General features: G+C 42.6%; 2 protein-coding genes across 5 annotated transcripts in view; both read left to right on the top strand.

The window, feature by feature from the left end:
* The window catches only part of LOC115204096 (adenylate kinase isoenzyme 1), a 15676-nt gene extending 13757 nt beyond the window's left edge, over nucleotides 1-1919 (top strand). For all 3 annotated transcript variants that reach the window (XM_029769406.1, XM_029769407.1, XM_029769409.1), the window contains exons 5-7: nucleotides 779-895; nucleotides 1188-1379; nucleotides 1827-1919. In XM_029769406.1, coding sequence (XP_029625266.1) covers nucleotides 779-895; nucleotides 1188-1379; nucleotides 1827-1895 — 378 coding nt within the window. In that variant the 3' untranslated portion in view covers nucleotides 1896-1919. The remainder of the gene's footprint in view (nucleotides 1-778; nucleotides 896-1187; nucleotides 1380-1826) is intronic.
* Nucleotides 1920-12935: 11016 nt separating this feature from the next.
* On the top strand, nucleotides 12936-58373 carry LOC115204094 (endoglin). Of its 2 annotated transcripts, none has more exons than XM_029769403.1 (14): nucleotides 12936-13146; nucleotides 14430-14656; nucleotides 29976-30124; nucleotides 44443-44562; nucleotides 49427-49598; nucleotides 49740-49926; nucleotides 50056-50161; nucleotides 50390-50591; nucleotides 51005-51153; nucleotides 51590-51820; nucleotides 53861-53927; nucleotides 56937-57044; nucleotides 57191-57238; nucleotides 57537-58373. In XM_029769403.1, exons 2-14 carry the CDS (start codon nucleotides 14593-14595, stop codon nucleotides 57659-57661), a joined length of 1728 nt encoding a protein of 575 aa, XP_029625263.1. In that variant the 5' UTR covers nucleotides 12936-13146; nucleotides 14430-14592; the 3' UTR covers nucleotides 57662-58373. The 2 variants fall into 2 exon arrangements, with proteins under 2 accessions (XP_029625263.1, XP_029625262.1); XM_029769402.1 differs by having other exon boundaries at nucleotides 29952-30124.
* The last annotated feature ends 13716 nt before the right edge of the window (nucleotides 58374-72089 follow it).

Below are 72089 nucleotides of genomic sequence, written 5' to 3'. Positions count from 1 at the left end.
ATTGACTTTTCAATGCTAGTTAAGAATACTATAGTTTTCACCTTTCACATTGGATTTATTAACCACAAAAAGGTAAGACGTGTTTTAAATTCTTGTGTAAGATTGTTAGCTAGCTAAAGTTTGCTCTGGTCCAACGTTATACCAACTGGGAAGTGAAAGACATTCAAAGTTCTTCCATAGAAGCCGTTCCTCCCTAGGTATAATTCTGTGAGCCTAATTCAATATAATGCATGTCATAACAAGATGCCCAGCACTTCAATGCAAGCTTCCTCCATCCTCTCTCCTCACCCTCAACATTTCAGTTCCATCTCGTGCTCTACACTGTGACAGCAGCATAGTGTGTGTGTTTATCTTTCATTATGATATTATGAAACCATGATGTCACGGAAAAATACAATTTGCTCTTAACAACTTTCCTATATAGATTAAATCGCTTACCCGCTCCACAGCAAGCTGCTCCATCCGCACTGATTGGTGAAGTATTTTAATGTCGAGCTAAATGTAAAAACAATATATATTTCAGAGGTTAAAAAGGAACAGAAATGAACGATGTAAACTGCTACTTTTTTTGGGGTCAGAACCGGTTCATAACTTTATTTTGTTGGTCTGAACAGTGGAACGGAACCAAAAAAAAGAATGGTTCTGTTTGGAAAATAATTTTGGTTCCAACCCCTGGTTACTTTGTCACTTTTCAACACAGAAGTGAAATTGTTACAACATCTTTCTATGAAGGTGCGTGTGTTTCATGTCAATAAATAGTACATGTGCCCCCCATCAGGACACAGTCTTGGACATGATCAAGGACGCCATGATTGCTAAGGCCGACGTGTCCAAGGGCTTCCTCATCGACGGCTATCCCCGTGAGGTCAAGCAGGGCGAGGAGTTCGAGAAGAAAGTAAGACGAGAAAGGAACATGGATTCACATTCAGAACATCCATACTTTAACATTGCTGGGCAATTAGGTTGCAGCAGTGCAAAAAAACACAGAACGCAAGTAGGGAAACCTATGCATTTTTAAGGCGTCCCGTCCTTTCAAAATTCACCAAAAGCTCAACATCTCTCAATTTCCCACAGTTCTTCTCTCAAAATATATTTTTCTTTAGCACATCACCTCCCAGTTAAAAGGACTATATCATTTCAACGACCTTTTTAAAGTTGTCCTGACCATTATGTTTGTCTTCCCACAGATCGGAGCCCCCTGCCTGCTGCTGTACATTGACGCCAAGGGTGAGACCATGGTCAAGAGGCTGATGAAGCGCGGTGAGACCAGCGGTCGTGCTGACGACAACGAGGAGACCATCAAAAAGCGCTTAGACCTGTACTACAAAGCCACTGAGCCAGTCATCACCTTCTACACCAGCCGCGGCATTGTCAGGAAGGTAAGACTGGTGCCACTAGTTATAGGCTACTGTCAATGCTTGAATCCACAGGAGGTTGGTGGCACCTTAATTGGGGAGAGCGGGCTTGTGGTAATGGCTGGAGCGGAATGAGTGTTTAATGCCATTCGTTCCATTCCAGCCATTATTATGAGACGTCCTCCCCTCAGCAGCCTCCACTGGTTGAATCCCAACATCAGATGAGAGAGAGACAGAGAGCGAGAGAGTGTCATAGAACAGTGTAAGATAAACAGTTCTGCTCTTTTAAAAATAAATAAGTGCATTGTGACAAAATATGCATTGTGACAATACACCCAGGTGTCTCACCTCGCAGCTCTTGTAAACTCTGAAAATTCGACTCTCTCTCTCTCAAAATTCTTATCATTTTACAATGATAATGCCACCGACATTACAATCTCATTTCATGCCTTTCTCTCTCATTCTCCTCAGATTGACTCTGAGCTGCCCGTGGATGAAGTCTTTGGACACGTTGCCAAAGCTATCGATGACCTGAAGTAAAACGCAAACATGACTGGATATGAATTTGTTTCGGTCATTTTTTTCTAATTGTCAATTTTATGCCGAAAGAAGCTCAAATCTGCTGAGTCACCTCCCACGGCACACACTGGTTGAATCAACGTTGTTTCCACATCATTTCAATTAAATTAAGTTGAACCAGCGTGGAATAGACATTGATTTGATGTCTGTGCCTAGTTAGCTTGATTATAATGAAAGGCCATTAAGGAACAGCTCTGCCTTAATTCAACACTGTAGTCTCCTGTTTCAGTCCACAAACCACAACAGACACCCATATACGGCAATATTCTCTCTCTCTCTCACACACACACACACACACACACACACACACACACACACACACACACACACACACACACACATTCTCTCTCTCTCTGTTATGGTTAGTGCTGATTTCAGCTCTATGTAATTACAGGAGGGATCTCTCAACACTTTACCAGACCATACATGTACAATGCCTGCCTGGGGTGGCTCTGGGCTGCACTCTCTGATCCTGTGCCGCCATGTAGACACCGGAGTATATGGGAAAGCAAGGAGACTTGACTCCTTTATGGCTGGTGCTAAACGCCATGCAGTGACAGACATGGCAGCAGGCCATTACATCATGCAGGCATTCAGGATATAGTATAGTTCTCCCACGGCAGGAATAGAGTACAATAGTAACCAACCATTGTAAAAGAAAATACAGTATGCCTATGTTCCTATTCATTTCACTGTCTAACACTTCATGATATGTTCCGTTACATCACATAACAGATAAACTGTGTTATATGTGAACAACTACAGAATAGTATGCATAACATAAAAGCTATCCTTAAGATTTAAAGAAATAAGCACTACGATTGTAATTTGTACATGGTATTATTTGTCGGTGCCTATTTGAAAATGTCACAATGTCTATCATCACGTGATGTTACTGTAGTAGGATAGTGCACACCTGAAGCGCACTGCCCTTTGATCTGCTGCTGGCATTCATGTGTTTTTAACCCAACAAGCCGCCAGATGGTGCTATTATTCCTTATGTCGTTTGTCATCCGACGGCCTGTTGGGCTAATGTGTTTTGTACAGGAGATTTGTTTTCCTTCCTGAAGGAAGTAAATATCATTTAGCAGTTGTAATCCATAGAATATGGATGAACTAATCCAATCTCCTCGAGAGGTAAATTCTTACTTTTGTAGTGGCTAACCTAACCCAATAATGTACTCCTTATAGTCCAAGGACCTTACATGTTCTGTTTAGAGGCGAATTGGCTCTGGCAGCCAAAACAGCCAAACACTCCATGTGAATCGATTCTCTTACATATTATAAAATTATTTCACAAATGCAAAATATACACTTACTGTACACTGTTTTAACACAGTTGCAGGCGACAGTATTTTTCAGTGACAACACATTTGTGGCTTCCGTTTTCCGTTTACATACAGGTGTTTGGAGACGCAAATAGCTAATTAGCACAGGTACGCCTCTGTCTTCCGTAAACAAGTGCTGTAACATGGAAATATGGCGATGTGGGAACCCTAACTCTATAAAGGTGTGTAGTAGTTGAACCTTTGTTTTTTTTAAATAATGTATCACTGATATGAAAGAAACATTCCTTATGTTTCCAAAACTACCACAAGCGATGCATTTTAACGATCAGAACGAGCGTCGTGGTCTTAACAAAAATTCCCAAGCCAGAAGATACTATCGTCAATAGGCACTAAAGGTAAGTTAGTTATCGTCTAGGAATGGGTTATGGATTACCTAGTTAAACATTCCTGCTAGACACTCTAGCTCAGATGAGATTGCAATTGTTCATATATGTGTGCAAAACAACCTGCATTCCAAACGTGGATATTTGGTCGTGTCTTTTGACCATTTATTAGCAGCATAGATAAAAACGTAACAAGATTCCATACTGGCAGATGTAATTACCGATAAGTCCATATCATAGATCCCAGTGACCCAGCATATAGTACTTTAGTGTAAAAATGTGTGGAATTTAGTCAGACAAACTATAGACAACACAATACACATAAGTAGGCCAATTGCTTATACAGTCTGTCTGATTTGCAAACGATTTGAAGACAATACTGCACTCTAATGGGCAAGAACTTGATGATCAAAGCTATTGTCGCATATCCCAGGGGTAGACAATCCTGGTCCTGGAGTGCAGTGTAGCTTAGTTGGTAGATCATGGCGCTTGCAACGGCAGTTTTGTGGGTTTTATCACAACCGGTTTTATCACAACTGGTCGTGATCGGGAGTCCCATAGGGCAGCGCACAATTGTCCCAATGTCGTCCAGGTTAGGGGAAGGTTTTACTTGGCTCATCGCGCTCTAGCGACTCCTTGTGGCGGGTGGGGGCATGCAGGCTGACGGTGGTCGTCAGTTGAACAGCGTTTCCTCCAACACATTGGTGCGGCTGGCTTCCGGGTTAATCGGGTGGGTGTTTGGAGGGTCATGTTTCGGAGGATGCATGACTCGACCTTTGACCCCGTTGGGGAGTTTCAGCGATGAGACAAGATCGAAAAAGGGGGTAAAAAATTATTATTATTTAGGCAATCACTGAACTGATAAATTAGCTCAGTTGGTCAGGTGTGGTGCCTAGTTGTAACAAAATCCTGCAGTACCTGCAGCTCTCCAGGAACAGGGTTGTCTATCCCTGGCATATAGCATAAAAAAACATGCTATCATAAAATAAAGCAGCTCTTTCAGAAACCATGAAGCATATTTTCAAGATAGTCATACATGAAAACTATCCCTGAAACATCCCAACTTTACCCGGTCAATAACAACCTTTTCAAAATCCATCATGGCCCCACTTTATTAAAAGTGCGGAAGGTGGTTCTTTTACAACAAAACCAGGGTCAAGGTGAGTGAGCATGTAGACACAACAGGATGTAGAGACACTGCTACACCAGTACATCCAGTGTGTTATTGGAACTCCCCACCTCGTGTACCTCACATCTCACACACAGCCCTCAGTAGGCTCACAAACACTTTCTAGCAGGTATCCGGGCTATCCTCCAAGGAGCGCTCTGCTCACGACTCCACGGCTACACTGGAAGGGGGATGAGAAAGAGGAAAGGAGCTTCTTAGGGACAGGATGTGTCCATTGGAAAGCCAATTAGAAAAGGCGTCAGTAAGCACTTTTATGTAGTCAACAGGAATGCTAAGAATGTCACGACTGTACCTAGTTTGTAGGTAGGGGTAACAATAAGGGAGAACGAGGGAGGGGGTGATGGCATGTGTGTGTGTGCCATCACGTTAGGATACCAAAATGGGCCAGTTCAATCAGCCTTTCACATAGTAGCCTATATTACATAAAACATATACGACAGAAAAAATGTCAGATTGATGTGAGCCGTAATTAACACTTGATTCCTTTCACCAGTCATCATACAAATCAGTGGAGGCTGGTGGAGTGAGAAATGGGGAGGATAGACAAATGCTTGATAGGCCTACATCACAGGAGGTTGGTGGCACCTTAATTGGGGAGGACGGGCTTATGGTAATGACTGGAGCGGAATAGGTGGAATGGTATCAAATACATCGAACACATGGTATGGTGCCATTCCATTCGCCCCGTTCAAGCCATTATTATCCTCCCCTCAGCAACCTCCACTAGCCTACACATACACTTGCAGCCTTAGGCCAATACTATGAATAAAAAAAAAAACAACGAGGGCCTCCATGTTTTAACAAATGCACCGTATGACCTCCACCTCGTCTTGCCAATCTCCCACGTCATGTTTCAAAGCCCTTTGCTAACACACTGCCTTGACCCAGAACCCACGAGAGCCATAAGGAAACCTGTGAGCTGGCGCATGGACACTTTCACAAACGCCCCCCTCAGACTGACGTGCTGCTGGCCGGCGACATGGAAACTCGTGGCACCGCGCTGAAACCCGTGTCGACCTGCTGGACCAGCGATGACAGACGATGACCACAGAGCGGTGGATTGTTTCCTGTTATTGAAGGACTACAGAGAAGTAACCCTCCCCCCTCAGTGGCCCACTGCGGAAAGAAGGGAAGTGTCGCTCACAGCTTATAGAGGAGACGCACCCTAAATGCTGAGGTGTACGTGCAGTCTGGTGCGCCTGGGATGTTGCTATGCTAGGCTTGTGGGTGCTTATCTATCTAGCTGTCTGTGATGAATGGTCAATGTACTGTAGTCCTCCTGTGTCTACTTACATGTAGAGGGGTGTCTACAACAAGCTGAGCGTGTGTGCATGTTTTATTTAACAGGATTTGAGTTATGTGATACATTCATGTTTTTGGTTCTTCCCTGGAGTCATGTAGTCAAGAATGTTATCTTAGGAATCTCCCCTTTAAGTCTGGTGTCAACAATCTGAAATGTATACATTTTCCATAGTATAAACGAATCATGATCTAGAATCATGAGGCAAGGGTTTTTGTAGGCTACATAGCATACACAAAATCCTATAGTCAATTTTTTTCACAGGACTGGTAATATAGCAAACACGTATAGGCTACAAAACACATTGAGGAATAATCATATTCCGAATTTACACATACACTACATGACCAAAAGTATGTGGACACCTGCTCGTCGAACATCTCATTCCAAAATCATGGACATTAATAGGGAGTCGATCTCCCTTTTGCTGCTATAACAGCCCCCACTCTTCTGGGAAGGCTTTTCACGAGATGTTGGAACATTGCTGCGCAGACTTGCTTCCATTCAGCCATAAGAGCATTAGTGAGGTCGGGCACTGATATTGGGTGATTAGGCCTGACTCGCAGTTGGCGTTCCAATTCATCCCAAAGGTGTTAGATGGGGTTGAGGTCAGGGCTCTGTGCAGGCCAGTCAAGTTCTTCCACACCGATCTCGACAAACAATTTCTGTATGGACCTCGCTTTGTGCACGGGGGCATTGTAATGCTGAATCAGGAAAGGTCCTTCCCCAAAATGTTGGAACTAAAAGGCCTAGCCCGAACCATTAAAAATAGCCCCAGACCATTATGCCTCCTCCACCAAAGTTTAGAGTTGTCAGTATGCATTGGGGCAGGTAGCATTCTCCTGGCATCCGCCAAACACAGATTCGTCCGTTGGACTGCCAGATGGTTAAGCGTGATTCATCACTCCAGAGAATGCGTTTCCACTGCTACAGAGTCCAATGGCGGCGAGCTTTACACCACTCCAGCCGATGTTTGGCATTGCGCATGGTGATCTTAGGCATGTGTGCGGCTACTCGGCCATGGAAACCCATTTCATGAAGCTCCCGATGAACAGTTATTGTGCTGACTTTGCTTCCAGAGGCAGTTTGGAACTCATTAGTGAGTGTTGCAACAAAGATGATTTTTGCCCGCTACGCGCTGACCAATGATTTTTGCCCGCTACGCGCTTCAGCATTCGGCGGCCCCATTCTGTGAACTTGTGTGGCCTACTACTTCGCGGCTGAGCCATTGTTGCTCCTAGACATTTCCACTTAACAATAACAGCACTTACAGTTGACCGGGGCAGCTCAAGCAGGGCAGAAATTTGACAAACTGACTTGTTGGAAAGGTGGCATCCTATGATGGTGCCATGTTGAAAGTCATTGAGCTATTCAGTAACGCCATGCTACTGCCAATGTTTGTCTATGGAGATTGCATGACTGTGTGCTCGATTTTATACACCTGTCAGCAACGGGTGTGGCTGAAATAGCCGAATCCAGTAATTTGAAGGGGTGTCCACATACTTTAGTGAGTACTGTATAGTGTACCATTTATTTATTTCATGTATTTTTTATTTAACCTTTACTTACCTAGGCAAGTCAGTTAAGAACAAATTCTTATTTACAATGACGGCCTACCAAAAGGCCAAAGGCCTCCTGCGGGGACGGGGGATTAAAAATATAGGACAAAACACACATCACGACAAGGGAGACACCACAACACTACATAAAGAGAGACCTAATAGAATAACATAGCATGGCAGCAACACCACATGACAGCAACATGGTAGCAACACAACATGGTAGCAGCACAAAACATGGTACACACATTATTGGCACAAAAGCAAGAAGGTAGAGACGACGATACATCACTCGAAGCAGCCACAACTGTCAGCAAATGTCCATGATTGAGTCTTGAATGAAGAGATGGTGTCACGCCTTGGCCTTAGAGAGCCTTTTTATTTCTCTATTTGATTAGGTCAGGGTGTGATTTGGGTGGGTATTCTACACTGCTCAAAAAAATAAAGGGAACACTTAAACAACACAATGTAACTCCAAGTCAATCACACTTCTGTGAAATCAAACTGTCCACTTAGGAAGCAACACTGATTGACAATAAATTTCACATACTGTTGTGCAAATGGAATAGACAACAGGTGGAAATTATAGGCAATTAGCAAGACACCCCCAATAAAGGAGTGGTTCAGCAGGTGGTGACCACAGACCACTTCTCAGCTCCTATGCTTCCTGGCTGATGTTTGTCACTTTTGAATGCTGGCAGTGCTTTCACTCTAGTGGTAGCATGAGACTGAGTCTACAACCCACACAAGTGGCTCAGGTAGTGCAGCTCATCCAGCATGGCACATCAATGCGAGCTGTGGCAAGAAGGTTTGCTGTGTCTGTCAGCGTAGTGTCCAGAGCATGGAGGCGCTACCAGGAGACAGGCCAGTACATCAGGAGACGTGGAGGAGGCCGTAGGAGGGCAACAACCCAGCAGCAGGACCGCTACCTCCGCCTTTGTGCAAGGAGGAGCAGGAGAAGCACTGCCAGAGCCCTGCAAAATGACCTCCAGCAGGCCACAAATGTGCATGTGTCTGCTCAAACGGTCAGAAACAGACTCCATGAGGGTGGTATGAGGGCCCGACGTCCACAGGTGGGGGTTGTGCTTACAGCCCAACACCGTGCAGGACGTTTGGCATTTGCCAGAGAACACCAAGATTGGCAAATTCGCCACTGGCGCCCTGTGCTCTTCACAGATGAAAGCAGGTTCACACTGAGCACATGTGACAGACGTGACAGAGTCTGGAGACGCCGTGGAGAACGTTCTGCTGCCTCCAACATCCTCCAGCATGACCGGTTTGGTGGTGGGTCAGTCATGGTGTGGGGTGGCATTTCTTTGGGGGGCCACACAGCCCTCCATGTGCTCGCCAGAGGTAGCCTGACTGCCATTAGGTACCGAGATGAGATCCTCAGACCCCTTGTGAGACCATATGCTGGTGCGGTTGGCCCTGGTTTCCTCCTAATGCAAGACAATGCTAGACCTCATGTGGCTGGAGTGTGTCAGCAGTTCCTGCAAGAGGAAGGCATTGATGCTATGGACTGGCCCGCCCGTTCCCCAGACCTGAATCCAATTGAGCACATCTGGGACATCATGTCTCGCTCCATCCACCAACGCCACGTTGCACCACAGACTGTCCAGGAGTTGGCGGATGCTTTAGTCCAGGTCTGGGAGGAGATCCCTCAGGAGACTATCCACCACCTCATCAGGAGCATGCCCAGACGTTGTAGGGAGGTCATACAGGCACGTGGAGGCCACACACACTACTGAGCCTCATTTTGACTTGTTTTAAGGACGTTACATCAAAGTTGGATCAGCCTGTAGTGTGGTTTTCCACTTTAATTTTGAGTGTGACTCCAAATCCAGACCTCCATAGGTTGATAAATTGGATTTCCATTGATTCTTTTTGTGTGATTTTGTTGTCAGCACATTCAACTATGTAAAGAAAAAAGTATTTAATAAGATTATTTCATTCATTCAGATCTAGGATGTGTTATTTTAGTGTTCCCTTTATTTTTTTGAGCAGTATAGTTTTCTATTTATTTGTTTGCCGGGTATGGTTCCCAATCAGAGGCAGCTGTCTATCGTTGTCTCTGATTGGGAATCATACTTAGGCAGCCTTTTTCCCACCTTAGTTTGTGGGATCTTGTTTTTGGTACTGTGCTGTGTAGCCCTACTGAACGTTACGTTACGTTTTGTTTGTATTTGTTTTGTTTCGGTGTTCATTTTAATAAAGAAAGATGTACGCCTACCACACTGCACCTTGGTCCAATCCTTCCATCGACGAACATAACAGATGGAGATAAAACTGTCTAGTTTGAGTGGTTTTTGCAGCTCGTTCCAGTACTTGTACTGCAGTGGAGACTTCGAGTGGAGGACGGCTCATAATAATGGCTGGAACAGAGTGAATGGAATCGAATCAAACACATGAAAAACACCTATTCCAGCCATTACCACAAGCCCATCCTCCCCAGTTAAAGTGCCACCAACCTCCTGTGCTGTACTGTCCAATTCTTATGTTTTCATTTAAAATATCCTAAATTAATTTAAAGGTTGCATGCATCACTTTTACATACATGTTCATCTGCATGCAGGCCAACAGTAGGCAATGTAATAAACACATTAATTAAAATTCCTATTCAAATGTTATGTCACATACACATGGTTAGCAGATGTTAATGCGAGTGTAGCGAAATGCTTGTGCTTCTACTTCCGACCATGCAGTAATATCTAACAAGTAATCTAACAATTTCACAACAACTACCTTATACACACAAGTGAAAAGGAATGAATAAGAATATGTACATAAAAATATATGGATGAGCGATGGCCGAATGGCATAGGCAAGATGCAGTAGATGGTATAGAGTACAGTATATACATATGAGATGAGTAATGTAGGGTATGTAAACATTATATAAAGTGGCATTGTTTAAAGTGGCTAGTGATACATTTATTACATCCGATTTTTTATTATTAAAGTGGCTAGAGATTTGAGTCAGTATGTTGGCAGCAGCCACTCAATGTTAGTGATGGCTGTTTAACAGTCTGATGGCCTTGAGATAGAAGCTGTTTTTCAGTCTCTCGGTCCCAGCTTTGATGCACCTGTACTGACCTCGCCTTCTAGATGATAGCGGGGTGAACAGGCAGTGGTTGTTCTCCTTGATGATCTTTTTGGCCTTCCTGTGACATCGGGTGGTGTAGGTGTCCTGGAGGGCAGGTAGTTTGCCCCCGGTGAGGCGTTGCGCAGACCTCACTACCCTCTGGAGAACCTTACGGTTGTGGGTGGAGCAGTTGCCGTCCCATGCGGTGATACAGCCCGACAGGATGCTCTCGATTGTGCAAAAGTTTGTGAGTGTTTTTAGTGACAAGCCAAATTTCTTCAGCCTCCCGAGGTTGAAGAGGTGCTGCTGCGCCTTCTTCACCACGCTGTCTGTGTGGTTGGACCATTTCAGTTTGTCCGTGATGTGTACGCCAAGGAACTTAAAACCTTCCACCTTCTCCACTACTGTCCCGTCGATGTGGATAGGGGGCTGCTCCCTCTGCTGTTTCCTGAAGTCCACGATCATCTCCTTTGTTTTGTTGACATGAGTGTGAGGTTATGTTCCTGACATCACACTCCGAGGACCCTCACCTTGTCCCTGTAGGCTGTCTCGCCGTTGTTGGTAATCAAGCCTACCACTGTAGTGTCGTCTGCAAACTTGATGATTGAGTTGGAGGCGTGCATGACCACGCAGTCATGGGTGAACAGGGAGTACAGGAGAGGGCTGAGAACGCACCCTTGTGGGGCCCCAATGTTGAGGATCAGCGCGGTGGAGATGTTGTTTCCTACCCTCACCACCTAGGGGCGGCCCGTCAGTAAGTCCAGGACCCAGTTGCACAGGGCGGGGTCGAGACCCAGGGTCTCGAGCTTAATGACGATTTTGGAGGGTACTATGGTGTTAAATGCTGAGCTGTAGTCGATGAACAGCATTCTTACATGGGTATTCTTCTTGTCCACATAGGTTAGGGCAGTGTGCAGTGTGATTAGACCTATTGTGACCTAGTGTGTAGACCTATTGGGGCGGTAAGCAAATTGGAGTGGGTGTAGGGTGTCAGGTTGGGTGGAGGTGATATGGTCCTTGACTAGTCTCTTAAAGCACTTCATGGTGACGGAAGTGAGTGCTACGGGGCGATAGTCATTTAGCTCAGTTACCTTAGCTTTCTTGAAAACAGGAACAATGGTGGCCCTCTTGAAGCATGTGGGAACAGCAGAATGGGATAAGTGTTGATTGAATATGTCCGTGAACACTCCAGCCAGCTGGTCTGCGCATGCTCTGAGGACACGGCTAGGGATGTCATCTGAGCCTGCAGCCTTGTGAAGGTTAACACGTTTAAAAGTTTTACTCACGTTGGCTGCAGTGAAGGGGAGCCCGCAGGTTTTGGTAGCGGGCCGTGTCGGTGGCACTGTATTGTCCTCAAAGTGAGCAAAGAAGTTGTTTAGTTTGTCTGGGAGCAAGACATCGTTGTCCGTGACGGGGCTGGTTTTCTTTTTGTAGTCCGTGATTGACTGTAGACCCTGCCACATACCTCAAAGTAGATGTCCTAACCGACTTGCCAAAACTATAGTTTGTTAACAAGAAATTTGTGGAGTGGTTGAAAAACAAGTTTTAATGACGCTAACCTTAGTGAATGTAAACTTCCGTCACAAATATACAACTGACTGGATTACTTATTAATTAGCCTATCAAATAAGACATTTGACAAGAGTACAATTGTTGGATATCATCATCACATCATACCATTCTATATTAGTAATATGTTTATACATAATTACTTATTTTAAATCTGAAATGACATCCCTGGCTACATGATGTCAATTTGTTCTCATAAACAAAACAGTCTCGAGGATGAGAAAGAGTACAGTCACAAGACACAACTCCCACAGAGCGACAAATGATGATTGTAGCAATATTGGCCTCAAGAGGGCGGTGTAGTCCCCAGTTGGTTTTGACAAAAATATGTTATACTGAGGTGAGATTCTTCCAAAACCTAGGGATCATCATCATCATCATCATCCCATCTGAGATTATAAGGACACAACCCCTTTACTCTTGATAATACGTAACATTTTGGGTTATTGCTATGTTATTACATTGTAATAAACCATGTTAAATGGGTTATGGAAAGACCAAACTCATGCTTCTGTGATTTATACTTTCTTTTCTTTCATTAGGCTGCTACCGGTCGACCATATCTCATTGTTGTCGCTTCACCTGAGATGCAAAATCTCAAATAAATCCCTAGTGTCTCTCACAATGTTCTGTGCTGACAAGCAGTGCGGGTATTGACGTCAGTCACCGGCATTAGCACCAGCGCGCGAAACTCTTGTCTTTGGGAGTGGTACGAAAGTAAATCTGCGCTTCCCCGCCCGCCCAGCTACACTAGAAAGTTTATGAGCGTTTACATGACTGACTGCTTCTTTTGCACTCGTGGATTATACCCGCAATTTAAAAGGGACAATCTCCATTGATATGTGAGTTTCTTTTAATCAATGCTTTGCTGACAGCTTTAGCTGTTGTCCCTGATACAATGTATTCCCTTGATGTGTTGTTTATTTGAAGCCAATGATAGGTGACAATTAGGTAAGATAAGTTGTTAACATGAATTATAAAGTTGTGAACTGTGAGCTATTGTCAGATAAACGTCTAGCCTATTATCGTACATTTCTGAAAACCAGAACTATGAGTTTCACTTATTCATCCTATTTATTTCAGCCAAATAAAAAAATTAACGGTGTTGCTTTTGTTTCACTTTAATAGCCTGTCTTCCGTTTACCTGAAATATTCAACTACTTTCAAGTGACCGTTTTCTATAGTTAAACCGTTATTAGGCATTTGAGTCAATAATTCGTGTTTGTCTGGTTAAGGAAGTAGTCAAAGTTACTTTTGTTTTGCTTTGGTTGCATAAACAGTTTATATAGTCTTTTCCCCTCGCTCTATATGAATCATATAACAAGAGCAGTCTCCCCCGCTTATCAGATCTCCCTATTGTAACATTATTTAAAGAAAGCGACGCCATACTGTTTCCTGGCAGACTGGGCCAGCAGTTACTGACCACTGGATAACCCTAGAGCTCTGGGCCCCGATGATAATATTCTAGGCTATCCAAGAACAGACAATCTCTTTGGAAGTATAAGTGTAATACGTTTGTAGCCTATCATTAGTTGCACATGCAGAAGTTGATGGCAATGTCACCTGTCAAGTTTTAACTAATTATCCCATTCTTTATCTGAATTTGGTATGGTAGCAACAGTTCTAACTAATCAAGCGCCTTACTAGAAATGGGGGGTAGTTGAGTAGAGAGACTACAGTACATACATTTCTCAGAAATGGCCTTGTTAATAATCAGTGTACTTCATCTGATCCTGGACGTTTATTAAGAGGCCCTCTGGAGAGAACATTTTATCCTATAATATTCTCAGATGCCACTATTCCAGATAAAAGACAGAAAAAAGATAGTGATGCAGTTTATAATCTTGGCAACACCATCTCACAATTTAATTTTCAACAGGAAAGGTTCTTGAGGGGATTTGTTAAGCTTGCCAGCATTGAGTGTAGAGGATGAGTATTACATTGATTAATATGCATTGACATTATATTAATTCTACTCTGATGTAATTATATAAATGTGCAGCATCAGTAATATCAGAGGTATACACTATTCCTTATTGATTGGATGTTTTCAGTATTCACCTCATCTATGACTTTGCTTGGCAGTTGGCAATCTCCTACTGACGCCCAGCCTCTTTTCTCCTAGCTGACCTTTGACCTATCAAGGCTGGATTTGTGTAGTCACCCCTCTGGAGCGGAACCACTGCCACCACAGTCACAGCCGTGCTGCCATTGGACGAGGACGCTGCCCGAGCACCTAGACACCGGCAAGTTCTTCATTGAGACTCCCACAGATATCTGACTTAGAGATGGAGAGCAGCAACATGTCACTTTTACCTCTGCTTCTACTCTGCCTTGCCATCGCCACTTCAGGTAAGACCAACGGTTGGTTGAACCTCCAACTTCCATCTCTTCTTAATGGTTGTGTAAGTGAAGAGCTGTTTGGTTGACTGCTAGTGTGCTAGACTCGACTTGGAGACTGGTGCTGAATTGAAGCCTAGAGGGTCTTTCCTTCTGTGTAAGCAAAGTTCAAAAACCGGCATTAACCTTGATTTGAACTGTCATGATTTACTTATTCTAACCTCATCTCTTTTTAAAAAAAACAACCAGGGCTTTATTTTCACAGCTTTTTTCAATGGTTGTCTCTCAGGATTACCAGTTGATTGGATGAGTCTGTATATAGATGTGTATAGTGACTGACAATATTTCCTAAAGACTACTTTCATTAAAACTCGTATAGTATAAGATTTAAATGAGAAATGTGTGCATCAGTTTATTATTGTGCTGGTATATGCTATAGGTAGCCTAGATTTGTCTTGGTTTGCGTGTTTATTTGACATATTTATCAAGTACGTTTTTGGGGCGTATGAAAAAAAAAATAGGTATGTTAAATAGAGCTCGCCAGCTTGTAGTCCTACAAAATGGAAATTAAACTTCAGGTTTGTTCAGCCATTGCTAAAAATCGATGGGGAATGAATGGGGTTTTGGGATAAACACAGAAAATAAGATTTGAGGTTAACACAGGCTTAGATCTTATACATTTGTAAATATCAGTCAGTTAACATGACCTTTATGAATTATGAAGCATTTATCTGCTTTATGTGCTTATTTTGATTACATAAATGTTTCAAAATTCACAAAAATTGACATTAGCTGATGGAGATGTCATAGAACAAAACTAATAAGATCTCCTAAGCCTGTGTTTACCACAGGTCTTATTTTCCTCTTTTATCCCAAAACCCTACAAAAAAACATTAATTTCCCCATAGGCTTTGGCCAACAAGCAATGGTGGTCCCCTGCATTAGTTCCTACAAAAAGGAGCCATTACAATTGCTCTCTGTGGCTGCAGTGGTTAGTTGGCAGTTAGCCGGAGTGTTATGTAGGAAATGGAAGAGTATCTGCAGTGTTCAGTTATGCTCTGACAGGTCTTGTGTTATGCTCTGGCCGCTAACATGTGTGGATCCCTGGAGTGATGCTTATTTCAGATAGTTATGTCAGAGAGCAGGTGTAGTTCCAGTGGATCCTCAGGTTTATGCACTGATATCCTCCTTGTGCTCAAGTGGTACTTTTGACTCAATATGCACATTTGTTGTATTTGGCTCTAGCAGACAAAGGAAAGCAGTCCAAAACAGTTAGTATTATTTTTTAAATGTTATTTCTTATTGTTGTACCATTGTGGAGAAGGAACCTGCAAGTAGCATTTTGTTGGACGCAATATACCATGTGTATCCTGTACATACGACTAATACAACTTGAAACTGCAACTGAAACATAACCGAGACATGCCAAGACATTTATTGGAATATTCTGTGAGCCTTCCAAATAGGAATCCTATAGCAACGTTTCTGAACACAGCATTTTTTACACCCATCACTAGTGAGTGGCTGAGGTTGTGGCTACAACTGTGACTGTATGTCGACAGTGTAGCCCTCTGTAGTGGATTCTAGTTGGGAATCTGTGTCGACTGCTTTGGTCTCACTGGATTAAATCCCTGTTGGCCCTGTTGGGGGCCTCCGTTTGGGCTCCAGACGGTAGTTGGACTCCAGACTTCTGTTCTGTAGTTCCATGGGGGCCATCAGCTGTACAGGCCCTCTCTGGGGGTGTCCCTACAGGAGGCTAGGTTGACTGTAGGCCTCATCGGCTCCCCAGTGCAGTTAGTTCCCCGTGGGAGCCTGACGTGATGGTTGTCGACTCTTGGCCTCCCGCTGCACTTCCTCCCAGCCGGGTCCTTCTCCACAGACTGGAGGAAAAGTACAAAAGTGATTAGGCAGCTGCTGTTGAGGGAGGGGAACCTGAAGGAGAGCTTGGGGGAAGCTGACAGACTAGGGGGGAGGGAGATGGAGGGAAGAAAGGTAAGGAGAGTAGCAGAACAGCAGGCAGGGAAGCCACTAGGACCACATCCTGAGGAAGCTATGCTGGGGGGTGGGGGGTGGGGTGGGGGGGGGGGGGGGGTTGAGGGGTGGAGATGGTGGTGGTGGTGGTGGTGATGGTGGTGGTGGTGGTGGTGGTGGTGGTGGTGGTGATGGTGGTGGTGGTGGTGGTGGTGGTGGTGGTGGTTAGGGGTGGATTATGTAACTATCCAACAACACATCAGTGAAACAGTGGGTTGATCGGGAAAGGGGTGCAGAGAGAGAGAAAGGGATGAAAGGAGAGAGAGAGAGAGAGAGAGAGAGAGAGGAGGGTGAAGTGAGGGATGAGGCAGAGCAATTGAGAGACAGATGATGCTAAGGAGAGGTAGAACAGAAAGAGGGGGAGGGACTAAAGAGAGGGAGAGATTGTGTGTGAGAGAGAAATACACTATGGCAAGATGCAGAGCGATGAGAGCGAAAGAGAAGGAGAGAGGGATACAAAAGAGGTGACAGACAGCTCCTTAGTAGGGCCTTGCAGAGGGAAATAACAAAAAAAAAAAAACCTGCTGCCTCTGTTAAAAATGGCGTTGAGAGTCTAAATAGCCCACTTCCCCACACTGCAGCCAGACTGGGTGGCAGGACCAGGGAGACATAGTGACGCGACCACTTGTCGCTGCTGCAGACCGATTTCTATCTCACTGTTGCAATCAACAATCCATTTCTGACTGCCTCTTTTTCTCTCTTTGACTAGCAGTGCTGAGCAGGACTAGCTATCCAGTGGGCACACGCTGGTTGAATAAATGTTGTTTCCACGTCATTTCAATGAAATTACATTGAACCAACGATGTTAGATGTTGAATGTTGAATTGATGACTGTGCCCAGTGAGTATGCTACAGTGTGTTGTTCACCTCTCTACCTATTTCTGTCTGTTGTACCTAAAAAGGGAGAGTAAGCGCTTGATGAGTTACAATAATGTTTGCTGCCGGATAACTTTTCCTGTTTGTGTATAGATTATGAATGATGTGTGATGGTTCACTTTATCTCTGGAGTAAAGCAGGGCAGCAGCAGTGTCAAGTAAAATGTTTAGAGAGCCAAATAATTTTTTTCCAGCTTGTGAGTTATGTTTTTCTTGAAGTAAGTTGTTAACAAGGCAACCCTCATGCGGTAAGGCATATATCAAAGCACTGTAAAACACATCTAGCTCACTCTATTTAGGCTATGCATCACCAAATGTTGATAGGCACACTTTCATCTTAGAAACCATTTCATTTAAGACTTATTTCATATCTAGGAAAAACATTTTGCGAGTAACATACACAATCGTTTCTCATCTGCAAGGAGATGTTTGAGCCTCAGTAATTATTCTATTACTTGGCTGTGAGGCAAAGAGAGAGAGAGCACTAGTTCCATTGAGCTCTTAACAAATACACACATAATTATTTACGTGGAGTACTTTAGTTAACAAAAGATGACCATGTTAAATGAAAACATAGTCATTGATATTTAAGTGTCCACTCGTTTCAGCCACTGTTTCTGGACCTTGCCTGCCTGTCTTTCTCATCGTGGTGCACTATCCCTGGGGATTGGTAAGGCCCAGGTCCCCCAGGTCGGTTTGGTCGGCTGGCAGTGGCGTGCGACCTGAATGGCTCATTAGTACATGGCGCTGAGATAAAACTCCTCATCAGAATGGCGACCGCTATGTGCCCATGCCAGCGGCGGCCGTCTGCACACTGTGGACAGATAAGGCATGGCGTTGTGTAGCTATTATCTCTGGCCAGTCTGTCCATACTCAGCCAAGGGTCTGCCCAATCAAAAGAAGTCTTGAAAGGGGATTTGTACCTGTCCCTTTAAAAATTATTTTGGGGTTATCTTTCCCAAATCCCAGAGAGAGTAGTACTTGGGTTGACTGTTTGGTACCTATTCTTTATTTCCCACTATGCAAATTCATAAACTATTTAGTGTGCTATGTTGATGTGCTGCTTTCTTCAGGCAGAACAGAGATAGTTGTCAGCGAAGCTTCTAAAGGACAGGAAATTATTATTGAACAGTTGATGCTTTGAAGCAATGACATGTGTCATGGGCTTTAGTTGAAGCTTGTTGCGATGTGTCTCACAAATCTTAAAAACCGCGATTGAATGGCGTTCAGAATTGAAACAACGTAGGGTAGCTACAGTCACTTGTTATTTGACCCTAATGGTAGAGCTATGCAAGCCTGGGTGTATAAAGTTATACGTTCGTGTTGATTCAGGTGTCATGCTGCTTTCTCTGGATTCATGTGGTGAAGCGCTCAAAATTCTCTTTGATTCATGACAAACTTGGTGTGTGTGCTTGTGTGTGTGCACGCATGAGTGTGCTCCTGTGTGTGTTGGCGTGTTTATGTAGGGGCCACATTTAGGGTTATAGAGAGTCCCTCTGAATATGATGGAAAGCTTTTGATAGAGTCTTTTCCCATTATTAATACATTGAAAAGTAGAAAGTGTGATCAAGGGAGAAGCTTTAATTAAAGGCTCTGGAGTGCAGATGTTTGTCATGTGACTCCAACAAATCCCAATGCCATGCTCAGGGCTCTTAACAGTCTGTACTTATCTTCCTGAGGGAATATAGTCAAGCTTGTTGACAGCTTTCCACTCTCAGACTATTTCATTACTCTTAGAGGAAGAAAAATAAAACTTGGCACTGCAAAGCAGCACAATCTTTCTGTCTTTGCTCCAGACTCTACCTAACTCCACTTCTTCAACTTCTCAAACGTGTCGAAAAGTAGCATAACCTTCATAGCTATGCTATCTATGATGCGACGATCCCAAAGTGGGCTCGTTAATATTTTCTGGGAAATCAGTGGAGAAAAACGAGGTAATGTCTGTTGGTTCTATGAGCAACATATGCTGTGCAAAGCGACATCAATCTTGAATGATTGGAAGCACCCAGTGTGCAATGCGTCTCTGCCGCTTCCATCTGCTCGGTGGAACGGAGTTAGCACAGCGACCGCTAAATTAGTCTTTCCCTCCAAAAGCCACGTTTGCTAATTAATGCCTGGAAGATGAATAGACTCTCACTATAGAGCAAATTCACAATGTCTCGCCATTTAGTGATAAATTAATTTGTTCACACTGCGACCAACCTGAAGACAGAGAGCTAATAGAGTGTTTATGGAACACCTTGTCAATTTGAAGGAAGAGGCAACCAAAGCAACGAAACGGAAACATTGCACACGCTGATGCTGCCTGGAATATGACAGATATATGTTTCTGTATGTGTGTGTTTGTGTGTGTCTGTGAGAGAGACAGAGAGCCTGTAGGGTATCAATGGGGAACGGCAATGTATTTAACATTCGTCATATCTAAAGTTCCTAGCATCACCATTCTAGGAAAGAACTGCTAGTATAGTGAATGACAAGAGCACACTAAGTTTTTCAACATCAAAGCATCAGATTGCCTTAGGAACAGCAACAGACAGACAAACCATAAAGATTAATTGAGAGACAGCTCTCAAGCTTCTAAGAGATACATGTGTGTGTGTGTGGGTGAGCCATAGGCCCTCCATGGATTTGTTGTACTACTTCTGACATGAGGAGATATCTGACAAGAGGTGTAAACAAAGCTAATTATTTATGAAGACAAGCTGTCTACAGACCAGCTTTCACATCCTCAATGCCAGTGGTGTAAAAATACTTGAAAGTACTACTTAAGTAGATTTTTGGGGTATCTGTACTTTAATTTACTATTTATATTTTACTTTTACTTTTACTTCACTACATTCCTAAAGAAAATGATGTACTTTCTACTCTGTTCATTTTCCCTGACACCCAAAAGTACTCGTTACATTTTGACAGGAAAATGGTCTAATTCACACATTTATCAAGAGAACATTCCTGGTTATCCCTACTGCCTCTTATCTGGCGGACTCACCAAACACATGCTTCGTTTGTAAATTATGTCTTAGTGTTGGAGTGTGCCCCTGGCTATCCGTAAATTAAAAAAATAAGAAAATGGTGCCATCTGGTTTGCTTAATATAAGGAATTTGAATTGATTTATACTTTTACTTTTGATACTTGAGTATATTTTAGGAATTACATTTACTTTTGATTCTTAAGTACGTGCCAGTGAGCTTGGGACAGACACAGCTGTAGGCTATTTGCACAAGTGATAAATAGTAATCAGGTAGGCCTATTTCATGACGCTTCCACTGGATCTGAGCATAACATTTTTCCCTTTCACGCTGAGTGGTCAAAAGGGAGAGAGCTGGAAAGATTTTTCAAATAAATTGAGGAACTATTGGTGGTGCGTTAAGTCAATCAGAAATACTATCAGATTCCCAAATGGGCACATTTATATTCCTACATTTGCACGCAGGCCAGTTAGCCTATAAGCCTACTTCTATCTGTAATCAGGTGCGCGTCCTTACTCAAGATTGACAGGAGCGCTCTAAACAAAGACAATGACTAAATTAACAAAACTCGTAAATGGAATAAAATAAACCAAAACTTGTTTCTCACAAGTGTAACATAGGTTGTGCACTCTGCAAACAACGTGTCCACTCCGACAATGAGAATGACAAAAGACTGGAATAATAATATATTGAATGCATTAACAGAAATGACCGTAACCAAACAAACATTTTATATTAGAAATTATAGGAATTATTGGGAAATGTACTACTGGTGATATATGGAATCAGGAATAGATAGACACTAACAATCAAACGCAAACAATGAATGTGCACAAATTGGCGAGAGAGAGCGCATTCTGGAGAGATACATGCATTGTGAATTTAGCCACACTTCTTGGACTGTGCCATCCCCGCGGCCTCCTTAATGCATTAGTCTCAGCCTCCGCAATGGATTAGTTCACAAGACATGTTTCATCTGCCATAAAATAAATTATAAATAAATTATAAAAAATATATACAGTGCATTCGGAAAATATTCAGACCCCTTGACTTTTTCCACATTTTATTACGTTACAGCTTTATTCTAAAATTTATTAAATCGTTTTTTCCCCCCACCGCCCATCTGCATACAACACCCAATAATGACAAAGCAAAAACTGTTTTTTAGAAAAGTTAGCAAATTTATTCAAAATAAAAAACAGAAATATCACATTTACATAAGTATTCAGACCCTTTACTCAGTACTTTGTTGAAGCGCCTTTGGCAACTATGACAGCCTTGAATCATTTTGGGTATCACGCTACAATCTTGGCACACCTGTATTTGGGGAGTTTCTCCCATTCTTCTTTGCAGATCCTCTCAAGCTCTGTTTCCTTGGATGGGGAGGTAAATGTAAATATGGTATTTCTGTTTTTTATTTGTTATACATTTGCAAACATTTCTAAAAACCTGTTTTCGTTTTTTTTTGGGGCATTAATTTAATCCATTTGAGAATAAGGCTGTAACGTAACAAAATGTGGAAAAAGTCAAGGGGTCTGAATACTTTCCCGAATGCAGTGTATATACTGTATATACAAAAGTATGTGGACACGCCTTCAAATTAGTGGATTCAGCTATTTCAGCCACACCCGTTGCTGACAGGTGTATAAAATCGAGCACACATCCATGCAATCTCCATAGAAAGACATTAGCAGTAGAATGGCTTATCTGAAGACCTCCGTGACATTCAACGAGACACCGTCATAGGATGCCACCTTTCCAACAAGTCAGTTTGTATAATTTCCGTTCGGAGCTGCCCTGGTCAACTGTAAATGCTGTTATTGTGAAGTTGAAACGTCTAGGAGCAACAACGTCGAAGTGGTAGACCACACAAGCTCACAGAACGGGACCGCTGAGTGCTGAAGCACGTAGTGTGTAAAAATGTCTGTCCTCGGTTGCAACACTCACTACAAAGTTCCAAACTGCCTCTGGAAGCAACGTCAGCACAAGAACTGTTCATTGGGAGTTTCATGAAATGGGTTTCCATGGCCGAGCAGCCGCACACAAGCATAAGATCACCATGTGCAATGTCAAGCGTCGGCTGGAGTGGTGTAAAGCTTGCTGGCATTGGACTCTGGAGCAGTGAAAATGCTTTCTTGGGCGTGATGAATCACGCTTCACCATTTGGTGGATGCCAGGAGAACACTACCTGCACGAATGCATATTTCCAAATTCCCCGATTTAGGTCAGTTAGGATTACCACTTTATTTTAAGAATGTGAAATGTCAGAATAATAGTAGAGAGAATGATTTATTTCAGCTTTTATTTCTTTCATCAGATTCTCAGTGGGTCAGAAGTTTACATACACTAAATTAGTATTTGGTAGCATTGCCTTTAAATTGTTTAACTTGGGTCAAATGTTTTGGGTAGCCTTCCACAAGCTTCCCACAATAAATTGGGGGAATTTTGGCCCAATCCTCCTGACAGAGCAGGTGTAACTGAGTCAGGTTTGTAGGCCTCCTTGCTCGCACACACTTTTTCAGTTCTGCCCACACATTTTCTATAGGGTTGAGGTCAGGGCTTTGTGATGGCCACTCCAATACCTTGCCTTTGTTGTCCTTAAGCCATTTTGTCACAACTTTGGACGTATGCTTGGGGTCATTATTCATTTGGAACACCCATTTGCGACCAAGCTTTAACTTCCTGACTGATGACTTGAGATATTGCGTCAATACATCCACATAATTTTCCGTCCTCATGATGCCATCTATTTTGTGAAGTGCACCAGTCCCTCCTGCAGCAAAGCACCCCGACAACATGATGCTGCAACCCCCGTGCTTCACGGTTGGGATGGTGTTCTTCGGCTTGCAAGCGTCCCCCTTTTTCCTCCAAACATAACAATGGTCATTATGGCCAAACAGTTCTGTATTTGTTTCATCAGACCAGAGGACATTTCTCCAAAAAGTATGATCTTTGTCCCCATGTGCAGTTGCAAACCGTAGTCTGGCTTTTTCATGGCAGTTTTGGAGCAGTGGCTTCTTCGTTGTTGAGCGGCCTTTCAGGTTATGTCGATATAGGACTCGTTTTACTGTGGATATAGATACTTTTGTACCGGTTTCCTCCAGCATCTTCACAAGTTCCTTTGCTGTTGTTCTGGGATTGATTTGCACTTTTCACACCAAAATACGTTCATCTCTAGGAGACAGAAAGTGTCTCCTTCCTGAGCGGTATGACGGCTACGTGATCCCATGGTGTTTATACTTGCGTACTATTGTTTGTACAGATGAACGTGGTACCTTCAGGTATTTGGAAATTTCTCCCTAGGATGAACCAGACAACCAGACACACACACATTAGTAATAAAAGTGATAGTGATAATTAGGGACTTTTTTGTAGACTTTGGGGATTTTGTTGGCGTGGAGAGAGAGGAGGAGAGAGGTGAAGCACAGTGTAGTGTTGTGCAGTGTAGGGGTGAGAGGCCAGGGGACACTGCGGGCCCCTGCAGAACGCTGATAAGAGCTTGTTTACCTTCCTGTGGATGGTCAAGCCTCAGTCTGCGGCCGCGGAAACACCAGGACAATAGGTGTGTGGAGCTGGAAAGGCTGGGGCAGGCCAGACCCCCCCCCCGTGTGCTCCGACCACCCCCCTACCTCTCCCCTTCACCATCATGGCTCCTCCGACCCGACCCGGGACGCAAACAGTTTACTCTGCCTCAGTGAGACAGTAGCCCCAGACACTGCTCTGTGTTTGCCAGGATTTACCCTAGATTTACAGATAAGGCGGGGTTTAGATGTGATGCAGACACCATTTTTGGAACCAGTTGAAATACATTTTATACAGAACAATTGATTCATGCCAGGGCAATACATTATTTTGTCGTTTTTATCATATATTATGGCATGTAATATGCTTTAGTTGATTGGTAACTTATCATTATGGTACTTTGATGCAGTAATATACAGCAGTTAGATAATTGGAGAGCCAAGCCACTCATCTTGATGACAGTTCCAGAACTTTGGGCATGAGGGTGTAAGTGGGGAAAAAAGTTACCCACAGACCACATTTCTTTTGGAACATAGAACTGTTGACAAAATAGACAAGTGAATTGCTTCCAAAGATGTGGTAAATATTGAGCCAAGATAAAATGGAAGAAAAAGTGTTTCCTCCTATTTATTTTTTGTCAGAAAAGGGGTTGTAGTGAGAGTAGTAAAGGACTACTGCAAGAATAAAATAGAAACAGTTGTCATCAATAAGTAAGATTTCTTGTTAAGGTCCTGTTGTAGGTGACGGGCTTTTGGCAGACTACTGTATTCATGAATTGCAATCAAATAAAAGTACTCTGTTGATTCCCCAAATCAAATTCTCATGTCTAAATTAAAAAGTGAATAACCTCTCAAATAAAGGTGAATGTAAGATAGTACAAGTCAAAACTGCTTCATCTGCATTTCCTGTCCCTCCCTGTCAAAGTGAATAGCGGTTTGATCTTTTGACTCTGCGAGGAGACTCAATAAAGGAAGTCAGTGTTTCCAGGATGTGCCTTGTTGCTGGCAGGGTCACAATGCCTCTCTTGAATATATAACGTTTAATGTCAGAGTTGTGTGGGTTTTTATTTCCAGCCAAGGTCCTCTTTCTGCTGAGTCGGGAGATCCACCCTACAGAATACTGACGATGAACCTTTCACCCCCCCAAACAAGAACTGGTAGTCCGATCCAAGTCAGATGAGGCTGATGATGAAGTCATGAGTTTAGTATTTCTGCTTTCTGGCAGTTTTTTCTAGGAAGGAGCCATGCTGGCTTTTTCTGCTACAGGATGTTTTTGTTCTTAATTCACCTACAGTATGCCTTGAAGAGTTGCAAAAAACGTTTACAGGATTGCCAATAAAAAAGAACAAATGTTTTGCTGTTTAGTTGTTTACTACGTCAGTGACATCTGTAGATATTAAACATTTATCACAATGTTAGGTATAAACGTTAATATTAAACAAACTATTTCTGTCCAAAAAAATAAACAGTGGTCTACTGTCCTAAGAAGACATACACTCACAGCCACAGATGGTAGACTTGGAATGTACCAAGCTGCGTCAGAGGGATAACTTTGTGTACTTTACAGCATTGAGAAATCACCCCCTCCTAACTCGAGCCCCCGCACCCCCCACCGTAGTCCGCCCCTTCATCAGACAGGAGACACATGCCTGATTGAGCATTTTCTTTGGCTCAACATCAGGTTTGGGAGTTGACCAGAACAATGAGACAAGAAGGGACAGTCCAGAGATAGACACAGACAGGGAAAAAAGTACAAGGGAGGAGGAGAGGTATGAATGGCAGATTCAGCAACATGGCCAGACACGTTTCAAGCCAAGGACTTCCATACTCAGAAAAACACTGTGACACAACACTGAAGCATGAGGCTCATCATCATTTCCTATACATCCTCTATCATCTAGAATCATTATGATGGATTCCTTCAAAATCCCTCTGACTCCCCCTCACATCTATATGGGAATCACCACCATCTTGGAAAAGAAAATTGGAGGCGCTGCTGATAAAAATAGATAAAGACAGAGGAGGAATGGAACGGCGCTTCTCTATAGCTCATTTAACAGCAAACCGCTTAATGAGGCAGTTGGCATTTCCGGGTCAGGCAGAGGGGTCAGTGTGACTATGGTTTATATCCTTAGTGACCGGTAAATAGGATTAGGGGAGTATCGGTGTGTGCGTCTCTGTGTGTGTGTGGGCTTTGCAGACACCAGGGGGTGATTTACGCAAAGTAGTCTGCCCCTGCCGACGCAGTCACAGGCTGTTGACTCTGTCACAGTGGAATGAGACGGTGCTTCTTTATGGGAGGTAATCTGGCTGTTGAGTGGACATTAAAGCACAGGGGCAGAATAACAGGAAGCCGGTACTTGACCAGAGCAGAAGAAGAGGGATGATGAGAAAAGACAGGGAGGATCTCTCACTGCACAGTGGGGAAAGAAATAAAGAGTTAACGAAAAGATGAGAGGCTTGAAAGAAAGAGCTGTTTGTGTGGTGGGCATTGGCTTGACTTTACTCATACCCCTTCTCTCTCTCCCTTCCCTACCTCCATCCCTTCCCCTCGTGGTGACGACAATGTCCTCTGCCAGGGCTCTCCGTCATCATCAGGCCAGCCGTCTAAACAGGGTATTTCCTGTTGCCCTCACAAAAGTTGTTGTTTCCTGTTCACCCCCACACCCCCCTTCCCCTCTCTGTCTCTCTATCCTTCCATGGCGCTCATCAACCATCAACCCCTCCCCCAAATGCTTTGCACCTTGTAGATACGGAAAATCCTGAGTCTTCAGACGTGGGCCCGTATTCAAGAGTCTCGGTGTATGAGTGCTGATATAGGATTCATTTTGCCAGTTAGATCATAATGAATAAGTTTATATGGACAGGGGTGACCTGATCTTTGATCAGCACTGCTACTCTGCTATGATTTGTGCATAGAAACGGACCCTGGAACTGAGAAGCTATGATTGTCTCTTAGGTGTTCATAACAGTTTTGATCTTTTGTAATAAGTTCTCAGATTAAACTATTATACCGGTCTAAATAAGAGAATGTAATTATGTCAATCAACCGAATGATAACTGATCTCTATAAAATGGGGACGTATTCGATTCATCTTTACTGCTGACTTATACCAAATTAGTATAATGAGAGGAATTTAAGCATCAATCAGCACATAACGAGCTGAAAATTCTCATCAGTTTTCCCAAAGAAGATTGTCCTCTGCACAGTGGTATGAAGTACTTAAGTAAAAATACTTTAAAGTTCTACTTTTGGCATATCTGTACTTCACTTTTTATATTTCTAACTTTTACATTTACTCCACTACATTCCTAAAGAAAATAATGTACTTTTTACTCTATACTGTACATTTTCCCTGACACCCAAAAGTACATTTGGAATGATTAGCAGGACATGAAAATGTTTCAATTAATACACTGATCAAGAGAACATCCCTGGTCATCCCTACTGCCTCTGATCTGGCGGACTCAATAAACACAAATTCTTAGTTTGTAAATGATATCTGAGTGTTGGAGTGTGCCCCTGGCTATCCGTAAATAGATAAACAAGAAAATGATGCCGTCTGGTTTGCTTAATATAAGGAATGTGAACAAATACTTTTAGACTTTTACTCAAGTAGTATTTTACTGGGTGACTTTCACTTTTACTTGATTCATTTTCTATTAAGGTATCTTTACTTTTACTCAAGTATGACAATAAGGTACTTTTTCCACTGCCTCTGTGCTCAATAACATCATCCCTTTCCATAATGGGTGTCAGTGGTGATATTGTATTTCGTTTAGATGTATGTCTACTGATTGGGATTCAGACTCTCAGACCAGGGTTGTCTCTGTATCAGTCCTATGATACTATCTGAGTCACATCCTATAGGGTCAGGAGACAGACAGTCTGAGGTAGGGGGCATCAGGGCCCCAATCAGATTTCCCATCTCTCACTAGGCTGGGCGGGACTTGGTCCTTGTGCTGACTATTGATTGGGTAGGACGCAGCACCTGACCCTGCTCTTCCTGAAGAAGGAGGTGGTTTACTGGTGGGCAATATTTATTGAGCACCAACAGGATACTCCCCCAGGGGACAAAGTAAAAGGAACAAAAAGAGCAAATACATTATTTCAATGGTTCCCTTCATCTTCAGCCCTGACACACACAGCCTCACATGCAATAAATCAGCTGCCCTTGTGTCTGTGTGACAGAGAGCAGAGGTTGGGGAGGAAACTCCCTGCAGTGCAGTGTGGTGCAGTCAGAGAGTGAGGGATAGTAGGGAGGAGACGAGTGGACTTGATTTAATGTTGCCCACGTAGCCGTGAGGTCCCAGATAAACTTGACCTATCAGCCGTGCCGATCAGACCGGTAGCCCCTCCCACCCATTTAGCATCCATACTTCTTACTTTATCTTCTGATTAGAAACACGGCAGCACTGCTTCCAAATGACCCGCCATGCAACCCTCCTCCACTCCCATAGACAGTCACTGAAGCAGGAGTGATGGAGTGCATGTGGAGGAATCAGAGACGAATAGAACAGGAAAACAACACCCTCCATAGGCTAGTCTAGGCTGTAGCCAAGAGGGTGATTTAGTATGTGTTTCAGATCATGCATTATATTGCTGGTCTACCGAGCTCTTTGTATGTTGCCTATAATGTGTATTAATATATCTTACTAATGATATAATGTGTTTTAATGTATTTATGGTTGATGCATAAAACATTTCAAGGAAATTCATAATGCATTATTCATATGGTCATAATAGAGGGTGTTAGCTCTACCACCTCTCCTTGGTTTTCACTCTTTATTGTACCTATGTTCTTGTACCTAATGCATTTCACATTGTCAGTTATTTTTATGTAGGGTTGCAAAACTACAAGTAATTTACCATATTGTCCATAAGTTTCTAGTAGATAGACCATATTGTTCAAGAGAAAATAGCTTAATTTAATCAACAATTTCAATTAACTCTGCAACTCGTCCAAATATTGAAATTCTTCATAACTGCCACCAGTTTGACACCAAAACATTGACCACAAATACATACTGTCATAGTAAAGCAAGGCAACAGTAAACATATCGTTCCCCACGAATGATGCAACGCCCCCCTAGGGCCAATCAGTGTACTTTCGTCAAAATCGGGCCAGTGGTGTTTGAGATATTGCGTGGGTTTGCTGGACTCATATCCCTGAGCATACAGTATGCCACATTTCATCACTTTGAGTCAAACAGATCAAGTAGTGCTACCGTGTGGTCAATATGAATGTTCTTGCATATGTTGAGTATTGACAGCGTTTGCAACATGTGTACCATATTTTGTTACAATACGAATGTCCTTGACTGACTGATTTATATGCATTTATCTGCCAGCCACATGAATGTTTATTGGTAAATAGCGGCCATGTTTTTTTAGGTACTAGATTGGAAAATATTATTTGAGAGAACTTTGTCCATAGACGCCACATATCAAGTTTCGTGCCGACCGGTCATTCACTGCCAGAAGAGTAGTGTTTTAAGTGTTTTTCACAAAATTTTAAATGGCGGAAAATCCATCATGGCGGGTCCCTAGGCAAATTTGTTCCTTGTGAGGAGAGGGACCTATGTACCGAATTTCATGACTAGGTCAAACAGGGTGAGGGCCTTTCAAACCTTTCAAACTTTGCATTTTCAATCTCTTTTTATAGCACCAACATCTGGCAAATCAGTGTCATTTTGTTACTTGAATGTTTCCAGCTATATACCCTCCTTTTGAAACCCTATTCATAAGCATAGGCCTGTTTTGCAAGTTTAAACATGGCATTCAAGGCCCTAGCCACTTGGCCACGATTGTAAATAAGAATTTGTTCTTAACAGACATGCCTGGTTAAATAAAGGTTAAATAAAATGTATGGTCCTAGAATGTGTGACCTCTCTACTTTGCTTATCCAGGTTTGCCCCTTGTCTCTCCCCCAGCATCCCAGCAGACGTGTGAGCCAGTGAAGGTTCCTGACAACCAGAATGCCTGGATCAGGGTGGGGGAGATGCCAAAAGGCTGCTGGACCAGCTACACCACTAAGGACAGTAAAGAGGTGCACATCCTCAGCCTGCACTTCCTTCCTGAGGTAAGGCAATCTACGTACTGTGTGTATGTACTAAACTACTGTGGAAACCCTCCACTAGAATTAGATGCATCCAGTACACTCATTCTGAATAGTCCAGTGCATTGAAAACACAGGTTCATTGATTCCAGATGAGCATTAACACACTAGGCTAGTTTACACATGAGATTGATGTCAGATAAATTAGCTAGCTTTCCCATGTGGCTGAGAGTCAACATGACCGACACCTCCTCTGCTCAGCCTGATAAGTACAAACACATGCCAGACATAACATGGAGCCAGGGTCTCCCCTGAGGTGACTGGGTTTCCTTACACTATACAAAGCAGTGTGAAAACACACCACCTCGTACAACAGCCTGCATGGGGAATGGGGCTAAGTGTGTAGAATACAGGTTGATTTCAAAGTTGTACCCCAAATTGTATAACAATATGTAATTTCAATTATAGCCATTTGGGCGTTAAATGACGTAACTGTCCCAAGACCAGTGCTTAGGAGGAATGTAATCCTACACTGCTATTTCACCCCAGACTTCATTTTCATTCTTTGATAGTGTCATGTCAGCACGTATTCGTAATTTCTTATCAATGATCTCTCTCTATCACACACACACACAAACACTTTCTCTCATCTCATTGACTGTTTGTCCCTCTTGAGATGCCATAGCCAGTACACTTCCTCAAAATAGTTTGAATTACTCTAAGATAACTCTGTATCTGTATTTAATTTTGACGTTTTTGCTGAGTTCTTAGTTGCGCAATTTTACATCTAACTAAGGTTAGATGTAAGAAAAAAGAAAAAGGTTCAAGAAAAAAGGTTCTGTGCTCGAACAGCTGGAAAAAACCTGCTGAATGCTGTCGAACACCAAAACAAATCACAAAATGTTGTCATAATACACACTGAAGGTACAAAACATTAGGAACACCTGCTCTTTTCATGTCATAGACTGACCAGGTGAATCCAGCTATGATCCCATATTGATGTCACCTGTTAAATCCACTTCAATCAGTATAAATAAAGGGGAGGAGACAGGTTAAAGAAAGATTTTTAAGCCATGAGACAATTGAGACAGGATTATGTATATGTGCCATTCAGTGCGTATATGGGTATGATAAAATATTTAAGTGCCTTTGAACGGGGTATGGTAGTAGGTGCCAGGCACACCGGTTTGAGTGTGTTAAGAACTACATCGGTGCTGGGTTTTTCACACTAAACAGTTTCCCAAAGGACATCCAGCCAAGTTGACACAACTGTGGAAAGCATTGGAGTCACCCGGGGCCAGCATCCTTGTGGAACACTTTCAACACTTTGTAGAGTCCATGCCCTGACGAATTGAGACTGTTCTGAGAGCAAACTCAATATTAGGAAGGTATTCCTAATGTTTTGTACACTCAGTCTACGCGCGAACTGTTTCGACTGGGCAGCATACGGAAGCTTTAGACTACGCTGTGTGGTGTGTGTGTGTGTGTGTGTGTGTGTGTGCGGTGGCGGCTATCCTTCCTGACAGCTACTCTAGTAAAGGTGAGATAAATGCGTACACAACAAACCCTTTTCCAAACATATTCTTTGAGTCTTTGGCCCATTTATTAGCAGCAAAGATAAAACATTTCATACAGGCAGATGTCAGTGCAGTAGGTTCCATAGTTCATAGTGAATGTGCAAAGAATACAGGCCTATTAACATCAAACAAAAACAGAATGAGCATCTGTACTTTTCACAAAACCAATAAACTGTGTGTGTGTGTGTGTCCTTCCATTATACAGACTAATTGGTCAGAAGTGGGGTAGAAGAGGCCATCCAGACATGCAAGGTATCTGTTAAACATGGCAAGAATACAGGCCTATTAATATCAAACAAACAAAAACAGAATGAGCATCTGTAAGCTTCAACAATCAGCATGACATCTTGATAGCAGAATACAGTAGCAAAATTCTCCCGAAAAGCTGAGCTTTGTAGAGATACACATTTCACGAAACGCAAAAAAAACGTATATGGTCAAACAGTGTAGATGACAGCTTGCTTACCTTCTCACTCAGGCGATTCTTGCGTTTGCTCAGTTGCTCCACAAAGCTTCTTCCAGACGTCAGTCAACCTGTATACTTCAAGTTGGTACTGAAATCGTTTATGATTGGACAAGATAACACCTCCTGAATTGACAAATGTGAAAGCAGTGTTTTCAGGAGAGCGCGAAAAGTGGTTGTCAGAAGCGTCAAATCACTCTGGCCTCACTGATTGAGGGAGCTCGCCTTGATATCAGAGAGACATGCTCATGAACAGTTAATAATCAGGCAACATTGACATTTACACACGTTATTCACAACATATTAAGGAAGATATTTATGCTAAATTATTTCAATTTAATTCACAGTTTATCAAAAATATCATGATTTATAAAGTGAGCACCAGCATCAAATAGTAAAATTATCGCTCAGCATCCAGATTTTGTCTCATGACCTAACACCCTACTAAATGGATAAATACTGGAAGAATCTTCCTGTCTTCCTCTGCTTCTCCCTCTGGCAGACCTCCTAGAAAACAACTGGAACATGCTGACTTGTTCACCATGTTTTTATGTACACAATTGAACAAAGATAGATTTCTGCCAAGAAAGGTCCTATAGTGGTCTGAGAAAGAGAAATGTGGTGATGCGCTTCGCTGCCAGGTTTGTGGAAGGGGAAGGCTGCCATCTTATCGGCTCTTAACCAACCATGCTATTTCGTTCATTTTTTTGCGTTGTTCGTTTCTTGGTTTGTACATAATGTTGCTGCAACCGTCTCTTATGACCGAAAGGAGCTTCTGGACATCAGCACTGCGATTACTCACCTCAAACTGGACGAAGAGTTCTTCTTCAATGAGTCAGATGGGAGGGATATAATACATACACCCGACCAGGCCCAGATCCCCGTTATTCACTGGAGAAGGAAACGCAGATTTGGGGGTACGAGATCAGGGTGCCTTGTGAGGATCAGGCGACGAGTGGCTAATCTGCCCATACCTTCCGTCCTGCTAGCTAACGTTCAATCGCTGGAAAATAAATGGGACGAACTGAAAGCACGTTTATCCTACCAACGGGACATTAAAAACGGTATATATTATGGTTCACAGAGTCATGGCTGAACGACGACATTAGGAACAGCTGGAGGGTTATACACTCTATCAGCAGGACAGACCAGCAGCCTCTGGTAAGACACGGGATGGCGGCCTATGCATTTATGTAAACAACAGCTGGTGCACGATATCTAAGGAAGTGGTTTTGCTCGCCTGAGGTAGAGTATCTCATGATAAGCTGTAGACCATACTATCTACCTAGAGAGTTCATCTGTATTTTTCGTAACTGTCTACATACCACCAAAGACAGAGGCTGGCACTAAAACCGCACTAAATGAGCTGTATTCCGCCATAAGCAAACAGGAAAACGTTCATCCAGAGGCGGCGGTCCTAGTGGCTGGGGACTTTAATGCAGGGAAACGTAAATCAGTTTTACCTCATTTCTATCAGTATGTTAAATGTGCAACCAGAAGGAAAACAATTCTAGACCACCTTTACTCCACACACAGAGACCATGCAAACAAATATTGAAGCAGGAAGCACCAGTGACTCAGTCTATAAAAGAGTGGTCAGATGAAGCAGATACTAAACTACAGGACTGTTTTGCTAGCACAGACTGGAATACATTCCGGGATTCTTCCGATGGCATTGAGGAGTACACCACATCAGTCACTGGTTTTATCAATAAGTGCATCAAGGACGTCGTCCCCACAGTGACTGTACGTACATACCCAAACCAGAAGCCATGGATTACAGGTAACATTCGCACTGAGCTAAAGGGTAGAGCTGTCGCTTTCAAGGAGCGGGGCTCTAACCCGGAAGCTTATAAGAAATCCCGCTATGCCCTCTTACGAACCATCAAACAGGCAAAGCATCAATACAGGACTAAGGTTGAATCGTACTACACAGACTCCAACGCTCGTCGGATGTGGCAGGGCCTGCAAACTATTACAGACTACAAAGGGAAGCACAGCCAAGAGCTGCCCAGTGACACAAGCCTACCAGACGAGCTAAATAACTTCTATGCTCGCTTTGAGGCAAATAACACTGAAACATGCATGAGAGCATCAGCTGTTCCGGATGACTGAGTGATGACGCTCTCCGCAGCCGATGTGGGTAAGACCTTTAAACAGGTCAACATTCACAAGACCGCAGGGCCAGATGGATTACCAGGATGTGTACTCCGAGCATGCGCTGACCAACTGGCAAGTGTCTTCACTGACATTTTCAACCTCTCCCTGTCTAAGTCTGTAATACCAACATGTTTCAAGCAGACCACCATAGTCCCTGTGCACAAGAACACTAAGGTAACCTGCCTAAATGACTACCAATCCGTAGCACTCACGTCTGTAGCCATGAAATGCTTTGAAAGGCTGGTCATGGCTCACATCAACACCATTATCCTAGAAACCCTAGACCCACTCCAATTTGCATACCACACCAACAGATCCACAGATGATACAATCTCTATTGCACTCCACACTGCCCTTTCACACCTGGACAAAAGGAACACCTATGTGAGAATACTATTCATTGACTACAGCTCAGCGCTCAACACCATAGTGCCCTCAAAGCTCATCACTAAGCTAAGGACCCTGGGACTGAACACCTCCCTCTGCAACTGGATCCTGGACTTCCTGACGGGCCGCCCCCAGGTGGTAAGAGTAGGTAACAACACATTCGCCACGCAGATCCTCAACACGGGGGCCCCTCAGGGGTGTGTGCTCAGTCCCTTCCTGTACTCCCTGTTCACTCATGACTGCACGGCCAGGCAGGACTCCAACACCATCATTACGTTTGTTGATGACACAACAGTGGTAGGCCTGATCACCGACAACGATGAGACAGCCTATAGGGAGGAGGTCAGAGGCCTGACCATGTGGTGCAAGGACAACAACCTCTCCCTCAACGTGATCAAGACAAAGGAGATGATCGTGGACTACAGGAAAAGGAGGACAGAGCACACCCACATTCTCATCGACGGGCTGTAGTGGAGCAGGTTGAGAGCTTCAAGTTCCTTGGCGTCCACATCACCAACAAGCTAACATGGTCCAAGCACACCAAGACAGTCGTGAAGAGGGCATGACAAAACCTATTCTCCCTCAGGAGACAGAAAAGATTTGGCATGGGTCCTCAGATCCTCAAAAGGTTTTACAGCTGCACCATCGAGAGCATCCTGACGGGTTGCATCACTGCCTGGTATGGCAACTGCTCGGCCTCCAACCACAAGGCACTACAGAGTGTAGTGTGAATGGCCCAGTACATCACCGGGGTCAAGCTTCCTGCCATCCAGGACCTCTTTACCAGGCGGTGTCAGAGGAAGGCCCTATAAATGCTGAAAGACTCCAGCCACCCTAGTCATAGACTGTTCTCTCTGCTACCGCACGGCAAGCTGTACCGGAGTGCCAAGTCTAGGTCCAAGAGGTTCCTAAATAGCTTCTACCCCCAAGCCATAAGACTCCTTAACAGCTAATCAAATGGCTAACCAGACAATTTGCATTGCCTCCTCTCCCTCTGGAACCTGCTGCTGCTCTGTTATTATCTATGCATGGTCACTTCAATAACTCTACCTACATGTACATAATTACCTCAATTACCTAGACACCAGTGCCCCCGCACTTTGACTCTGTACCGGTACTCCCTGTATATAGCCCAGCCATTGTTATTTACTGCTGCTCTTTAATTATTTGTTATTCTTATCTCTTACTTTTTTGAAGGGTACTTTGTTAAAACTGCATTGTTGGTTAAGGGCTTGTAAGTAATCATTTCACTTGTTGTATATGGCGCATGTGACAAATAAATTTTTATTTTATTTTATTATGAAACACGAAAAGATTGGAGAATAGGAGGAACACAAAGGCTGGAGTTGAAGCCTGCCGTGTGATCCCGTGGACATTCCATGTTCTCCTGTGGGACCAGGCTGAATGTTTGCAATTGGAGAGTGATGGGTCATGTCATTTCTCTACACACACAGCCTTATCACTCCCTTTACTGCATCAGTTTGGGGAAGTGCTGAAAATGTAAGATTTTGAGGTTTTGTTTATCGTTAGACACAAAGCAGGGGTATGTCTTTGGCTGAAGGCAAAACTACCAGAGGATGGAGAACAGAGTTATTTGTTGTCATCCCCTTCTGTCTCTCTCTCTTCTGTCTCTCTCTCTCTACCTCCCCCTCTGTTTTCAGCAGTTTAGTTTGGGGTTTTGCAGAGTATTTCAGTGCAGACCTGCATGCACTCCACACAGACAAAAAACAAATCCCTCCATCCTAAACAAGAGTTCACATGACCTCCCCCCCGCTCCCATCATCACCCCTGAACACCCCTCACCCCCTGCCAGGATACAACCCTGACCATTCCTCAATGTCCACTAGGCACTGTAAACAACTATGATGGAATATTAGGCCCCCTGAAGAGGAGAGGTAGTGACAAAGCTGTTTGTGGAAAGGGAGGGGTCATATAGGAAGTGTGGCTGCCTGGCGGCCTGTGTATGGGTTCAGCCTTGGAGGGGAATGGAGGGATAGAGGACGGAGGGAAGAGGGGGGTGGAAGGCAGGAGGGCTGGACAGGGCAGGAGGGAAGGGGCTTGCCAAGACCCCATTGATGTCACATTCAGGCACGAGTGTGAGGGCCTTGGCTCACAGCCGAGACTGGACCGTCGGAGCCGGCTCGGGTTAGGGGAGAGAGACAAAGAGTAACGGGAAGCTGTTATGCACCAGCAAAAGCCTTTAAAAAAAAGTGGCTCTCAAGAAGCTCTCTCTCAAAAAAAAAGGAAAACAATTGTATCTGGAAAGCACAGGAACAAAAATAGCAAGGGCGAGTGACCAGGGACGGCATTGTTCAAACTAATAGAGTGAAGCGAGAGAGTGATGGACAAAGTTAGAAGAAGGGAGGACAGTTCTTTAGTAAAGGCCATTGATTTTTGGTTTAAAGTGAAATTACTGTTTCCCAACTGATTTGCAAGAGTAAATCCTGTCGACTCATATATTAGTCACAGACACATCCTTGACTCTATTGACTCAAACTGAGTGAATCAGTTGCCCATAAACTGTCAAATAACAGGAAAATTAGTCACACATTTACTGTATACTGTGTGCTTTTCAAGAACTCACTCATTATTTAACAATATGATTCCTAGCAATCCTAGCAACCAGGATAACAACTCACGTAAGACCCTAGTATGTTTAATCAACCCTACTATGTTTAATCGAACGGAAAGTGTATAGTCTAGTTGTCAGATTAGTACTTAGTCTTCTAAGCTATGGCCACTTCACTTGTTGAGGCAACTAGAGGTCAATTTATATCATGAATCCCAAGAAGAAAGAAGACATGCATCTATCAGCTGACTGATTATTGAGTTATTCTTCAGGGAGTTTTGATGATAAACATTTAATCAGACGTATTACCAGACTCATTGTCCCTACTATTATCACACACACACACACCAGCCAGGTCACCCGTGATACAAGTCAGTATTTGACGTCCATACATGTCCGAGGACGTCGGGAGACGATGTGGAAACCGGCTACTAGCGGCAACAGTAAGTGCTGTTACCTTATAGCAGTGGTGTAAAGTACTTAAGTAAAAATACTTTGAAGTACTACTTAAGTTGTTTTTTGGGGTATCTCTACTTTACTGTTTATATTTTTGACAACTTTTACTTGTACTTCACTACATTCTTAAAGTAAATAATGTACTTTTTACTACATACATTTTCCCTGACACACAAAAGTACAAAAGTTACATTTTGACAGGAAAATGGTCGAATTCACACACTTATCAAGAGAACATCCCTGGTCATCCCTACTGCTTCTGATCTGGCGGACTCACTAAACACAAATGCTTCGTTTGTAAGTGGTGTCTGAGTGTTGGAGTGTGCCCCTGGCTATCCGTAAATAAATAAATAAACAAGAAAACCATGCCGTCTGGTTTGCTTAATATAAGGAATTTGAAATGGTTTATACTTGTACTTTTACTTTTGATACCTAAGTACATTTTAGCAATTCCATTTGCTTTTGATACTTAAGTATATTTAAAACCGAATGCTTTTAGACTTTTACTCAAGTAGTATTTTACTGGGTGACTTTCACTTTTACTTGCGTCATTTTCTATTAATGTATCTTTACTTTTACTCAAGTATGACAATTGAGTACTTTTCCCACAACTGCCTTCAAGTAGGTTTTGGTTTTGCTAAGGTGTTGTGGACAAAGATGGCGGGTAGTCATAAGCATCTGCTGTTCAAATCCAGCAATAGAAAGATGATTTTTGTTTTAAGCCTATCCCAAAACTTAACCATCAGTGTTAATGGCTAACCTTAAGATTTTAAACTTAAAGGAAAATTCCACCCAAAAACTATTTCTGGTATTTGGGGCGGCAGGTAGCCTAGTGGTTAGAGTGTTGGACTAGTAACTGTAAAGGTTGCAAGATCGAATCCCTGAGCTGACAAAGTAAAAATCTGTTGTTCTGCCCCTGAACAAGGCAGTTAACCCAGTGTTCCTAGGCTGTCATTAAAAAAAGAATTTGTTCTTAACTGACTTGCCTAGTTAAATAAAGGTAAAATAAATACATTTGTTTCATTCGTCCATTGTTGACATATTCCCAAAATATTTTGCTTGTTAGCAATCAAGTTTTCAACATATGTAACTTTCAAAATACAAAAAAACATCCCATTTTGGGACTATGTCAACAATGGAGTAATGAAACAAATACCAAAAGATTGTTTTTGGGTGGAGTTTTCCTTTAACCCCAACCTTAAAACTTTAGAATTAATGCCTCAACTTAAAACCTGAAATGCTTTGAAAGCATCTGCCTCTGGTGCCAAAGGTTGCATGTTCAAATCCAGCAATAGAAGGTTAATTTTTAGATTTTTGTTTTGAGCCTAACCCAAACCTTAACCCTAACCTGCCTGACATTTCAAATGGTCTGTTGACAGCAGCTATTGTGGTGTGGTGTGCTGTCTGTCTGTCTGTCTGTCTGTCTGTCTGTCTGTCTGTCTGTCTGTGTTGAACATGGCCCTTGCAGAGGCCTTGTGTATTAGCCCTGTGGTAGGCCTCAGACAATACACTGGTGGTCTCCTCTGACCAGCTCCAAACATCAGGGGTCCGATTATTTCATGTCGGCCCCTCGCCTCAGCCCAGCGTGGCCCTCTCGGAATGCATGCTGTCAGCAGCAGGCAGCAGACAATCAATTTAATAAGAGCGAGCAGATACGAACAAAAGACACTGTGTTCCTCAGCACACTCATCCACACAAAGAAAAAGGCCAGCAGCAAAGAAAATCCAGCTCCAAAACAAGCAAGAAATTAGAGATGATTTTTTTGAGAACCGCCACGTCAGGATAAAATATAAATAGTTAATTCCCCAAATGCACCTCTTCAGAACTGTGTTTTAGAGGTATTTAAGTACTTTCCTCCACTTCAGTATTTTAACAAAACAATGGGATTCACAACCGCAAACCTTTTACCTTCCTTTCCTCCCAACTGATATACATAGGAAGTAAATACCAATTCATTTATGGTAATTAATTGGCAAGTTCAAAACAGAATATAAATAACCTGTCTTCCTCATCTCTATCTTTGTAAACTTCACTAGCTTATAACACATTCTTGACTAGAGGTCGACCGATTATGATTTTACACCGCCGATACCGATTATTGGAGGACCATCGCAAGCCGATACCGATTAATCGGCCAATTTTTTTCTTTATTTGTAATAACAATTACAACAATACTGAATGAACACTTATTTTAACTTAATATAATACATCAATTTAGCCTCAAATAAATAATGAAACATGTTCAATTTGGTTGAAATAATGCAAAACAATGTGTTGGAGAAGAAAGTAAAAGTGCAATATGTGCCATGTAAAAAAGCTAAGGTTTAAGTTCCTTGCTCAGAACATGAGAACATATGAAAGCTGGTGGTTCCTTTTAACATGAGTCTTCAATATTCCCAGTTAAGTTTTAGGTTGTAGTTATTATAGGAATTATAGGACTATTTCTCTCTATACGATTTGTATTTCATATACCTTTGACTATTGGATGTTCTTATAGGCGCTTTAGTATTGCCAGTGTAACAGTATAGCTTCCGTCCCTCTCCTCGCTCCTACCTGGGCTCGAACCAGGAACACATCGACAACAGCCACCCTCGAAGCAGCGTTACCCATGCAGAGGTAGGGAAACAACTACTCCAAGTCTCAGAGCGAGTGATGTTTGAAACGCTATTAGCGCGCACCCCGCTAACTAGCTAGCCATTTCACATCGGTTACACCAGCCTAATCTTGGGAGTTGACAGGCTTGAAGGGGTGGGTATAATTTGTGGAACGTTCCAACAGGAATCTGTTCCAAAAAACGTAAAGTAAAAGGTTGCCAACCAACAACGCATACAAACCTAGCTAACTAGCTGCCGAATAGGCATCAACTCACCACGTAGCTTATTCTTAATGTTTGTCCATAGGCAACCAGAGTGAGGACAAACATTTTTCGGAACAAATGTGATGAGTGAAAAACGTAATGAAATAGACCACTCACTACTCGGTATCTTATTCTGCTGCTATACAACTTTGCGTTGTTTTTTGGCAGCCTTGTTATTTACGAAGTTTTTGGAATAGATTCCTGTTGGAACGTTCCACAAATTATACCCACCCGGCTTAAAGTCATAAACAGCTTGAAACACAGCGAAGAGCTGCTGGCAAAACGCACGAAAGTGCTGTCTGAATGAATGCTTACGAGCCTGCTGGTGCCTACCATCGCTCAGTCAGACTGCTCTATCAAATCATAGACTTAATTATAACATAATAAACACACAGAAATACGAGCCTTTGGTCATTAATATGGTCGAATCCGGAAACTATCATCTCATCTCGTGGAGTGCAATGTAAGGCAGGTGGTTAGAGCGTTGGACTAGTAACCAAGGTTGCAAAAACGAATCCCCGAATCCCCCCTGAACAAGGCAGTTAACCCCCGTTCCTAGGCCGTCATTGAAAATAAGATTGTGTTCTTAATCTGACTTGCCTAGTTAAATAAAGGTGTAATTTCAAAAATAAAAAAATAAATATCGTCAAATCGGTGGCCAAAAATACCAATTACCGATTTGTTATAAAAACTTGAAATCGCCCCTAATTAATCGGCCATTCCGATTAATCGGTCGACCTCTATTCTTGACTGTGGTCAATATTGCAAGAACATATTTGACTGACCGGAAGTTGAAGCCCAACACTGTTCACCTGTTGTCTGCTGGTCACAGATACCTTTAAAAACATGTAGAGGTGTGGATCAGAAAACCAGTTAGTATCTGGTGGGACCACCATTTGCATCATTCAGTGCGACACATCTCCTTCGCATAGAGTTGATCAGGTTGTTGATTGTGGCCTGTGGAATGTTGTCCCACTCCTCTTCAATGGCTATGCAAAGTTACTGCTCAATGGTTAGTATGTCTGGTGAGAATGCAGAACATGGAAGAACTGGGACATTTTCAGTTTCCAGGAACTGTGTACAGATCCTTGTGACGTGGGGCTGTACATTGTCATTTTGAAACATGAGGTGATGGCGGTGGATGAATGGCACGACAATGGGCCTCAGGATCTCGTCATGGTATCTCTGTTTATTCAAATTGCCATCGGATAAAATGCAAGAGCACACTTCTCCAGCGTGCCAGTGGCCATCGAAGGTAAGCATTTGCCCACTGAAGTCGGTTACGCCGCAGAACTGCATTCAGGTCAAGACCCTGGTGAGGATGACGATTTCTGACAGTTCTGACAGAAATTCTTTGGTTGTGCAAACCCACAGTTTCATCAGCTGTCCGGGTGGCTCAGATGATCCCGCAGGTGAAAAAGCCGGATGTGGAGGTCCTGGGCTTGCGTGGTTACATGTGGTCTGCGGTTGTGAGGCCAGTTGGACGTACTGCCAAATTCCCTAAAACGATGTTGGAGGTGGCTTATGGCAGAGAAATTAACATTCAATTCTCTGGCAACAGTTATGCTGGACATTCCTGTAGTCAGCATGCCAATTACATGCGCTCTCAAATCTTGCGGCATTGTGTGGCATAAAACTGCACATTTTAGAGTGGCCTTTTATTGTCCCCAGCACAAGGTGCACCTGTGTAATGATCATGCTGTTTAATCAGCTTCTTGATATGCCACACCTGTCAGGCCAATAGATTATCTTGGCAAAGAAGAAATGCTCACTAACAGGGATGTAAAATGTGCGGACAACATTTAAGAGAAATAAGCTTTTTGTGTGTATGGACAATTATAAAAAACACTTTACATGTTGCATTTATATTTTTGTTCAGTGTAGAATATGCCTCTCTGACCCTCTGTACAGCTGGCTTCCAGCCTGCTGAATCCTGTACTGCCTAGTGGAGCTTTTCTTTGTGAGCTAAGCATGTGTCGAGGCCACTGCCACTCAGAAAGAGGCTATTTAATCTCCTCCAGGACCTCTGAAGCAGATAGTGTGCACTACAGGAGTGCATCCATGCACATCCTGTCCTCTCTCTGTCAGGGTTGGGAGTCCACTGTATGGGGCCGGCCAGGTGGACATGGTGACTCTGCTGTCACTGGAGAGGGGAGAAGAGATTAGTGGAGTGGATATGGCTAAGCTTCTCACCTCCACTCCTCCTGGTACCCCAAGCCGCTCACCTCCACTTCTCCTGGTAACCCAAGCCTCTCAACTCCACTCCTCCTGATACCCCAAGCCTCTCACCTCCACTCCCCCTGGTACCCCAAGCCGCTCACCTCCACTTCTCCTGGTAACCCAAGCCTCTCAACTCCACTCCTCCTGGTACCCCAAGCCTCAACTCCACTCCTCCTGGTACCCCAAGTATCTCACCTCCACTCCTCCTGGTGCCCCAAGCCTCACAGCAGGAACTGTTGCTGTACTGGGATCACTGGTGTTGGAATGGTGTTGGATTGGATTCACTGGTGTTTGGCTGGAGCTGGATTGGATTCACTGGTGTTGGATTGGTTCCATGAGCTGGTTCTGCTAGTGTTGTGCTGGTTTGACTGATTGGACAGGTGTTTCTGTAGCCTGTTCCTCTACTACAGACTTCTTGGAGCTTCAGTCAGAACTTTCTGTCTGCCAACACCTGCCACTTGGGGTGAATATGTCACGTTTCCATATTGCGCCATAATTACGCAGTGATTTATAGTAGATAACTTTCCCAATGCTAGAGAGACTACATAATGTTATGTGTCTTAGATCAGCTGTCTCTATCAAATCACACAAGTGACCTACCATCAACAGAATTCTTGTCATCTCTGGAATTGAAGAAGTGAAGAAAGTGGTACATAATTTGGCATGCAGCCCATCCTTGTATTTTTCACACGTATTGTGCTGATGTGATGCCTCTGGAAGGGAACAGAAATGCGCTTTTCTCAATGACTTTCTCTGTGGGAGAGACAGAACACAATAGAAACCCTTGTGTTGAGCTGTCAGGCAACAATTCAATCCCAAGCCTGGTCCCTTCAAAATAAATGAAGGTGTTAGATTACATTTGTGTCTTTCGAACGCCATGTGTTACCCCACCACAGGATCATTACATTGCAGTGTGGAGTCATTGTATTTTGATGATGCCATGGACTGACTCAGTGAAATGTAATAACACTATTGGAGAAGTAGATTTTTCAGCATGGAGGTGTGGAGTCCATATACGTGTGAGGGGAATAGATTGGGAACCAGGTTTTGTGTGTGTGCAGTATGTGCTAGTCAGTCAGACACATATGGAAGCAGTAAGCCTCATCCTTTAATCTGTCATAAAGTACATTTAGAATCTATGCCAGCTCACAATTTATCAAGAGACTCTCATAAACAATGACATTGCATAATTACCCTTATATAAGGCCTATAAGGTGACCAAACAGATTAGCTCTTAGAATCCTACAGTAAACATTGCCCTCACTGCGACACCAGTGTGATCTCTTATAAAAAATGTTTATACTGCTTGATTCTTATTTTCTAATCACAGCAAAGTTCCTGTGGGAATTAAAGCCACCGCCGCTTCCCCTGCCAGCCACATGTTTATGCTATAGCTACTGTACATACCATGCATGGCTCAGTTTTGAATGTACAACCATTGTTGATGTGGTGATTAAGTTGATGTGTACTGTACACTCAGATGGATGGTGAGGTGGGTGATTGGGTGTGTGTAAGAATTGTTTTTCTTGCAGTAAAAAACGTGGGGTGAATTGTGATAAACATGATAATATCATGCTTTTTTTGCATTTACAGTCATCACAAACTTGAATGTATTTTTCTTGAAGTTTAACTTGATTCTTCGGTCCCCTCTAGGCTTCCACCATGTTTGAACTAAACATGACCACTGCCAAGCCAATGCACCTCATCATCACCACAGACTCAGAGCAGGCCATACACTTTCTGCCCAATGCTAACGTGGATGTCAGCTTATACGTAAGTATACCTTCTCATTTAAGTGTTTCCTTTTGCCACTTGTTTCCTTTGGGGTTGTGTATCAGTTAGTGTAAGGGCATTACAGTATGTCAGTGTATGAAAAGTACACAAAAGTTATATGCAAATTATTACTCCAGGAATTACAGTATATCCTAGCCGGGAGAAAAGCAGATAATGACTTCTATTAGACACCTTAATGCCCAATCGCCTACAGAAATAGAGAAGGACTCTCAATAGGTATTGCCTGATAGATAGCTGGCTGCATTGCCTGATAGCTCGCTAATGGGGGCTTGGCAAGGGCTAGGAGTCTAGCCTGGCAGCTCTCCTGTTCCTGCCAGCTGAGCTGCTCCACTCTGCTCTGTTCAGCTCCAGTGTTTGGAGCCGGGGGGGGGGGGGGGGGTGGGGGGATTAGAGCCTCACTGCCAGGCTCCCTACTTCCATAGTTAACCAGAAATGCTTTTCTGCAGGCCCAGATGGGCTCTCCAAACCAGCCACAGCTGTGCATGCCCCTGGGACAGTTTGGAGAAGCAATTACCCTTGTTTGTTTAGTTTCCCAGTACCGAAGAACCTGTGTGTATTTTATATCTGGTACACATTATAAAAATTCTTAAAGTGTGTTGGAGCAGGGAGCAAGCTAATAGTCTCTGTCAGACACTGGGGATGTATAGTGTTATAGTGGAGACATTAACTTGAGTATTGTGTTCAACCTATCTACTAGATTTACACACTTCAAGTGAGTTTTTAGAAAGAAAGGACTCCTTCAGAAAGAGATGGTGTGTCTCAAAGGGTTTCGTCTTGTCAACCGAATTTTGAAAATGAAGCAGAAGGGACTGATAGGATGTTTTCTTTTGGAGTTTGACAGTAAATTATCGTGTTATTGATTTTGGATCCCTGCCTGGGACTCAAACCGCAACTTGTCTGTAGGCACCCATTCTCTTGAAACAGAACTCTTGCTTTTTATCACAATGAACACAGTACCAAGCTGAGTTGAGAGTTCAGACCAAGTCCACAGCCCAAGCATCCTCCTCTTGATATCTGCTTCTCACACAAAGGGTAAAATAAATAACATGAACTTTTATCTATTTCGACCCCCTTCTATCCTCTATTTAAACTTCGCCATATTAAGGTGCTGTTAAAACTCAGTAATCGTCCACGAAAAATAGGATGATTCAATGTTTACAACACTGTCAGCAGTCTGTGACAGTAGGATAGCCTATCGTGTCCTGCAGAGAGGGGAACCATTTTACATGAAGAGGGGATGTGTGTGTGGGATGGGAGAATGGGATAGTGTGTAGTGGATCACTTGGGAATGTTACCATTTGAATGGAAAAAGGAAGTGCGTCACGAGGCTGACAGATCTGTTGGGTACAGGCCCAGTGTTCTATCCAGCTGTGACCGGGACAGGGAACAGTCACCACACACACTCAGATGGGACAGAGTACATTTGCGTACATTCACAAAAGGCCACCGACCTGTGGGTTCATCGTCAAGGTTCAAGGTCTCGTATCCTCAGTTGTCCCTCCTCCCTGTTGTAGATCTTGTCGTTTGTTCTCCCATCTAATATGGGGTGGTAATTTAACTTCACACCAAGACATGATACACAGTGGGTGTTTCTCAAAATGCATACTACCATGCTCCAAGCACGCAAATTGGAGTCCAAATCAAAGTATGCGAAACAGAGCACGGAGGGCACTAATCAAATGCATACTCCGTTTCTACATATTTTGAAGCATGCATCGATGCAAGCTTCAACGGAAAGTATGCAAAGAAAAATACACTCCGATTTGGGAATGAAATGTTGCCTATTCACTTCTCATATGTTGTCTGACTACAATATTTTATCTTGATTAAAATTACATTTTGAAATGTTTACCTGCCTACGTACCGTAGATCGCAAGCCCATAATAAGTCAATAGGGCTAACTGGCTAGCTACTACTGTTAGATAGCCATGAAGAATGGTTAGATAGCTACCAACAAAGAATTGAGATCTATCTTGCATAATATTCATTTCAGGTCATTTTTGCCTGTTAAACTATCTGGTTAGCTACATTATTATGATTCACATAGCTGATAGTTATGAAGTAAAACGTTTGGTTTGTGTATATCTTGTTTCGTCTATTGTTGCAATTGTCCTGGCTGGAAGAATGTTCAGTGAATGGGAAGGTGCAGCGTGAGGTAACATAGTAGGGGGAGTGTGAGTGATCCTCAAATGTAATGTTTTATGCGTTCTCCACACTCTTGTCCTCGCAAGAACGTACTCAAGAGAACTTCATCTGAGAATTCACTCGGAGCTTGAGAGTGTGGAGCACGGTAGTATGCATATTGAGAAACACCCAGTGCTCTCTCTTCTATGTTATGTAAGAGTTGATGACCCCTCTGGTATTGTCCCCCGCACACCCTCGTGCAGACAGTTCACGATGCGTCCTCGGAGCCAAGGGGACAGAGACAGACAGATAGGCGAATGGCCTTGACCTCGAACCTAATCTATTTTGGATGGGTGCCTGTTCTAAACAGCCCACTAGATAGCTCTCTCTGACAGTGACTTGAATCCCCCTGACTCCTCTGTGATAGCAATGACACAGACACACAATGATGAGTGTCACGGCTACACACAATACAGTGTCTGCACAGCGTCTGAGCGATAAGGTACCTAGCTGTCACTCCAGTGTTCTCCACAGGGTTAATGATGCAGTACGAGAGGAGAGGAGAAGAGGGGAGTAGAGAAGAAGAGGAGAGAAGTGAGGAGAATCAGAGGGGAGGACAGAGAAGGAGAAAAGAGGAGAAGAGAGGCGATGCGAGGAGTATAGGACAGGAGGATGCATGCTTTTCATCCCTGGCTCATTCAACCCCTCTGGATCAGGCCAAAGGAAGGAAGTCTAATCTGAGAAGTTTCTGAAAGTGCCAGTAGACAAAGCCACTTCTTGCTCAGACTACTTCCTGTTGTGCGTTATGTCCCCGGGCCGTGCAGCGTCGAACTCTGACCCCCAGGAGACAAATTCATGTCAAAGTAGTTCCTTCTATCATTCGCTGATCCCTCTCACTCTCTTTCTCTCTTCCTTACTTACTCCCTTCTCTGCCCCTCCTCCTCTCCCTCCATTGTGATGTTTTTCATGTTCTCGTCTCTGTAGTTTCCCGTCTTTCTATTTCGATCCACATTAAACAAAATATACACGCATGAGAAGGACCAATCAATCACACAGGTTTACTTGGCTCTCAGCAGAGCGTTCTGACTGGCTTTATGGGGTCTGGCTGCAGCTGGCAGGCCTTAACACACACATACACACACACTGACCGCTAACATGGAGGTCCACAGAGAGAACAATCAGTGGTCTTCTTTCCGCCCTTAGTTTTCACCCTAAGACCTCGACCACCAGGAAATATATGGAATTATTCCTCAAATGCCAAAATCATTGCCAACACAATGGCTGCTGCTCTCTCCCCCTTCCCTAGCCTCTTCTTGGAAAAACACTGAGCACATACTGTACCTCCTGTGAGTTTGTGCAATGCAGCGTAGCTAATTGTTTGTTGTTGTTTTTATGCTATCCATTATCCCGAAATTAATTGTAACAACACATCGGACCTATATAAGTCCCGCCAGTCCAGAACAATTTGTCCATCTGTGTGGTATATTAGCTGGAATGCAACGGGAATAGTGATGAGAACATTGATGGGGGAGAAAATGAAGCCATTGTTGAGACAGGATCCAAAGGGAAATGGATATCTGCTCCATCCATATGCTCTGTATAATATATAAAGGAACTCTATTCTCAAGCTCTTGGGCAAATAATCAAATTGCTTTTTAATATGCTTATAGAAGTATAGTTGTCTTTATACAAATATTTGATTAGCAGATGAGTACAGATTGGGCGCGACTCTTAGGTTACACCAAAATGGCACATAACCGACCGATACATTAGAACACCTACTTGAGTGCATGTACAGTCCATTATTTCCCTGGCCTGTTGGGGAAACGGTAATGTGTGCTGTAGTGTGCATACACTAGGCTGGATGTATATATTTATACCCGTATGGAGCCAGATTCCTGCCGACTCCACTGACGCACAGAGTTAAAAAGGTCCCCATTTCCTGGCCCCACTCAGGAAGCGAAGGAATGACCTTGGCTCCAATGGGGTTGTTCAACCGGGCTTGTAGACACTTTAGCATAATAAACATTCCTCTTCAAATGGCTCTGCTCTGCTCAGAGAATAAAGAGAGCGAGAGAGAGAGAGAAAGAGATGGAGAGATGGAAAAAGAGAGAGAGATCAAGATATAGACAGACAGAAAGAGGGAGAGAGAGAGAGACAGAGAGCGAGAGAGAGAGGGAGGGAGAGGAAGAGGGGGGGCATGCTTTGATGTGGCTGTTGTCAGACACATTGGGCAAACATGAGGTAGCAGCCTCTAAATAAGGCGCTGACTCACCTGATGCCACGGTAACAATGAGCAGACAAACAGAGCTGTCTGACCCTCATAGAGGTAGAGTTGCTTAATGACTTAGGGTTGTACTGTATATAAACAAGAATCCCTCCACGTACATAAAGGAAATTAAAAATAATGGAGTGGATCATGTTAACAGACAGATTCAATCAAACTTGCCTTATATATGTAGTGTGTTTGTTTATGAACTACTGCCTTGGCACACGCCTCTTCTTAATATTTGAATTGTGAGGGGAGTCTACCTGAGAATATAACTTAATAAGTAGCATGTACATTTTTATTCTGTGGTCTAGTTTGACCAGCGGACTGTGTAGCATTATTGCAATATTGGTTCAATTGAAGTGAACCCATAGTATCATAACTTACATACAATAGATAGTCAAAGAGACCTGAAATTAAATGTCTAATGTATTTTCCTTCACTCTCCAGGTGGCCAATAACTCCAATATAATGTTTTATGGTTCAAAAGGCAACGTCCATAGAAAAGCCCTGCCCACAGACAACGAAGATCTAGTGAGGTGGGCCACCGAGGAGTTTGGTGGGGTGACGTCTTTCACCACCGTCCAGAACCCAACGAGCATCGCTTCCACAGGCAGAGAGGGTAAGACACTGTCAGATACAGTCAGATACATACAACGTACCTCAAACTTACACAACTCCCACAAACTGTCCGTTTTTGCTGTGACCGAAGAATGACAGATGATGTAACAAATCTGAATAATAAATATGAATGATTTTACAGGAACAAGAATCCTTCCAACTGGCTCCAAAAACTGTACACTTGAAAATGAATGGCACTCCCTCAAGCACTATCTGACATTCAAATCAAGCATACCTTCCTCGATCAAGTCCTGCTCGAACCAGCCTCTCAACAGTCACACTGAGAAAGAACTATACATCGTTAACATCCCTGAGGATGTCAGCATTCGGTAAGACACCGAAGAGTCTCTTGGCTGAAAACATTAGCAACACTTTCCATGATAGTGGCCTTATACGGGTTATTGTGTTGGTTGTTGGTGTTCTTGGTACGGTAAATCAACGCTGTTTTATGGTTCCAGCTATGTCTCTGTGCACGTCATCAGTGAGAGGCAGATCAGTCTGTTCCTAAGAGGTCCTCAGGGTACCACGTGGAGCATCCATGACCCACAGCACACCAGCTTCTGTGTAAGCACTGGATAACATCTACAATTGACTAAATTGTAGTATCAATGCCTGAAACTGAATCACCAATGACTCAGACATTTTACCTGCATTTGTCTGGTCATCATTTCAGGCTCAGATCAGTATGCATTATACTCTGTGACTGACAATGGTGTCCTATATAAATTTGAAAATAACCATACAGTACTATATTATATCACATTATGTTAATTTTATCTCTATTTTGCTCAGTCTAACAACGTGATCATGCTTGCTGCCACCAAAATGATGCATACGATCCCTCCCACGGTCGACATCCCCACAGACAGTGCTGATGCTGTACAGAAGAAGGCCTTGGACCATTTCAAAGCAAGCACCATCACCAGCTACTCTGAGATCCGAACCGAGGGCACCATGGTCACACTGGTCCTTGGGAATAAGGACCACACACCAGGTAAAATACAGTTATAGTCACAGTGAGCATAGTCAATATTAGCCTCTAGCAAGGGTAGCATGACTAGGGAGTTCCTGTAAATTTGACAAATGTTCCGATTAGTTAATGTATGAAGTTAATGCAAATTCCGACGCAGAGTGACCAGTTCTACAATCATACATGCTCATACTGTTGGTTGGTATAATGGTGCAAAACTGCAATAAGAATATGCTTTATCAAGCTTTCTCAGTAATTGGTAGCTAACACTATGCCACTGTTGCCAGCAGGCTCCTGTACTAGACTAGCTAACTAGCTTAGCCAACATTATTATTATTTATGATTTTATTAAAACAAATATATGGTACACCTATCCTGTAGTATCATGTACAAATGGATTCTTACTGACAGGTGAACGTTGTGTCTTGCTGTCTCAGTCACAGAGACTGCACCCACCGAGACCACCCCATCGCCCCCTAGCCCCCCTCAGATGCCTCTGATCATGCAGCTGTACACTTCTCCAGACTACCGCTCCCCTCTGGACCTCAACGCCAAGGTGCAGAGCGACAAGAGGATCTACGCAGAGGTGAGAGCCTTTTTATTTATTTCACTCCAACACCTTCCTGCTCTTTCTAATGCTCTCCCAGTTCCTCCGCCGTGCCCAAATGCTCATCCTCTAAGCCCTGCACACCTTCACATCTGTATGACTCCTAACACACAAAGCAAAAGTCTCTTCCATCTACAGGTATTAATTAATGTTTGGGGATGTAGCTCCATCCAGGAGAGGACTGGATGTAGCTACAGTACATAGTATCGTCATATTCATATACAGTATAACACCATATATGATATAGTGACCATTCAATGTAGTATGCAGTATGTACATGGGAGCAAATGCATCCACCAACGTCTCCCACCAGGCCTGCTCTAGGCCACAAAACAACACCCATACTGCAGTGTATGCAAACATTTCTAGCACTCCAATCATTCCTGTCCCCACTCATCCCTCTCCTCTCCTCCAGATCTCAGGGAGGATGCTGGGGGAGATTGTGCTGACCATCAAGGTGATCAACTGCTCGGTGCGCTCCAAGGGCTCATGCCCGGTGGTCAGGGACATGCCCTTCAGGTCAGAGATGTGCGCCTCCACCATGTGCCCCAACAGTACCAGGGTTAGCTTCTCCCTAGAGCTGCTCCAAGACCTGGCGTCCACTAGCTGGGACCTGGAGTGCTCTGTCAAACTCTGCTTCAGTGAGGTATGTACAGTTGAAGTTTACATACACCTTAGCCAAATACGTTTAAACTCAGTTTTTCACAATTCCTGACATTTAATCTTAGTAAAAATTCCCTGTCTTTTGTCAGTTAGGATCACCACTTTATTTTAAGATTGTGAAATGTCAGAATAATAGTAGAGAATTATTTATTTCAGCTTTTATTTCTTTCATCACATTCCCAGTGGGTCAGAACTTTACATACACTCAATTAGTATTTTTAAGCATTGCCTTTAAATTGTTTAACTTGGGTCAAACATTTTTTTTTGGTAGCCTTCCACAAGCTTCCCACAATAAGTTGGGTGAATTTTTGACCATTCCTCCTGACAGAGCTGGTGTAACTGAGTCAGGTTTGTAGGCCTCCTTGCTCACACACGCTTTTTCAGTTCTGCCCACACATTTTCTATGGGATTGAGGTCAGGGCTGTGTGATGGCCACTCTAATACCTTGACTTTGTTTTCCTTAAGCCATTTTGCCACAAGATTGGAAGTATGCTTGGGGTCATTGTCCATTTGGAAGACCCATTTGCTACCAAGCTTTAACTGCCTGACTGATGTCTTGAGATGTTGCTTCAATATATCCACATAATTTTCCTCCCTCATGATGCCATCTATTTTGTGAAGTGCACCAGTCCCTCCTGCAGCAAAGCACCCCCACAACATGATGCTGCCACCCCCGTGCTTCATGGTTGGGATGGTGTTCTTCAGCTTGCAAGCTTCCCCCTTTTTCCTCCAAACATAACAATGGTCATTATGGCCAAACAGTTCTATTTTTGTTTCATCAGACCAGAGGACATTTCTCCAAAAAGTAGGATCTTTGTCCCCATGTGCAGTTGCAAACAGACTTCTTCTGGCTTTTTTATGGCGGTTTTGGAGCAGTGGCTTCTTCCTTGCTGAGCGGCCTTTCAGGTTATGTCGATATAGGACTCGTTTTACTGTGGATATAGATGCTTTTGTACCCGTTTCCTCCAGCATCTTCACAAGGTCCTTTGCTGTCGTTCTGGGATTTATTTGCACTTTTCGCACCAAAGTATGTTCATCTCTAGGAGACAGAATGCGTCTTTTTCCTGAGCGGTATGACGTACGCGTGGTCCCATGGCGTTTATACTTGCATACTATTGTTTTTACAGATGAACGTGGTACCTTCAGTCATTTGGAAATTGCTCCCACGGATGAACCAGACTTGTGGAGGTCTACAATTTTATTTCTGAGGTCTTGGCTGATTTCTTTTGATTTTCCCATGATGTCAAGCAAAGAGGCACTCAAATGATGTCAATTAGCCTATCAGAAGCTTCTAAAGCCATGACATCATTTTCTGGAATTTTCAAAGCTGTTTAAAGGCACAGTCAACTTAGTGTATGTAAACTTCTGACCCACTGGAATTGTGATACAATGAATTTAAGTGAAATTATCTGTCTGTAAACAATTGTTGGAAAAATCACTTGTGTCATGCACAAAGTAGATGTCCTAACCGACTTGCCAAAACTATAGTTTGTTAACAAGAAATATGTGGAGTGGTTGAAAAATGAGTTTTAATGACTCCAACCTAAGTGTATGTAAACTTCCCACTTCAACTTTAGGTGTAGGTGTGTGTTGGGGGGAGGTGTGTGTGTGCATGTAGGTGTGTGTGTTTCTCATTTTCAATGAGAAAATATGTTCTAGTTTTTTCTTTTAGTATGCTTTCTTTCATTATTGAGCATTTTTCATAGATCCTTAAATACATTTTTGTCTGACAAATTGATTTCAGTCTCATAACAGCAACAACGGTTCCAGAAAGTATACATTTAGAGCTAGACTGAAAATGAAATATCATACACAGAGAATATGCTTCAATGGATAGTGTGTGCCAACTGTTACTCACTAAACATGGTTCATTCTAAACTGTAGCTTAGTCAACAACCCAAATATTTAGTGAACTTTCCCTTTCACCTTAAAGCATTTTTGATGTTTTGAGTTGGTTTTAGTATCTTTGCCAACAAAGCAAAATGAATGATGTGTGTCTCACTCTCTTCGTATTCTCTTGTAGAAATGTGGAGATGGAGGAAGAGTGAAGAGGAATTTGGAGGTCACCCAGACATACATCCCACCACCAAGTGAGTTCAGTTAACTCCAAATCCTTCCAACTCTGTTGTTGTAGTGTAGTTTGTCCTTCTAGCAACTCAACCCTTACTTTTTCTCTTATCAGCTTTGGCATCAGTCAACATTTACAGTACAATGATAACCCCAATGTTGGCCCTTAAATGACAGAATTCATAAATTCAAATTGAGTGTATTTTTAAACATGACTCTTCTCTATCGTTGATATGACCCCCAACTTCCCCTATGCTATAATGTGCCATCTTCTTTCCTGTGGAAAACCAAAAGATATCCAAATGAAATCAGCACTAACACTGCTGTCAAATGCAATAATAGGAGAGCCACCGCATTGTCCTCCTCAGCAATTCCCCTCTCAGAACATTCCATCATCCATCTCATTCCAGCCACAGCAGCTGCTGCCAGTCTGTCCGTCTGTTTCAGTTGTCTCGCCTTCCATCGACCTCCACTTTAACGTTGGGCCTGTTGTCATGGCGATGATGAGTTCAGGATATACGAAAAGAGAGGGGTCGTAGAGGGGATGCGAGGTGGGGTGGGGCCTCTTCCTTAGGAAGGCCTGCAGCCTGACTTTGTGGCCACAATCAGCCAGTAATGACCCTCGGGGGGATCCATTGTGTCCGAGGTCTGGCCGAGCGGCTGTCTGTCCCAAAAAAATTACTGGAGCTATTGTCAGAAACCCCAGAAAACAAAGAGGGGAAGGTGTCGCTCTTCAAAGGGGAGGACAATCTCTGGGCAGATGAGTCAGGAACTAACCTTGCATTCCTCAACCCTCTGCAAGCCCATTATTTTGGGGTGAAAAAGAAAAGAGAACGAACCTCAGGTTCATGTTTTGGCTTGGAACATAGCTCCCCAGCTATACCAACAAGTAATTGTTTCCTGCAATTTCCTCATGCAGGAGAAGAAGAGGATACAGGTTGGAGCATCAGCGGCTTGATGGTGATGGGGTTGGAGGCGACACAGCCAGACCCTCGCTGCTCATTTTTGTTTTTGCATCCTGTTTTATTGGCCAGCCCATTCTGGTTCTTATGTAATGGAAAGGTGATGTGAGCGTGTGGAGGGACTCAGGGACTTGTGATGGAGAATGGCTGAACGGGAATCAGTGGCAAGGGAACAACGTTTCCTCCCATTAAACTGCAGGCAACTCCTCATTGACCTAAGCGCTTCTTTTTATCCACGCCTGCCAAGTGACTACACAGTGCACACACCAAACAACTGGAGCCAGCCAACTTTCTGGGCTCTCAGTTCTGCTTCAGAATTCTGGCCAGAGTGTTAGAATTTAGCTTTTATGACAGTTGAAGCAGGCTGACTCCTGATGTTGTTGCTGGGGGTCCCGCCTGCTTTCATTGGCCAGGATGTGACTCCCCTCGGTTGTCCTTCCTGTTTGGTAGCTGTCCCCCAGAGGGCACTTTGGAGTAGTAGTGTCATAGTACAGGCCTGCTGCTGTCCGTCTTCTCCACCTCCTCCCCACCTACAACAAGGCTTCTGCTTCCTGTCTCTGTTTGTTCAGCTTTGCTGTCTAACCCAAACACACAAATAAAAAGTCGGCCCATTCTGGAAAACAAATAAAAGAAAGACTGTAAAACAGGTTTCTGTTTAGACATGAACTGGGACAGGGCCTTTGCATTTTACATTTTAGTCATTTAGCTGACACTCTTATCCAGAGCGACTTACAGTTGTGAATGCATACATTTCATTTTTTTTTTTGTGTACTGGTCCCCCATGGGAATCGAACCCACAACCCTGGCGTTGCAAACACCATGCTCTACCAACTGAGCCACACGGGACCAGTGAGTCTGTATTGTTAGTACAGTAGTAGATCATTAATTATCCTCCTATAAAGATAACTTTAATCACTTACAATCTAATTCATTAGACTTTATTGAAGGATGTATTCTCCACATTAGTTTAATTTCATTGGCACACAAAGGTTTCAATATATTGTGACAGTAGAGCAGTGATGATTAAGTGATTTTAATAAGGTGAGGCGATGAATGATCTTTATTATTATTTAAAGAACATAGACTATAACATAGACACCATAAATAACAATGTTAACCAGATACAGATGGCTTGGATGGTGGCAATAGGTGCAGCCAAACAAACAGAATGCTGTCCCTCACCCTTCCTGCATCCTGTCTTTCCTTCAGGAAAAGAGAGAGCGGTCGGTAGCCTAGCGTAGTGCTGAGCCTAGCATGTAGCGCAGTGGCACAGGATGCTTAAGGTGGCAGGTGAGAAACTGCACAGGGTAAGAAACAGGATGGCTTCTGCCCATGGGACTGATGATTAGCTTCCTCACAAATTCTCAGGATCCATGTTGGAAATGTTCACTAGTAAGGAAGCAGAAGCAGGGAAACGTGTGTGTGCCTTGGTGTGCATGCATTTGTGCACATATGCTCAATTGCTAGGATGCACACATGTTTGTGTGCGTGTGTTAGTGTCAGAAGCCTGTGTCAATGCAGCACATGGCCAAGGCCTGTTTTCTGACTTGTCAGAATAGTTGATTTGAGAGTTCTGTCGAGAGAGAGCAATTCTGCCTCAGCCATTGGCTTCAGTTGTTTTGTTTGCAACTACATCTGTAATTGCTGCAACGGCTTGTGCGGGACCATGCCACACACAGGCTGCCCTGATGGCACTGCCAGGGCCAAGCTCTGGGACTTCATATCGCATGATGAGAAAGCCAGAACTAGCGAGTACACAACAGCGATAAGCATTTGCTTCCACAAACAGATTTGGCCTAAATTGTGCAATGTGCTTAAGACCAAAAAATAATAATCAGCTTGTAATGTTAACTGGTTGTGTGCCTATGAAGTGTACTGAAAATGAGGAAATCATAGGAGGAATAATAATGGTTTAAATTACAAGCATTTCGCTACACCTGCAATAACATCTGCTAAACACATGTATATGACCAATACAATTTGATCTCTGTGATTCCGCTGATATCCAACGATACTAGAAAATACCCCAATGTAAGACATGCATTCATGTGTTTCTTCTGTGTGTTCTAGCTGTGTGTATTGACTTTGGTCTGTCAGCCGTGCTGGGCATCGCTTTCGGAGGCTTCCTGATCGGAGTTCTGCTTATCGGAGCTCTGTGGTTCATCAAGATCCGCACAGGTGACTCGGAGTCCCACTATCTCTTTTGTGGTGTTACAATGACATGCTTCAAAAGTGTTTTAGAGGTCTTTTTCTCTTGATTTGAGATCTCTCATTTTACCATGACTTCATTTTAAAACGGTATTATTCTGTTTTATGGGATCTAGGATATCCCACTGGACTGGATGTCGGGTCGACTGCAGTAAACCTCTCAGGTAAGATGCTAGTCACTGTTTCTGGTTGATGCCAGTTACAATTAAACATAAAGAGCTATATTTTCCATGAATAGGGAATGGTAATGTAGGCAACGCATATAGATCAGGAAAACCCGTCTTCTCCTTTTCTGATCTCGCTCATGGTCTTTCTCCCTCAATCATTCATGCAATCAATCAACCAACAAGTAAATTAGTCTTTATTAGAGGCAGAGGCAACTGGTTTGCACCCCAGAGGCAACAGTTTTGCAAGCTGAAATTTGGTTTGCCATAAATCAAAAAACATTTTCTCTCTCCCCAGGATGTCCTTGCTCTCTGACCAGCAAACGGCAACCCGTTTCTACGAACCCCTCCCCCTCTGAGAACAGTAGTGCTAATGCCAGCATTGGCAGCACTCAGAGCACGCCAACCAGCAGCATGGCATGAGATCATCAGCACCACCGTCTCCCCTTTCTGACACACCGAGGGGCCTCGTGCTATTTGGTCGCTCTTTCACCATGCTTAAGAAAGCATTACCCCCCTCTCTTTAGTCACACCACAAACACCCACCCGTTCTCACCCGTGACCCCACCTGAAAGTGGTGAGGTCGGGGGCGGGGTGGGAGGAGCAGGAATGGGAGGGTGGGGGGCGGCTCTAGTCTAGTCCAGGCTCCTAACATTCACCTCTCTAGCCTCCCAGCATAGTTCCAGACGGAAAGTCAGCGAGGGTGAAAAAAAAGACCCCGGCTCCTAGCAACAGGAAAAACAAAACATATCCCCTAAGAACTAACAGGAAATTCATTGCATTCTTCTCAATGAATTGTGCCTCTCTGATGGCGGCACAATAAGAGTCAGTCAGTGAAAAAAAGAGACAAAAGATTGACTTTTAAAAACATTATTAGAGAAACTGTTTTTGTCTCTCGACATCCACAGTTGTTGTGATTGGAAATGTCAAGGCCCCTTATTGTAGGCAATTTAGAGATAGATTCTGGACTGACACCTGTTCTATCACATTGACTGTAGTTTTAATTAAAATTGTATTACTGTATATGGGTGGCTGGAAGACACCATGTCAGATTTAAAGATTTCAGACAGATCAACAAAGCTAAAATATCCAATGTTCTCCAATACCAAGGGGTATCTGTCTTTATATAAGTCAGGAAAGATTGGGAAAAGGCTACCTCTTAATTTATGTAGATGTCGGATTTTGAAGCACAAGCATGAGAATGGGTTATTCTGGTGAGCTAGTCAGATACCTTATTTTTTTGTTTCTCTCTTTCATTCCGTTTCACTTGAGTTACAATGCATTCGGAAAGTTTTCAGACCCCTTCCCTTTTTCCACATTTCGTTACATTACAGCCTTATTTTAAAATCGATAAAAATATTTTAAAAACTCATCAATCTACAAACAATACCACATAAAGACAAAGTGTAAACAGGTTTTTGCTAATTAAAAAAAATATATATTTTTTACCTATTTAAATATGTATTCAGAGCCTTTGCTATGCGATTTGAAATTCAGCTCAGGTGCATCCCTTTTCCATTTATCATCCTTTTCTACAACTTGATTGGAGTCCACCTGTGGTAAATTAAATTGATTGGACATGATTTGGAAAGGCACACACCTGTCTATATAAGGTCCCACAGTTGACAGTGCATGTCAGAGAAAAAAACAAGCCATCAGGTCAAAGGAATAATCCTTGGAGCTCCGAGACAGGATTGTGTCAAGGCACAGGTCTGGGGAAGGGTACCAAAACATTTCTGCAGCATTGAAGGTCCCCAAGAACACAGTGGCCTCCATCATTCTTAAATGGAAGAAGTTTGGAACCACCAAGACTCTTCCTAAAGCTGGTCTCCCAGCCAAACTGAGCAATCGGGGGAGAAGGGCCTTGGTCAGGGAGGTGACGAAGTACCCGATGAGCACCTGAGTTCCTCTGTGGAGATGGGAGAACCTTCCAGAAGGACAACCATCTCTGCAGCACTCCACCAATCAGGCCTTTATGGTAGAGTCGCCAGACTGAAGCCACTCCTCAGTAAAAGGCACATGACTGTCACGGCGTTCAAAAGGATCGGACCAAAGTGCAGCGTGGTTGTAGTTCCACATTTTATTAAATCCGTGAAACTTTGCAAAACATAAATAACTGAATTTACAAAACAAACCGTGACGCAGAGAGAAACAAACACTACTCAAAAGATATCACCCACAAAACCCAGGAAGAAAAACCCCTACTTATATATGATCTCCAATCAGAGGTAACGAACCCCAGCTGCCTCCAATTAGAGATCAACCCAAAAAACAACATAGAAATAGAAAAACTAGAACTTAAACATAGAAATAGAAAACATAGAAAAACACAAAACACCCCCTGTCACGCCCTAACCTACTCTACCATAGAAAATCACATCTTACTATGGTCAGGACGTGACAATGACAGCCTGCTTGGAGTTTGTTGAAAGGCACCTAAAGGAATCTGACCTGTGTGTAAGAAACGCAGATTATTTGGTCTGATGAAACCAAGATTAACTCTTTGGCCTGAATGCCAAGCGTCACATCTGGAGGAAACCTGGCACCAACCCTACGGTGAACAATGGTGGTGGCAGCATCATGCAGTGGGGATGTTTTTCAGAGGCAGGGACTGGAAGACTAGTCAGGATCAAGAGAAAAGTACAGAGAGTACAGAGAGAAGTACAGAGAGATCCTTGATGAAAACCTGCTCCAGAGCGCTCAGGACCTCAGACTGGGGCAAAGGTTCACCTTCCAACAGGACAATGTCCGTAAGCACACAGTCAAGACAACCCAGGAGTGGCTTCGGGACAAGTCTCAGAATGTCCTTGAGTGGCCCAGTCAGAGCCCGGACTTGAACCTGACCAAACATCTCTGGAGAGACCTGAAAATATCTGTGCAGCTACGCTTTCCCATCCAACCAGACAGAGCTTGAGAGGATCTGCAGAGAAGAATGGGAGATCATACCCAAATACAGGTGTGCCAAGCTTGTAGCATCATACCCAAGAAGACTCAAAGATGTAATTGCTGCCAAAGGTGCTTCAACAAAGTACTGAGTAATGGGTCTGAATACTTATGGAAATGGTCATATTTCAGTTTTTAATTTGTAATATATTTGCAAAAAAACTGTTTTTGCTTTGTCATTATGGGGTATTGTGTGTAGATTGATGAGGGGGAAAAAATGATTTAATACATTTTAGAATAAGGCTGTAACGTAACAAAATGTAGAAAAAGGGAATGTGTCGGAATACTTTCCAAATGCACTGTACATCATACTGTTTTTCTCCAAGCCATCTGTTACATACAAGCAGAATGTATAACTAAATGTCCATGCATGACAATGTTACTTAGGAGCCTTTGCGAATGAATAGTTTTTATAGTCCTTTTTTTAAAATATAATATTTATCTGAAATTGTATTATGTCTAGATAAGAGACACATTTTACTTTCCTCAATGCAAACTAAAGTCAACCCCAAAGCAAGTTTTTACCCAAAACATTGTGAGATTTGTAAAGACCAACAAAAAAAGATGAAAAATGAAGAATTTACATTTAAATGATTGAACTCAGGAAAAACTATATTTGGAATTATTGTAGGTTAGGGAGTAATTATTTATGTCCAGTGCCAAGAAAAATGGAAATCAGATGTGATAGATGGTTGAACCGTAAGTGTAAACCCATTCTGTGTGTAATTGTACAAATGTAAATGTATTTTTATTGTATTGCCTCTTTTTATCTCTTTGAAAATGCTCTCACAATACAAAGAAAAGCTTTGTGATTATGACCTGCTGGGTATAAAGACATTCCCTTCAAACATTCCATTCAGCCATGTTTCTTAAAGAAACAGCAATACTGTACCAAAAGTATACAGTTTGTATAATCATTTTTATGTTTTTATTGTTATGATTGTACTAGTTATTGTTCATTACACAAATGTATATTTGTTGAGTAATTAATTATTAATTAGTCATTCATTTGTTTTGATACTGTCACCAAAAGCAGCCATCTTAAAACCAAGTGAGCTTCCTCAACCAAACATTGTTTGAATGGACCAATATGTTTTTTTCCCCCACCTAAATTATTATGTAGCTAACTAATAATGCATTGTTTGTGTGTTTCTATGCGCATGTGTGAATGAGTGAGTGCATGCATGCAAGTGTGCATGCTCTAACTTATTCCGTTCAACTATATACATATATAGATATATATTAAATCAAATAGCTTAGTAAACACCCCAAAACTTTTCAAATGTGCAGATAAATGTGGACAGTCGGGTGCATCGCAAATTCAGAACCTCTGGACAGCAACATAATAAACTGAAGTACTGATCATTGGGAGCGAGATCAGAAATAGGTAGCCTCGCCTACAAAACTAAAACACCCCATATGTTCAAATCAAAAGTCCTGATTTAACATGACATTAATAACACTGCCACATCCCGAGTACCCGGTGCTGACACGTTCAGAAATCAAAAGATGGTTTGTGCAATAGACCACTGCGCCACTCGGGAGGCCCCATTGAAGCTATTATGAGCCAAAACTTTTAACCCACAATAGTCAGCATATAAGGGGAGCACTGGCATCCCACTGAACTGAACCTCCACAGGCAAGTAACAGTGAATGAAGGGGGTGTTGTAGTATCAGACAGTCTGTGACAGCTAGGCTCTCTGAGAGTACTGACAGAAAGCAGGGTAAATCAGATGGGCTGTCAGTTAATCCAGTCATTAACCCAGCAGATTCTGGCCCAGCCTCTGACAAGGGCTTCCTTTGCTCATAGATACACACGAGCCAAGCAATCCTCAACACACGGCACATTTCCCTTTCTCACAATGTTAGACACTCGCAAGGCGAGCAGACTGTGTGTATTTGTGTGTTGAAGACAGAATGTGTGCATGTATTACAAGAGAGTGTCTGTGTGTGTGTGTGAGAGAAAGTGAGTGTTTGTCTTTCGGGAGGTGTCTTTGTTTAAATCCAGAAAGGAGAGGGATTTAGGAGGTGGTTATGAGCTCTTTGTTATTGAGTGATACACTCAACGCAGCTCTTGAGTTGGGAGGCTCCCAAACGTACAAGGTCTAAGTGTGGAAGAAAAATATTATCCAATATTTCTTGCATCATATGCAATTGAAATCACAAAAAAAAGGGGATTACTTTTTTTGTTTTATCACATTTTTTTGTAACTAATATAATATGTAAAAACGGAATACATTGAAACTCATCTGGACAGACAGGAATAATAACATTACCAAGTATCTTAACCCTTGAAATGTATTCACAGGAATACATTTTTCTGTTATCTATTTTTCCCTATAAGCAGCAACATGAAGTAATTTCCCTCATTTTGATCTGTACCGGGCTGCTGTGTTATAAATAATGCCTTAGATTAAAGGCTTGTTTGTGCCTGGGTATAATGTGTCTATACAGGATGTCACCCTTCAGGATTGTTAACAACGTTGTTAGTCTGCCATCTTAACAAAATTACTGCTCCAATTCTATGCATGGATGAAAAATCCAGGGAATTCTATAACCCTGGCTAAAGTGCCTTTTATGGTGCACTGAACAAATTCAAATGATACCGTATGTTGTCTTTTGAAAAGTATATATATATTTTTTGTGTATCAACCGTCTTAATAAAATTAGTTTAAGAAACGAATTGGGTGTTTGTGATTCTTATTGTGATATCTTCAGATCTATTATGATTCCCTTGCTGGCTTACATGTAAGAGCAGGGTCAAGGTCAGAGGAGAGTTAACATTGCAGAACATAGCTGCTGTGAGACTCAAGCATAGAAAGAGAAGCAACTCAAGAATCTGCTATGCCTTGGGTGTCCCACAATGTTATGCTGCGTTCATAACCAAGTGGGAAGGTGGTATTTACCTCATACGACTAGGAGAAATCCACTTGAATGCCCCTCCAACTCGTAATTACTAGTAGGAAACTCATCTATCATCCCTGAACCCTGATCTCTCCCACATTCTGAAATCTCCTACTAAGGAAATTACCTTGATAACAGCATTTTCAGCAGTTACATGAAACAAAACATTATTTATATAAAGCAATTCATTAATATGGTTTTTGAACACAATTTGTTTACAAACATGATAGCTGTACTTTTAGTTTATGGTTGAAAGAGCTTATTGGCCATTAGCCAATCAGCGTTTCTCAACGAGAAATGTGAATGCAACTGGGATTTACAACTTCACAACTGGTAATTACCACATTCTCACTTAGTTATGAACACAGAATAAGACACACAGTATCAGAGAGCAATTATAATATAGCAAGCTGGGCCGACCACTTTCACAGCCAAGGCAGGGAGCGTCACACGTGAAGCCAGCAGCAATGTGCTTTTAGTCTTCAATTAAACACTTCTGATCATGATGAGACGAAAGGAACAATTATGCGTTTTTAAATTAGAGCAGTTGGAAATAGCGTATTGTTAAGTAGCACACATTGATTTATTTGTTGATTAGGAGTGGTCTTCAAGGATTAGTTCTATGTCTATAAATGGCAAAGTTGACTTTTCTGCCTTTGTGTGGTTGATGGTCAGGATTACATGGGATATAACACACACACACGCACACTTTTACTGTATGTCAAAGTTTACATTCATATAGTGGACTAAACTCCACTCCAAGTTGAACAAAGTTTCTGATGAACTTCACCAACAGAGTGGAGCAGAGACCAGGCTTTGTGGAATCTAGATCAGACTACATCCATTCATCTAAGGTCAATACAAAATCTAATCATGTACCTTGTACCTATGTTTGTCCTTTGTAGTTGCATGCCTTTAATTGTTTGCTGAAATCCTTACTTTTACAATAAAGTTAATCAAATACAACCAACTTTTTTCTAGTTTTTGTTGATGTAATCGGTGCTAGATTTCACAAAGCCTGGTCTCTGCTCCACTCTGTTGGTGAAGTTCATCATAAACTTTAGAGTTTAGTCCGCTAACATTCATACTGCTTGTTTGAGGATGTCAATGGATGTATAAAGCAGATGAAACAACACTTAGATGTCTCTGACTCAAGCTAACAAATAATCTGTTGAAAGTTGTCTGTGAATGTTGACATAGTTAATGACCGAAACATCTGCATTAAAGTATTTTGGTTTGATTGGTTTTAATTTGTTTGCAGCAGAAAATGTATGTTGGATAGTAGCAAGTTTTTCCACATTTGCTTGCTAGTACAGTGGGTTTTAGCTATCTATTGATTAGATACTGAATGTGAAACTTGACTCTAGTTGGCAGCTATTTTGCTACATTAGTTAGCTAGGAAGCTAGATAACCTAGCTAAGTGATGTTAGCTAGCTGCTAGCTAGTTAGCTAGCTACAATATTCTATCTTACAATGTTAAGGCTGCAATATGTAACTTTTTGGGCAGCACGACCAAATTCATATAAATGCGATAGATGTGTTCTATGTGCACTATTTCTATGCTTCCAGTTCTTAATAACAAACTTATATTCCACCCATAAATACAAATAAATTGTTGAATTACGAGCCTAGTTGGTATAGCCACAGAAAAAGGTCAGGAACCTTCCCGCTAGCCATGATTGGCTGAGATAATGGATGGGATGGACATGCCGGGAGATGAGTTTGGATTTGTCTGCCATGTAGCTTGCTTCTGTCTATAACGTGGGCTGTTCAGTATGTGTTTACAGTAATTTGTACCGTGCCGTTTTTGAAAGATAAAACGTTAGCCATTGAGAACTACAAAAGTTTTGCTACTTTTCTCAACAACATAGTGCCTGTTAAATTTAGGGCATCAATCGACAGATCAGTTGGAAAAAGTGATGGGCTACTTTCTGCACACGTGACTTGACACAATGCTGGTCAAACAAGATGTAGCTACAAACAAAACAGAGTTAAATGATTCCAGTCTGCCGTGAAGCATTCATCCATGTATTCATCCATCCATGCATGGTAAGATGTAGCTACATTTTCAAATAATTTTCTAATTTTGTCAGAAAGTCGTTTTTATTGCAAGTTAAAGCGTACTGTTAGTTAGCTAGCAAACGCTAGCTTGCTGGCTCGCTAGCTAACGTTACGCGTATGATCTGTGTAGTAATATTATTCTAATCAGAAAAGCATTTGCATTGCTAGTTATAGCCTAATGTTATTTAGCTAACATTGAACCTAGTTTGTTAGCAGATTCATACTGCAACTATGACAATGTTTGTATTGGCAGTAGTATGAGTTGGGATTATGCCGGTTCTTTGTTTAGCTAGCTAGCTACCTAGGTACTTACATGTCTAAACAAAAGACTCCACTTCGGCCGGATTATTACATGCCCCATCAAGTTAGCCAGGTGTGTCGGGGTGATTACGGCCATCTATTGCATTTCATGAACATGTGTACATGTCTAGATGATAGTGACCCATCCACTTAGCTATATGTGGCTGGGGGGGGTGGTTATAGCATTTCCTTTACATTACCCATCAATTTAGACAAGTGTGCCGGGTAAGCATCATATAATAATGATAAAATATTTATGAAATATTTTATCTGGACACTTTCTGTTTTTGATATTGCTACTATGCCAGTTACCACTTCACTGTACCGTTTACACCTTCTGTATCCTGTGCATGTGACAATTAAACTTTTCTTTGATATTTACATTACATTTAAGTCATTTAGCAGACGCTCTTATCCAGAGCGACTTACAAGTTGGTGCATTCACCTTAAGATATCCAGTGGAACAACCACTTTACAATAGTGCATCTAAATCTTTCGGGGGGGGGGGGGGGGGTAGAAGGATTACATTATCCTATCCCAGGTATTCCTTAAAGAGGTGGGGTTTCAGGTGTCTCCGGAAGGTGGTGATTGACTCCGCTGTCCTGGCGTTGTGAGGGAGCTTGTTCCACCATTGGGGTGCCAGAGCAGCGAACAGTTTTGACTGGGCTGAGCGGGAGCTGTGTTTACCGAGATATAGGGTGTGTTTACCGCATGGCCTCACGTGAATCCTTAAAGAGATGGGTGGAGCTAAGGCTTTAGAGGGTGTGAACATGCTGAATTGGTGTAGACCAGCCTTAAAGTATGGGTCACGACGTGTCAGAGTAAACTTATAATTATTTAACTCATTACTGGAATTGATTTGGCCAAGTGCATCTGCGCTCTCTGCTTAGCAGCGGTCTCTGTCTCTGTCTCTGCTTAGCAGCTGCGCAAGTTTGAGGGAGATGCCCGTGTGCGTTGCGGTTTACCAGATCTTTTTTCTGCTGTTTTCTTGAAGATCACTCCGCGAAACACACACGATGCAACGCTGTCGTTCAGCAGTAAGTGATGCGCTGTCTGCCAGTGACTTGTTGACCTCCAACTGCTCAAATACAAGTAAAACTAAATTCATGCTCTTCAACTGATCGCTGCCCGCACCTGCTCGCCCGTCCAGCATCACTACTCTGGACGGTTCTGACTTAGAATATGTGGACAACTACAAATACCTAGGTGTCTGGTTAGACTGTAAACTCTCCTTCCAGACTCACATTAAGCATCTCCAATCCAAAATTAAATCTAGAATCGTCTTCCTATTTCGGAATAAAGCATCCTTCACTCATGCTGCCAAACATACCCTCGTAAAACTGACTATCCTACCAATCCTTGACTTTGGCGATGTCATTTACAAAATAGCCTCCAAAACTCTACTCAGCAAACTGGATGCAGTCTATCACAGTGCCATCTGTTTTGTCACTAAAGCCCCATATACTACCCACCACTGCAACCTGTATGCTCTCGTTGGCTGGCCCTCGCTTCTTTTTCATCGCCAAACCCACTGGCTCCAGCTCATCTATAAGTCTATGCTAGGTAAAGCTATATAGATAAAGCTATATTGATTTTTCTATTGTGTTATTGACAGTACTTTTGTTTATCCCATGTGTAACTCTGTGTTGTTTTTTGTTGCACTGCTTTGCTTTATCTTGGCCAGGTCGCAGTTGTAAATGAGAACTTGTTCTCAACTGGCCTACCTGGTTAAATAAAGGTGAAATAAAAAATGTAAAAAAGGGAGGTGATGGAGTCCAGGTGAGTCTGATGATGAGCAGGTGCGCGTAATGATGGTGACAGGTGAGCGCCATAATGAGCAGCCTGGTGACTTAGAGGCCGGAGAGGGAGCACACCTGACAGGAATGCAGAGGTGTTGTGGATGTCCTGCACATGGTTTATGAGCCTTCTCCACTTGGCCTCCATCACATCCGGATATCCACTTGGAGTTGAATCTGCCGTCCACTACTGATGATTCACTATGGACAGCTTCCAGAGCCTCAAGTCCTCGCATGCCTTCTCCCTTGACAAGGCATCAAATTCCTTCCCCAGACCTGTTTTGGAGGCAAAACAATACTTGGACATTAAACACTCTTTGACACTTAATTATGTCTTCAACATACCTTTGTCACAGTGCCAACAATCATAGAAATGTGTTGTTCCATGGGGACACAATGTCTCTCTCACCCACCTGGCTACAGTTAAGCCTCGCCCATCTCTTTATGGGTCATGTAATTATCTGGCAAAGTGGAGTCTTTTGTAACTAGATAAATAATGAACCATAATCCCAATTCATACAGTACTAGTACTAGAAATAAAAACTTATTTTCATAGCTAGCCACCATTCATGAAATGCTGTAGAATGAATCTGCAGATAGCTAAAGCTAACCAACTAAGTTCAATGTTAGCTAGCTAACAGGCTATAACTAGCAATGCAAATGGCTTTCTGAGATACTAGTAATATTATTAAACAGATCATACATCTAACGTTTGCTAGTGAGCCAGCCAGCTAATGTTAGCTAGCTAGCTAACAGTACGATTTAACTTGCAATGAAAAATACTTTTGGACAAAATTAGAAACATATAATATCTGAAAATGTAGCTAGACTCTTTCCCATATACATGAATGAATGCTTAACGGCAGACTGGAACCTCTTTAACTAAGTCAGACATCCTGTGTCATTTCCGTTTTGTTTGTACCGCTTGCTTGGCCCGTTGTATTAAGTTACTCCCGTTCACACTAACCATGTGCAATTTCATAAGAATCATCAGATCTTTCTCCCTCTCTGTTACGGGTGCAATCAAAAGCCAGAATTTTCTCCATCTCCTTCTCATATTCTACTTCCACTGGGCATTCCACTGATTTCAAAACTCAGTCAAATTCATCCGTGACAACAACACTGTTGATCAACGTTTCTTCCCTATCACTGTCATCGGAATACTTTGCAATGTTTGGTACAGATGGCAAGCGCCTAGCTTCCTGAAACGGGTCACAATTAGTTTTTGTGTGTGTTTTCAATCATTATTCATACTGTATTTGTTATATCTTACCTTCGCATTGAGTTGGATGAATCCTCAGGGTTCCAGGATCAATCTTCAGTGTCACTGGGTTCAGGGCTGGAGTCCTCACTTGGTTCACCAATGGCTATAGTGGCCTCCCAAGTGGTGCAGTGGTCTAAGGAACTGCATCTCAGTGCTAGAGGCATCACTACAGATCTTGGTTTGATTCCGGACTGTAGCACAACCGGCGGTGATCGGAAGTCCCATAGGGTGGCGCACAAATGTCCCAGCGTCGTCCGGGTTAGGGGAGGGTTTGGCCGGGGTAGAATTTGTTCTTAACTGACTTGCCTAGTTAAATAAAGGTTAAATAGTGGTGGAGGATCTGATGTCAAACAGCATCAAAGGATCTGTTTGGACAGCTATAATAGAAAGGATTATGAGACAATCTGAAACCAATGAATAGTTTTCTTACACCACATGCTTCTTGTAGTAGTAGCTAAAATTAGAATCTTGAGAGGGCTAACATGTGGCCAATCATTGCCATCGGTAACCTAGCTTGTACTAATGCAACAGTGAATGATTAAGTCACAGTTTGTGGATAATACAATTCCACGTTGTAAAATACCTGATGAACGGTGTAGAGGCCTCATGTTTGACTGTGTTCCACGCAGCTTCAGATTCAGGTAGCACACGTGTTTCACACTGCCACACTGCTAACTTAATGTTAGGCATGTCATATTAGCAAGAGAAACATTCATAGGTGCCCTCAAAGCAGCAAGGTTGTATAGTTTCCCCCAGGGCAGAAGAAAGTTGAGCTAACTTAGTAGCCATATAGTATTATCTTATCTATGAAATGTGGAATTCCAAGTAGGAAGCGTGCTTTTGTAGCTAAGTACTGGAGCTAGTTTGCTATCTTAACATTTTAAACTAGAATATCGCAGCTATTAGCTAGCTTCCTGGCTAATGTAGCAAGATAGCTGGCAACTAGAGGCACATTTTGCATTTAGTATCTAATCAATAGATAGATAGCTAAAACCCAGTGCAAAACAAGCAAATGTGAAAACTTGCTATCTTAAAGCACTATGCAGAAATCACTCCGCCATTTCCTGGTTGCTAAAATTTGAATAGTTCGCCTAATTTTACTTGATAAAACAAGTAAGTATAGTGTAGAGAATAATTGTACCATCTAAACTGCTGTGAAATATATTTTCCAGAACCAAAAATATAGTATTTTCAGATCGTTGAAGCTGGTGTACAAAACCGAAAGTAAAAAAATGTAAAAACGATACTAAATGCTTTCAGCCAGACCACTGGTTCCAACAGCTCTTATTCGCTCCCCTTTTACCTGAAACAAGCCTGAAACAACGTTCTAAAGACTGTTGACATCTAGTGGAAGCCTTAGGAAGTGCAATCTGGCCCCACTGACACTGGATATTCGATAGGCATTCACTTGAAAACTACAAACCTCAGAATTCCCACTTCCTGGTTGGATTTTGCTCAGCTTTTCACCTGCCATATGAGTTCTGTTACACTCACAGACATTATTTTAACAGGTTTGGAAACTTTAGTGTTTTCTATCCAAATTATATGCATATTCTAGCTTCTGGGCCTGAGTAACAGGCAGTTTACTCTGGGCACGCTTTTCACCCAAACTTCCCAATGCTGCCCCCTATCCCTAAAGAGTTAAGGCACATGTAAGTTCACATGTTCCAGAAGGCATTTCTGCAAAAAAATACTTTTTGATAGAAAATAAATGTTTACGTTCAAATGCCACTCCTGTGAAGTAGTGATGTGCGACATACGCCTAGTTTCCTAAAACTAGTCACATATTTCAGTTGAACACTTACTGGCTCTTTTGCATTCATAGTAGCAGTGGTAGACCTTTCTGGTGGACACTGGAGCTTGGAAATAACATCAGTTGTTCTCCTCTTGCACTTTGTTAATGTATGTTTGCATGAATTCCTTCTCATCTCCATTTAAAATCAGCACCTACCTATTGTGTCTTTCATTTTCTTGAGATTTTTCTCAATTCCCTTCAGCCAGTAATACAAAATGTTCTAAAACTGTAATACTGCCATAGCACTCAATGTATAATGTAATTTTGGCAAGTAGGATCAGTGTTGCCAACTTAGTGACTTTGTCGCTATATTTAGCGAGTATTCAGACCCCTCTAGCGACATATTTTCAAAAAAGCGACTAGCGACAAATCTAGCAACTTTTTCTGGTGTTATTGGAGAATTTTGGAGACTCTGACGTGAAAGCACGTATTGTTCTTATTTTTCTCAATGAGCAGCGGGTGCTGCCGTGGGCGCAGCAGTCCCTCCCAGCTGCAGTCAGAGCAGGAGATGTTCACCCCTCCGTGTCCAGACTGCAAATGAATCGCGCATGCGGGAAGCCGCCACTGGCTGATTCCCCCCCCCGGCTAACATTCAGGGCAGGATGTAAATGTAAAAAACTAAACTAAAAAACAAAAATAAAATAAAAAACTAAGTAACTCCGCCAGAGTGTCTCTTTTGGGTCATTTTTGTTGGTCCCAAGCCCGGATAAAGGAGGAGGGTTGGAATTGTGACATAAAAAAAGAATCGACAGAAGAAAGTTCATTTGTAGTTCTAAACATATTTAGGGTGTTTTTTACTCACTTTGTGTCTCTCCCACTACGTTATTCCTCTCTCCTACAGCGTCCATCATCACAATTACATGCACATGGCCAATTATGCAAATTAGGTGATGACGTCATTTAGCAACTTCTAGCGACTTTTAGGACAGCCAATAGCTACTTACCTTACTGAGGAGTTGGCAACACTGAGTGGGATAATAAGCTACCCTGAAAAGCAATAGGCTATTATTAGTAAGGTATTTTACCCTCTTCATTAATAAACATAAATCTCAGTCTGCTTGCAGGGTACTATTATCCTGTTTTTTGTGTGCACACTAGGTGCACTTAGCGCAGAAGAAAGTAGAGTTACCTAGAGAAACATTCATAAGTGCCCTCAAAGCTGCAAAGTTGTGGAGTTGCCTCCAGGGCAGAAGAAAGTAGAGCTAGCTAAAGACATTTCTATAAGTGCCCTCAAAGCAGCAAGGTTGTATAGTCGTCCCCAGGGAAGAATAAAGTAGTGCTAGCTAGAGACAGGTTCATAGGTGCCCTCAAAGCAGCAAGGTTGTACTGTACATGTGTACACATTCCAGTCCCATGTTTCCCTATCAATTTCAAAGAAGAATTAAATCCCATATGCCCTAATCTCATCCTACACAACATAACTTCCTCCATTCTGTTCCCATAACATGACACTCCCGTACAGGTTTCCTTGTATTATTAAAATGTATCCCTTACTACTTTCATCCCATTGTCTCTGCCAGCAATCTAACTAATTTTTCCAGAATGAATGTTTTCATTTCTCCTCTACCCAACTGTACCTGTATATCCACAATATTATTCTTCCCTGCATTTTTTGTTGCTATTGCTGTGCCTAAATTGAAAATTGGTAACATTTAGATTTTTTGGGCACGGGCCTACACACAATACCCCATAATGTCAAAGTGGAAACATGTTTTTCATTTTTTCTTTTTACAAATTAATAAAAAATGAAATACTGACATGTCTTGAGTCAATAAGTATTCAACCCCT

This window comes from Salmo trutta, chromosome 12 (assembly GCF_901001165.1).
Source record: "Salmo trutta chromosome 12, fSalTru1.1, whole genome shotgun sequence".
NCBI lineage: Eukaryota > Metazoa > Chordata > Actinopteri > Salmoniformes > Salmonidae > Salmo > Salmo trutta.
The sequence above is the reverse complement of the archived record's forward strand: the minus strand, read 5'-3'. Positions and strand labels throughout refer to the sequence as shown.

Bases quoted from the DNA above. Each gene is read 5' to 3' on its own strand.
- LOC115204094 (XM_029769402.1), top strand. From the start codon at position 14,593: ATGGAGAGCAGCAACATGTCACTTTTACCTCTGCTTCTACTCTGCCTT. The intron at 30,125-44,442 runs GTAAGGCAATCT...GGTCCCCTCTAG, and splicing joins GCCTGCACTTCCTTCCTGAG to GCTTCCACCATGTTTGAACT. The intron at 53,928-56,936 runs GTGAGTTCAGTT...TGTGTGTTCTAG, and splicing joins GACATACATCCCACCACCAA to CTGTGTGTATTGACTTTGGT.